Consider the following 72,089-nt stretch of genomic DNA (forward strand, 5'->3'; position numbering starts at 1 on the left):
AGAGGAGGCAAATTAACATTTAAGATGAGATTCTTGCTGTGAGAGGATTTGTGTGGAGTAGGGTAGAAACTTGCTTAGTAGAAGGAAAAAGAAGGCAACTCAACATTTCACACTTAGGTAAAAAGTCAGGGGTCCCCTAACTAAACATGGTTGAAGCTAGCAATGGAGTCATGGAATTTCAGTATCAGCTTTGAGTATCACCGATCTTTGGGTCCAGCCCTGTAATATGGAGAAGGGAATGCTGGCTATAGGATAAGAAGCTGGACTAGGACTGAGCCCTAGAACTTTGCTTCCCAAATCTGGGGCTCATTTATAAGATAATGGAAGGTCATTCTTTCAAGAGAGAGGATTACTTTAAAGTTATTTGTTTGGATACCTGTCTTTAAAAAATACATTCTATCCTTAGCATTCCATAAAAATAAACAAATCAAATAAAGGCACACTGTCTATCTACAACTACAATAAAAAATTTTTTAAAAAAATACATTTGCCATCTCTTTGACTTGACCAAAACTTCTGCAACATACCCTTATGTTGGATATACACTTATGAAGGGAATAATTGTAAACCTAGTTATTATGTAATATTATGTAACTCAGTGGCATTGTCTGTAGCCAACTGGTTGGGCAGAATGTCTTTTTTTTTTAACTTAGCTTTGATAAATTGCATTTGGTTGTCTTTCCTCTACATCCCCTTAAAGTTCATTTGCTACTTTTGTTTGTTAATTCCAAAATGTCCCTGAAACAGAAAATTTTTTTTAAAGAAATTGATTCCGACTTGGAGATAACTCCATATTTGTATGTTTAAAGTACATGTGCATATGTGTCTATAGTTTTTAGTTTAATTGATACTATTTTTTATTCAAAATATATTTTTGAACACTGACTCTCTGCTGTACTGTATATACCTTTATGTCTTTCCACACTCCATTGGTTGAATTGCCTTGGACAGAGGTTGGCAATCTAGGGCATATGAGCCAAAATGTAGTCCACTTCCTGATTTTGTAAATAAAGATTTATTGAAACAGTTATACTCATTTATTTGCATATTGCCCATGGTTGTTTTTGTACTATGATGGCAAAGTTGAGTATACGCATGATGGAGACTCTGTAGACCACAAATAACAAAAAGTATTTGCCATTTGGCCGGGAATAGAACACTTTACAAACCTCTGATCCTGAGTGTAAACATTTGATTATCCATCTGGCTGGATAAGACAGCTAAATACAATAGATGACACCAACTGCAGCCACACAGCACACTCCTGTGTCTGTGTCCACGAGAAATAATCACTGCACTCCATTACAAAGGCAGAACTAGTAAAATCTTAGTCTTCCAAGAACGAAGAATCTCAGATTTGTTTAATTATTTTCAAACCGGGTTCCTAGAACCATCTCTAATTTATACTAATACACAAACTTGTAGCTTTTGTGTTACAAATTTATTGTTATTTCTTTTACCTCCTTTTTTTCAGGAAAAAGGTAATTAGGCTATAAACAGAGGTCTGACAACTAATTTCAGTCAAGGCAAAATTAATACAAAACGAGCAGATAATTTTAGCTGTATGAAATTAAAATAGATATATTTTAATGACATTTAAAAAAATCCAAGTGGAATGCTTTTGCCTTGCTTCCCCCTACCACCCCCTTTCCCAGGTCTCATGCAGACTGACACTCTGTGTAGATGTAGCACATGCTGATGTGAGTGAATGGCCAGCCCTGTGCTCTGGCCAGCGTTACCTCTTCCTTCCTCCTGTCCCACTATTGATCTTAGGGTGCAGAGACTCTTGTTCTCTTTTCTTCTCAGGGGTTTCTCTATGTGAAAGAGACAATATCTCTAAGGGAAGGGTGTTCGCTCCCTACCCCTTAAGTGTTTCAAATGTTCATCAACATTCATAAGATCCAGTTTGGTAAATCTATACTGGGGCTTCAGGAATTCAAAGGTTAGTGGCATTATGTGTGTGGGTGTGCATGCATGTGTATTTCTAAGGGAAGATTCCAACATTGCTGTGCTCTGTCACTCCAGGAACATATTAAATATGCATCTCAATGTCAGTAGCACCTTGAGATGTTATCTCCAAAATTATCACCTGCCTTCTGAAAACCACAACCCTAAAAATATTGATTGGTTAAAAGGCAGGATCTGAAGGGATGAGTCAGTGTCTTCCTGGATTATCCTAATCAAATAAGGATAGTATTAACCCAGATACTCACTGATCTGCCAGTATTTGGTTTGAAATGTAGGCATCTCAACTAAAGTTATGTGTTTCATTCTTTTGAATATTTCTCCCAGACATTTAAATACATTACCACTAAGCCAGAACCAAGAAAAGCATAAAAAGCATTTTAGGGAATAAATTTAGCAAGTTTCCATTTGTACCAGATAGTAAAATTGTTGACATGCATTACGAGGCATGTGTATTTTTCAGCCTGTCAGGCCTCAGTCACATACTCCAGGTATAATAGTTCAGCTGTCTGCCAGGGGTTATGTAGGAGGGTCTCAGACCCTTAGGAACAATACTTCCTCATAAAGGTACAGATAGTTTCCAAGTTACCTGGCAGCTTTATTTAGGCAAGTCAGAAGAAAAACTTATTTCATTAATTATGCTACAAATGTAACTTCAGTGAAAGGTAGCCAACTAAATACAAGATGAAAAGACTGGTAGGGATTCTCTCCATCCAAGTGTTGAGCTTTATGCAATTTTATTTAGAGGCACTTCCATTACTGAGGAAGCTATGAGTTGATCGACTGTGTCTTAGAATTAACTACAGTGGTGAAAACACAAATTGCAAACCAGCATGAAGTCACAAAGGGAAAGGAGGAAAGGGAGGACGTAAAAGTCAGGAGCTCCTATGTACTACTTATTTTCCTTTATGTGAATTAAGTACTGGACCAGCTACCCAGAGTCCAACATTTGTAGGAGCGAACCTCATTATTGGTAGGCGGAGGGCCTAATGAGAGGTGCTACACATGCAGGGGCTTCCTTTCTCCTCTCATTTGCTTCGGTTTACAGAGGAGTCTAGATTTTTGTTGGATGCAAGTGATTATGTTCCTTTGCTCCATGTGATAGAATAAAATATGATTGAGGAGAAAAGGAAGGATCTAGATCTAGAAAGAATCTTGGTACCAATTTTGTGGAGTATTAAGGAAGGTGACAGTGTGATATTGCTTTTATCACAGAGGGAGATGCAGTTTGGAGCTCACTTGATGTCATCACAGACTTTGAGGTCTCTGCTGGGCCCTGCTCCCTCCTCCCAGGGTATACTAACCGTACCATTCTCTGTGCTTCCTCTGTGCCTTTCATTGTAGAAACCTAGCCCTTATCAAAATTGAGCTTTAATCCACACCAGAGAGTATTCATGATTTTTACAACTACAATAAAAAAATTTAAAAGTTACTTATTCTCAATGCACATGTAGATTTCTGGAAGTAGCCATGTGTTAATACTGGCTCCAAAGGAACTCAGCTCACAAAAGCCAACTGAGCACACCTCTTTCCACCTTCACGTGGAGTGATATAATGCTGATAGTTTAGAATCATCCATGGCAGGAACACTTACATGGAAATGGGCAAACACTGAATGTAGATTATAATCTGCCTCCGTGTCCAGCCCACACTATGGATTGATGGTCCAACATGTACCAGCATACAGCAGGCTAGAAATCTTAGCACTGGAGCAAAAAACCCTGCAACCCTACAACTGGGTTTCTTAGTGCTTAGAATCCATTCCAACATGCTTGATACATAAGATATGACACCAAGCATTTTGTGAAAGCTTTTGAGTGTATTCCCTTGGGGTCTTAGAAACCCTGTAGGAGAACATCAAAGTATCTTTCCAAAAGGGAGAGTGAGGTTTGGGAGTAAAATTAGCTACTTGTTTAAGGCTATGGGTGTTTGTGAACATGTGAGTGTGCTTTAAATTACACATAATTTTAAACAACTGTGTAAAAAGAGTTTTAAAAGTTTAATGGTGTTGAACCAAGCATAGGAATTAAAAATTGAAAAGAAAAGACGAAACTATACCTTGTTGTTCTGCTTTAAAATATAAGTTTCCTTCTCATTTGCAATTAAGATGCTGAGAATTTGCATAAAATGTGTAAAATTAGAGATAATTGAACTACAGTAGCTATAAAAGTGGCATTTCCATTTAAAAAATAAATCAGATGTCCAGTAAAAGGGTGTAAGAGCCATTCCCCTCTCTCCCATTTGGATCTCTGGTATTTTTTACACTTTTATAGCTGATTTTTATTGCCAAACAATCAGGGCAGTTTGTGGCAGCTTGGAGATGGCAGCAGGCCCAGGCAGGCCTGTTAACTCTGGCATGTTAAGGACCTTTTAGAAGATTCAAATCCAGCCTCAGCACCCAGGTCAGCAGATCAGATCCAGGGAGACCTTAGGGAGGCTGCAGTGAGGGTGGGAAGAAAGCAGGACATGGAGAAAAAGAGACAAGAAAAGCCAAAGTACAGAAATGCCTTTAAACTAAACATCAATAGCTGTTTCTGTTTCCCCTGGAAACCTCAAGTTTAAAGGGACCAATCTGGAAAAGAGTACATCAATGATCAAAGTGGTCACAAATGATGGCCTCGGACTGGTGTTTACGCTCTGACTGGAGGAGATTTTCCTCCCAGGATAAGGTACAGTTTGCATCCTGAAGGTGACGGCAGGAGCAGCTAGCTGTAAGCAACTTTATGAACACCTCTAAGGCCTGTATCTGACTGCCCACCTCTCCCTTTGGACCTCAGGCATGGGAAGATGTAAGCTATTTGTTTTGCTCTTCTACTGAGATATTTATAATATTGAATATTGGTGGGTATTCTCTTTGTTCTGTTTCATCTTTCCTCCTCCATGAACGTGTAAACCCTTCAAGGGCAGAGGCTCTGTTTCTAAGCAGAGCATTGGTGGTGGTGGTGGTGGTAGAGGGCAGCTGAGTAGGTTTCACAGACTTGAAACATGATATTGAAAGTTCCAAGTTTAGGCTATGTTCATGGGTGAATACACCACTACAATTATACCCACACATACAATGGGTATAACTGTAATGCACTGATTAAAATAATAGTAACAATAATAGAAGAGTCATCAGTGGATTAGAGCAAGGTGATCACAGGGAGGAAAGGGAGGAAGGAAAGGGAAAGTACTGGGAGATGAGATTGATTAAACTATGTTAGGTGCATATACAAATATAGCATAGCAAATTCCACATTATGTATAATGGCAAAGCGCCAATAAAAATAATTTTTTTTAATAAAAGAAAGTGCCCACCTGGGCAAGAATGCTGAAATCTCAGAAATGTGACAAAGCTCTTGAAGCTATATAAATGGGGGAAAAAAATGCCAGCTGTAGGTCTGCTTCTTCGGATATAGGTTACAAGTCATATTTTTTAAAACCACTCATGATAACAGGAATAAAAAAGTGGGGTGAAGATCTCCTATACTAAGTCACTGAATCTGTGACTCTCAAATCTCTACTCCTGCTGTGTCTGTGTTTTAGGCAATAGGTCCCAGTGCACCAGGGTGGGATGGTCAGCTCTGTTTGGAGGGCCTTTCCCTGGGCAGTTCTTTGCTGTTGTGGTCTTACTCACTCTATAGCATCTCTTTTAAACGACATTTTAAAAGAAAATCCCACAGATCTCTTAGATTTCTATCTTCTTTTTGGAAGTTATTATCTGATTTGATAATAGGGAGTAGGGTTATTGATTTAGTATGTGACCCCTGCCTAGTAGCTTGGTTGCTTTCAATCTGGGGAATCCTGGAGATGATACATCAACCCATGATAGCAATTCTGGTATCCAAGACGCCAGAGAAGGCCAGTGGGAGTTAATGACAGCAGAATGCAAATACTGAGCATCCTGCTGACCACCCTGTCGTCTTTTCCATTTTTTCCTGTAGGTCAATCTGGATGTGCTCTCTTCGCTAACTATTCATGCATCTTTTTTAATTTCATGGCATGACCATTTTCCATTGAGAATCAACATAAATTTAAAACTTTTAAAATGTACTCTATTTACCACGTGAAGGTGGGTGAGAGAAGATTTATTAGTATTTAATAACATGTTTTAAATCCACGTAATATATAAGGTATGTGATATACTGTGATTCTTTTTGCGTCTTAACCAAAAATTCTTAGCACAACAGAATGAAGAAGTTCTATGAGTGTTCCATGGAGAAGGATCCTGAATGGAATTGCCTGAATCTGGAGCCAGGATATTGAGAGAGCTGGAATGCAATGCAGCTGCCATTCTTTTTTGTGCATATAGAAACTACTTGCGATCTCAGAATCTTAAGAAGCAATTAATTGACATTGTTTAGAGTGGCAATACCTGTTGATACTCTGGATATTTATCATAGAAAAGTATCGTAAACCGGATTAGAAAGAGAACATGCAAACATGCAAGTTTCAGAGTACATGCAAGTTTTTGCACTTTTTTTTTTCTGGTTAACCAGTAAAATGGTCTCCTAAACCTTGGGAAAAGAATGTGTTTAACAAATTGATTAATTTAGTTATTTTCTTCTTGTACTCCACCACTAGCTTTTCAGCCTATTTACATGGGTAGGCAGAAATGCATTCCATTAAAGGCTGGCAAAAGAAAAAGAGGAAAATAAAAGGGAAATTTTAAAAAAGAAATAGGAGTAAAATATGTGGCGTGTTATTGTCAGAGTTTCTGCCAGGCATACCTTGAACTTAGATTGAATGTCTCCTCCCAAAGAGAAATGAACCCTAAGTGCCTTTCCTTCCAACTAGGGGACTATCACCTTAACCTGCCTCTACTCAATGTAAATTCCATAATCATTTAGTCTTTTTTATAATATGGGAACTTCAAGTGGAGAACTCAAATCATTTTCTTCATCAACCTCGTTCTAATTTCACCGAAGTATTAAAAAGAAATCCATTTGGCCCTTTTCTTGTCCAGTACTCTATTCACTCTGAAGCACATTAAAAAGCCACCTCTCTGATTTGCAGATGCCTCCATGGAATTATATAATTGGACCAACAGTTGCCAGTTCTGCATACTCTTGCTACCCCACGTTATTACAGAGCAAACTACTGTTTTGCAGACCTCCCTTATTGCGTAAATGGCTACATTATCACTGTGTACACATTAGGACAAGCAAATGGGCCCCTTAAGGCAAATCAGGGTTCAAATAACCCAGACAAGGTAGCCCAACTGAATTGAGGATTCACCCTTGTTACAACCTTATTGCTTTATGGCACATGAGCTAGTGGAAGGGACAGACTGCTTCAAGTGTGTTTCTACTGATCCTGCTGGCAAATCACAGCTTTATTACAGTAATGAGCCTGACCATATTTCTGTGCTTATGCATATTAGGCACCAAATGTATTTTCTGGCCTGCCAGCCTGTGGTAGTAACTAACAGGAGCAATTTGTCCTGGGTTACAGTGTGTGTGCATGCATTAGGTATGAGCATGTTAGTTGCTCTGGGTTATAAAATACTACATGTTTCATCATGCGTATTTTTTTATGCACAACTTAACTATATGCAAAATGAGTTGGCAATTAACCAACACAACTTATTAGTTGACAAGATTATTCCATAAATATATAAGTTGGGGACAGCCACAATTTCAATTTAGCAATATTAAAGATTTCATAGGATTATTGACTATCTAAAGAAAATGCTGTCTTTTTCTTCCTCTATGGTATAAGTGTTAAGATTCTTTAAAAATATCCTGCTTCTCTTCTCAGTTTCATCTCCATAAATAACCCTGAGCAACACCCTCTTTCAGAGGTTGGAGAATTTTAGACCACACACTTCCCTTTACTCATTGTGAGTTGACATTTGGCTTTTAACCGCCCCCCCAAAAAAAAAAATTTCAGGTAAAGGTAAATGGTCATTATTGTATTTTTTTTCCCTTGGGAGCATATTATTATATGTATGCCATTTATTGGTTCCACGATTATTTAAAAAAATGACATCAGCCCAACCACTAAAAACAGTGAATATGCTTTTCTCTCTCTTTCTATTGATCGCTGGGATCATAAAGCTTGGTGCTGTTTGCCTGATTGTAAGACTGTACAGGAAGCATCCTAATTCAGGGGCTCACTCCAAAAGGGCACACACAGTAGAAATACATCCCTCTGAACTCTTAATTAAAATTAACTCTTTCTCCCGCTCCTCCACAAAATAAATCAATAAAAAAGCAACAACAACAAAAAATAAGTACACCAGAAAAGAATTAGAATTGGTGGGAAACCTGTGCTAAAGGAATTACTCTTGCTGCTTCTATAAACATCACTTAAGTTGTCAGAGAATCACTTCTCCCCCTTCCATTCAGGTTGAATTTATGCAAATGACCACTCAGGACAGAGGTACCTTTATTTAGTCACTGCTAAAGCTGGAATCATGTTGTACTAGGGCTGATAACATAAAATAACACAAAATAAGTGGGCTTATCCCTTCTGAAGCTTGTTTTACAGTACCAGTATTTCTCTTTAGAAAATCCTGCTGCGTTTTTAAGTAATACGATAAAACAACATAAATGTCTTTGTGGCTAAACCTGATTGTTTCAGAAAGAACACAGCTGTTTTATTCTCGTCTTTTATCTCTTTACAGTGGATTTTTTAACACATGAACAGTTTCCCGGTCTATGTGGATGCAATGGGTTATTTCTTCAGGTATCCCTTCCAATTCTCAGGCACTGAAGAAAGAATGGAGGAGAAGGAAAGTGGCTTTGGCCATAGCAACACCCCAGGTGAATAGAAAACCCAGACCAGAGTGTGCCTTTCGCAGTCCTGTCACAGATTAATATGGCTCATGATAGATACTTAGTTCTCTGACAGTTTCTCCTGCACCTTGGCTGGGAAGTTGATAGAAATTACTCCAGCTGAATGCTTAAAGCAGATGTTATCCCATTAATTAGCTCTGGACCTGGGTACACTGGAGACTTTCCCATTTTCAGGCCGAAAGGAATTGGTCCCAGTGAGCGTGCTCTATATCCACATTTAGTATCATCTCATAAACAGCAGTGAAAACACAGCAGGCCCTTGATGAAGATACATTAGCTTATTTCTAATTTAAAGTTATGTTGCTTAACCTTAATGTAATTGGTCACCGGTGGCCAACTGTTTGTATAGTGTGTTGATGACCAAAGAGATGTAATAAATTATAAAACTCTCTGCTTAAATGGAGGGAACGACTGTTTTGTTAAAAGCCTCGCATGTAATAATGGTAAAATAATTACACCTCAAGCCGAATAACTGTGAAGCTGTTAATACTAGCAACAGAGTTGTTCTCACGGTAGCTCAGTTCATCTCCATTTAAAACAAGTGCCTGAGTTAACCTGGCTCTTACATTAGGCCAGAGGAACTTTGCAAGCTCAGTCTCACATTGGTTAAAGTAAATAAGTTATCCTTTTTTTTTTTTTTTTTTAAGGGATGATCATAATGGGTAGTGAGGAAGTAGAGTGAATGAGATAACTAACTAATCACTAGGGTTAACTAGAGGAAACAAAACAAAACAAACAAAAAACACACAAAATTCTATTCTGTACATCAATTCACAGCCCCTGACAGACAGGTTTGTAAAGAAGACTTGATTCGCTGGTAGAATAACTGGGATAATAATAAAATATGAAAGTAATTGACACAACTTTAATAATGGATAATATGACAGAGCAAAATAAACGGAAACTGTTTCTTATCCTAAGAACAAGTTCAGCCTTAAAATTTCTTAGACCAGATAAAGTGATTACTTGAGACCTGAGGACTACAACTCAGGATTAGAATTAAAGTTGCAAATTCAGTTAAAAGGAAACAACATGAGTCACAATAAATGTTCACATTACGGGTTTGTTGTGCGTTGCTGTTCAAGATCTCTCCCTTCTGCTCCCTATTTAGGGTTTGTGACTAGTTTAAAATGCAAAAAAAAAAAAAAAAATGAAATAAATGTACTTGTGCTCCTGTTTGCCTGCTCGTTTATCTTCCTGGTTGGATCATGTTCACTAGCTTTGCAGTAACAAGTAGAAAAAGTACAGTATTTGCTTTTCGTAAAAGATAGTCCTTTCCTCTAAATATTTGCATTCTGAATTTGGATCCCCTCCAAAGGGCACTCACTCTACAATAGAGAAAAAACATTCCTCTCCCTTCTCACATTACATTTCTTAGAAAGACCTTCCAATAATTTAAACTATTTACAGTACCTCTAGGTCATTATTTCCCCTGACTCCACCGAAAATACCCTGGGACACTATTTAGGGCTGACTTCTGAGTTACCTCACAGGATCAGTTTACAAAAAGGGAGACTTCACCATATGAAAGTCATTATTTTGTTTAACACAACTTGTAATGTTAATTTTTTTTTCTTTTTCTCCTTCTTTTAAAAAATTTGCCACTTTCATGCAAACTGTGCTTTCGTTGGCAGTATTAGTTATGAAAACCTTGGAAAAATCTGATGTGAAGATATATGTCTCTTCAGGGCCAATCTATCAATATTAATTGGAGCTAACCCTTAAAATGAAAAAAATGCTGATGGAAAAATAGGAAAATGAAAGATTTTTTTTTTTCAGTTCCAGGGCAGGAAAAATAAGGAGAAAAACTTGAAATTAAAAATTCTGGTGCTATGGATAATAACTTAGTGGGGGCTCTAAATAATCAGGGGACAGTGGGCCATCCTGTCAAGATGACGCTAATGGAAGGTATAAAGGCGGTCATTCTCAAGTTTGTACAGAGAATAGTTGTGCTCTGGGAGTAACTCCAGAGCTACCCTTCTTAATGGTAAAAATGACTCCGTTGCTATTCCAACTAAAAATCAATGTGGCTCACAATTTTAATAAGGAACATGAATCTGAAAACGTGTTTAGTATCAGGTTATATAAACACACCCTAATGAGATACCATAAAATCCATCACATTAAAGGCTGGTTTCCTGCAAGGTATATTAGCTAAAAATGCTCCATATATTAGGTCAGTATACAACAGTACACATAATAAAGCAGCTCTGTCAAGATAAGATGCATGTTTGCCCCTTAAAACTGTTATGTTTTGCACATTTTATAAGGTTCCTTGAATACATGAATAAGATAAGTTATTCCCATCTCTTTCTTAAGCAATCTCAGAAATGGCTATGACCTGAAATTGGAATTCTTGTAAACACCCATCCGAAGAAAATGTGTGCAGCTCTGTCTTAAAGAGACGGTACATGTTTAATTATCCCAACTTCTTCTAGCAGAATACTATTAACATGCACATTAGCATCATCTCATTGGTTCTTCCTGCTGCTCCACCTTAGGGGCAGCAGTAGGAGCTAATCTTATTGCTCCCATGCGCATAATAATGAAATTTGGTCTTGTCTCAAGGCAGCGTTCTTTGGTCTAAAGTACAGCTGGAGACATTACTGTTCTGGAAAATTTCTGACCAATTCATTGTAAAAGATAAAGAAATAAAATAAAATATAGTCCTAAACAACGATTGTGAAAGATATCGTTTTACCTTGAGTATCAAATACTGAGCAATTGAAGGTCCAAATGATTCTGTATGTGATTAAAGAAGATGTGAGTGGAGGTTCAGTTCTTACATACCTAAAACATTGTACATATCAACAAGCACAGCCCACATATAGACCCCAGACACTCAGGGTATACCTACAAAAGTTCTGCTTCCTAGCACTGTCATGGGTGGTATACGGTGGGATAAAAATAAACCAAAGCCACAGAAAGAGCCCTTTCCCTGTGTCTTTTTTCATCCATTTTCCAAGAAACAATGACAAGATCTCATGGAATATATAATACCCTTTCCTTTTTGCATGCAATGTTGGAAAGCTTTAATTAAAAAATAAAACTGTGCATATACTGCATAGCACATGCAAAAAATACGTGTGAATTCAAGGCTACTGAATTAAGGGAGGTTGTTCCAACATTTCCCCCACTGTACATTATTTGTATTCAAGGTTTTTGAAATGACATTGTAATCTGATGATGCACCAGCCTATTATATTGTCTAGCAGGACAAATATCCTTGCGTTTTCTCTGTAGAACTAACACAATTTTTCCATGTCAGAGGTGCATAATATCCTGGCGGTCATAAGGAATGATGCTATTAATCCTCTTGGGCAATCTCCAGGTCTGATTATTAGGGAAATAAATTTGCATGCTGCATATGAGCTAGGTGAATCACCGAGAGCACAAATTATATTTCCTGACAGCAAGTTAGAGAATGGAGCCGTGTCGCTTTTTTATCTTCCCCCCCCCTCTGAAAGCTATAGAATTTCAATTCATTACATGAGATTGGTTAGAATTCAAGTCTCTTTTTAAGTTGATATTAAGTTGAGTCTGTTATCTCTGCGAAGGCTGGTAGGTTCCCCAGAGTATCCACCTAATCACTACTTAAAAAAATCGAAACGTATAGTTAGTGTCATGATTTAGGTACCAGAGCTACTTTATTTATCAGCACAGAGTGAGATAATTTCAATTTGAGCCTCCATAGCCCTCATGAATTTAACTGACTTGAAAGCTTTTCACCCCAACTCCCTGTCTCCCTCCCCCTTTTGTTGCATATTGTAATAATAGTTATTCTGGGCACCTTCCTCGATGCTATGCCAAGCATTGTACTAGGCTCCTTCCCTCTCTCCTAGAGATCTGATTCTAGCCAAGCTTGTGCAAAACATCCCCGAGTTTCCCTTTCCACATTTGACTGCCTTCTCTTTGCCAGCACTACTGCCAGGCGTGTCTGCATTCAATATCCATGATGAATGTATTTTTATTATTTCCAGGGGTTGGCATCAGAGAAACCTTTTTGCATTATTAAATTTGAGCAGGGAGAATGATAGCAAATAAGAGCATAATAAATTGCTTTATGTCCTAATGTATTAATTAAGCAGACATTTATTATAATGGTTGTTTTATAGACCCATTGTAAAAATGTATGATTGTGTGGTGATACTCTTAGCTGGAGCCACATATGGCAACTCGGGTGAATGGGTTGTGACGTCTGTCAGATTGGAAAGGGTTCACCAGGTCTAGTCTGCAAATTCACAAGGAAGCAATGAACCTTGCTGGGGTGTGACTTTGGTGCAGTAGTATTGCTGTGGCTAGCAGGCAAGCAAGAATCCTTTTATTATCATTGTCATTATGCAGAAAAATAAAAAATATACATACCATGTGCAGTGAATATTTGCAGGGTACTTTACAGTTTTTAAAGTGTATTTACAGACGAGTGAGCACAAATAGATACAGCAGGTTATGGAGGCATCCTTCAATTCAAAAATGTATATCATCATTATTGTTTGAAACACAAATATTATGTACTCTTCAGAATAATAAGAATAATGGTAGATCTAAGAGGTAGACAATTTTGGAAAAATGTAAGCTCTAAGAACTATAGATTATATTTATTTGTTCAGGGTGCACCAAAACCAGCACAGCTCAGAGAGGTTAAATCTTGGCCTTCTGATTATTCAAGCTATGGGTAATTATCAAGGAAACAAAATTCTTTCTATATCTTGCTCCTTCACAGTGAGGTCAAGTGACTCATCTTTCATTTTGCCAAAAATAAAGAAAAGAAAATGCTCTAGCAGTTTCTTCATTCACTCTGTGTTTCCACACTCTCAAAATGGTTTTATAGCAATCTTTCTCAGGACAGAGGTACTTTGAATCACAGGTGTGCTTTGCAGGCACATGGCTCAGGATTCTGCATAGTCAGGAAATAGTCCCTACATTTAGGAAAAGGAAGTAACAGTTGGAAAGAATTCAGAGTATGTCCATGAAGAGGGACAACGGGAGCCTCAGGGGCTATTTCCTGTACCTTACTAGAAGCGTGGGGGCTATTTCTGGCTCCAGATAGCAGCACTTTTCAGCACTGTTGATTTTCATTCCTGCCTAAGATCGGACACTGAGACTGATGACAGAAGTGATTTGTAACCAGTTCAGAAAAGGACATGAGTTTAGAATCCGAGAATGCCCGAGACCAGTTACTGCACATAAAGCAAACAAATCGGCTCCCACCATCCCAGACTCCTCTCCCCAGGAATCCTGCACTCTGGCTGGCTGCAAAGCAGGTGGAATAATTAGAGAAAAGAGAGCAGAGAAATGATGAGAGCTGGAGTATGCAGATCCTTGAGTGCACAAAAGGCCTTAAGCCTGGCCACTGGCCAACCCTGGAAAAGAACTGTAGAGGCCACGCAAGATACATCTGTGAACTGGTAACCAAGTGACATGTAATCCAGAAAAAATGCTGCTTCCTTTAGCTAGCATGATGTCAAAACATGCATTTCAGTGAAAAGACATCAGTTTGACAAGTACCTTTATGTTTAGAAGATAACAAAATATGAGTGATTGGATTTGCTACTTTTTGTACCAGTTGTTAGGACACATACCTGGTTGGAGAAGGCCTTTCTGATAGTGAATGTCAGGCACCGTGCTAGGTTCCAAGGAGGTGGTAAAGCTCATATTCAAATATGGCTCTGATACTGAAAGTTTTCATTCTTCTTTCTTATTAATTTTTCTACTAGAGAAAGAAAGAGAGCAATGGAGAGGAAAGTGGGGGTGGGGAGAAGAGGGAGACAGAAAGAAAGGTAGAGGTAAGAAGAGGGAGAGAATCAGGAAAGAAGTGAGGTTGATAGGGGGGGAGTGAACAAAAAGAGAATTAGTTTAAATGAAAAGATAGGGAAGGGAAACATGATCTAAAAGATTCCTCTATTTCTTCACACTGCTGTTCCCAACCTGAGGGTGGGTGCTGTCATAATAGCATCAAATATCACTTGTAAACCACTTCTATTCACTCTTCAGAGTTTAAGGGAAGATGCTTTATGACTTCTGGTCTTCACCTTTCTCTGAAGATTTATCAGTGTACAGAGGTAGCAAGGTCCCATGCCTCTGGATTACACTCTTTGGACCCAGGCAGAGTTAGGTCCAATTAAGTCTTGATCTTTTGCTAGCGGTGTGTACTAGAGCAAGCCTTTGAAGCTCTTTGAATGTTCAGTTATCATTGTTATTGTTGTTGTTAATATTATTGTACTTAATGGACACCATTGTAAAACTTCATGAAGCACAGTAAATCCACTCAGGTCCACAGTCAAAATGCAAATTTGCATTGTCCAGACCATAAACCAGGCAGAATCCAATCCTCCTTTGTCATTATCTGCCTACCATAAGAAAAGTCCACTGATTGGCTGGGCCTAAGATACTGACCATAAAACTCACCCAAAGCTAAGTAAATGGTGGTGATTAATCCTGGGCACCATGATGATGTGGAGCTTGATACCATGTTTGATGATAATAAAGTAATTTTCATGCCTTACGTTGGTCTTGGCCTTTGCAGTGAACAAAAATCTTTACTTCAATGCCTTCTCATGAGTTCTATACTTACCATAAGAGATAAACAATACTTTTATTCACATTTTAAAGGTGTGGAAACAGAGTTTCAGTGATTTGAAATGACCTGCCCCAGGCCACATGTCCCTAACAGAACAGGTATTTTCTATTTCTTGAGATATACAATATTGAAGGCTGAAATTTTAGAACCTGAATCCTAAATCAGGGTGTTTCAAAGAGAATTTCTACCAAATCATACCACCAGGAGGATACCAAGCTTTGTAAAGGTATCAACAAGGCATGTTGACCGATACATCTTTAAAAATTACAGTCTTGACAGCACTAATACGACTTGCATTTATATAGGGCTGGGATTCCAACGACAGCCTGCTTGTCCTAAAAGCAAAGGCCAGCTTTTCAGGATTTCGCCCAGGGCCTTGGCATGCACCAGGGACATGGCAGTCTACTGTTAGCTTCTGAGCAGTGACCTATCATGACAAAGAAGGAATTTCACACAACCCCAGCAACTGACAAAACAGTTCACCTTTCAGGGGAAATGTAATATTTTCTGATAAGCAGCTTATGCTAGTTTTCTTAGCAAATAGCCTGGAAGCATTTCTGTCTGTGGCATTTCTAGATGTGATAAGTTGAAGGGAACCCCTCTGACCATGCCATAGTCAGCCAGGCCCTATCCATTGAGGGGACAGCTATTTGGAAAGATGTAAACATGTGGCAATTTGAAAATGATATAAAATAATTGATCACAGAGACAGCCCAGAGCATGCATTGTTAACAGAAACACATGTCCCTATTTATGGAGTTGTAAACAGAGATGTGTGTATTTATTGTTGGAGTTGGAGGCCAAGGCCTGAGGCAAGATTAGGTCAAAGCTTGTCACTTTTGCACATGGTCATGCATAAAAGCAATGCACATTTTTAGTAGCAGTATTTTTCAATGTGTATTCAGGGAACAAGGGACAAGGTCCTAAGTTGTTCCCACTCTTGGTTTCATTTGCTCATCCACAGCAGGGTAATGAGGTGCTGTCATTAACATTCTGTGGAAGAAGAGATGAGGATGGGGAAAGCTGAGTCACCTGCCTTACGTCAGAAAGCTGATTCATAGCAGAGTTACGATTTTCAACCCACTTCTGACTCGAAAGCCCAGGGTCTCCACCATGCCACTTCTTTCCTGAAGTGAGAAAGGGGGAAAAACACTAGACTGATTTTAGCTGGTGACTGCTTCCTGCAGCAAGACCCTAAGGTTGTGCTATCAGATGCTCCAAAGACAAGGGATGTCAGTATTTTGCTTCTTCTCCAATTGTACATGAAGGAAAACCAAAGGAGGTGCCACATCTCACATAACGGAATGCCAAGGGCCTGGTCAGGCACTGGTAAAAGACAAAGACGACTCTTTGGGGACATTTCCAAGTGACTTACAACCTTTGTGTTGCAAAGAACTACTGTGCCTACAGTTTGCTTTCATAAATTTGGTTGCAGGCTATTTTGAGGGGAAAAATGCATCCCATCTTCCCTTTACCTTGCAGGTATTCGGTAACTATTAGACCACATTTTAAAATGAATTGTGTGCACTGATGTTAGAGAAGGTTAGACTCTCTGAGCTGCCACCAGTGACATATGACTACAGTGACAGACAGTCAGCTGTATTCAAACTGAATTAATCAGAAAACACAGCCTACTTCAATGTGACGTTTAGAGGGAGGAGGAATAGCTACTTATTTACCAAAGGGATGTCACTGAACCATCTTTCTATGTGGAGATAGCCTATGGCTACATAATCCTTTCAAACCAGCAGTTGAGCAATAAACTACACTCAGAGCCTGGTCTTTTAGGCCTGTTCCCTCTTGTCCTCTCCTCTCATTCTTCAAGATGGCCCTGGTTATTTTATTTTTTAATTTTTGGCAAGGCCATGAGATGAATTGGGGTTCAGGTGCCTTGTATGGGGACGGCGGGGACACAGAGAGCCTTTAGAGATGGAAGTGTTTCCTCTGATCCTTCTCCAAAGTGCACACACATCAGTATCAGCCCCCTGGCAGGAAGGAAATATGGTAATAACGGTGATAGTGGTACCTTAATTTTACAAATATGTAATGCTAATTATGTAAACAGTGGAGAACTCTGAAATCTCTTCATCATGTGTGTCATACAATGGAAATATTATGCAGCCTAACTCGACATTATACAGTAATAATGTTATTTCACGTTGGCTAGTTGACAAGCACAGGCCAATGCTGTCTATCAAACAAAACTGTTGTGCCAGATTGTATCTTGGCGATAAGTAGAGGAAGAGCCACTCCAAGTCTGTTCATGTATTAATCAAGGCATCAGACTCAGGCCACTTCTCCAGACACATCCTCGAACAACAACAACAACAACAACAAAAAACCCTGAAAATCTTCTGGTTACCTGGTGACTTGCTTAGCTTGGACTACCATAACAAAATACATAGGTGTAAGGCTTCAAACAACAGCAGTTTATTTTCCCACTGTTCTGGGGGCTGGAAGTCTCAGATCGAGGTGCCAGCAAGGTCAGGTTCTAGTGAGGGCTCTCTTCCTGGATAGCAGATGACTATCTTCTTGCCATAGTCTCAAAGAGCAATAGAGACAAAGAGAGGGAGCAAAAGACAGAGAGAAGGGGGAGTAGAGAATAAGTCCTCTCATGTCTCCTTTTCAAAGCCACCCATCCTATGATGAGGACTCCACCCTTGTGACCTTATCTAAACTTAATTTTCTCTCAAAGACCCCCATCTTTGCACCATCATATCAGAAGTTAAGGTTTCAACATCTTGGTTTTTGGGGGACACAGATCAGTTCATACCCAGGTGATAGCTGGGTATGTGTTGCTGACTCCCCCACTTCACCCTTCCTTTGCTCAAGAATCATTAATTTAAGGAACAAATTAACTGCTTTAATGAGGTCTTTTTAGATTTTTTTTTTAAAAAATTGACAGATAATAACTATATACTTGTGGGGTACAATGATATTTCCATCATGTTGAAGATCTTAGAAAACCATCATTGTGTACCTTCCTACACCATAGTGCCCCTCACACTGAGACAAGCACACTGGACCCCACACAAGTTTGCCCTGGAGGAAGCAAGCTGCTTTGTGTGCAAATAAGGTCAGACTTGGTAAAGACCCATGGTGGGCATGATGCTTGTTCTAAGAACAAGTACTTTGCTCCGAGAACAAACCCAAATCAAACACACATTTTCATAAACCACCTTCCTCCTTTCCACCTAATGTTAACACATATTTTAAGAACTTTCCATAATAGTCACAATAGGTTGAGAGTAGTCAGGTCTCAATGCCAGAAGGGTCTAGGATCCCAGTTTGAAGCTTAACTTGTTATAACAGTATCAACATTGATGATCTCTTTTGTGTAGTAAGTGTTGGCATATTTCAGAGGAGTTGTTGAAATGCCTTCGTCCTTGAGCGATGTATGTCCAGATGGAAATCAAAGGAGAAATCTTTTTATTCTTCCTTTAAGAAAAAAAATGCTGTAAAAATCCTGAGAAACTTATACCATTGAAGGGAGAGATTACTGAGTAATTACCAGCCAGGACGGACTTGTTAAGAGCTGGGTGAATCTTGGAGGCTGAGTCAATACAGCATAAAGCGAAGAGGATATTTGGCAATTATTATTTAATTTGAGCAATCTTTGCCAAGAGGTCCTTTTACAATTAATTAGTCTTCATTTAAACACAATTTCATAAGTAGACCTCCAAGTGTCACCTCAGGAGAAAAATGTAGTACCAATAGTGATACTACTTCAAGAAATATCATAAAGGAGTCTATGACATGGCACAAATAATTACCCATGGCCAAAACAAAGCAGTTATTAATGCTTGAAATACTAGTCCTACACACCTATATTCTTTTCTCTATATATATGCAAGAAAAAATCATTTCAAGGTCCCTATAGAAAGAGTAACGCAGTCGGGAGGCTAAGACAAGAGGATCACCAGCCTCGGTGAGACCCTGTCTCAAAATAAAACACAAAATAGGGCTCAGATGTGGCTAGGTCAAGTGCCCCTGGGTTTAATCCCTGAAAAAAGAAAAAAAGAAAAGAAAGAGTAACTTAGTAAAAATGCTTTCCATAAATATAGATTATTTTTTCTATGTGATTGGAACCTAGAAAAGGCCATCAAGTGAACTTTTCAGATCTATCAGGGAATTTCTTCTACAAGTTTATAATAAAAGCAAAGACCTTTCGGTCTGTTTTGGAGGTGATGCTGGGATGAAAGCATAATGTACACTTAGTTCTCTTTTATATACATTAATTTATCTCAATTCATTTCAACTACGTATAAAGGATATACAGTGATACCTACTCCATTCCTGGCATTGTGCTTTTTAAGTAATAAGCTCCTGCTAGGTGGCAAATGGCTTAGAAGCAGGAACCAGATCTTACTAGGGCATGCATCTCTGATGCCTAGCAACAGTATTCGAGTATGACTGTAGCAGTGTGTTTGAGGAATGCCACACTGAATAACACTGGATGACAAGTTTTAATCGAGTAGGACATGGGACCTGCTTATGAAGGACCTCAAACATAGCTAAGGAATTCTTTGACAATAGTGATATAGAGATCTGTGGTACTAACTTCAATCCACACAAGGTTCATGCCATCTTTTCAGTGCAATGATTATAATTTTTTTCTTGTAAAGAGTAAGATGGTCAAAATTTTTTGCTTTATGGGTCACTAATTCTCTGTTGAAGCTACTCAGCTCACTTACTGTGGTGTTTTGCAACTCTTTAGCTCTGTAGACACTGGCAGGAAAAGAAGCCATGAACATTATGTAAGCAAATGGACTAGGCTGGAGTTAGTCCACAGACTGCCATTGGCAACTTCTGATCCTATCAAGACATCAGTTGACTGACATCTTCTAAGGTGCCAGGGGAGTTCTTAATGAAAACTGTTAGTGTTTTTTGATCCATTATTTATGGATCAACAACAAAAAAAAATAAATGACAGTATAACTCAGAAGTCATTGCATCTTTAAAATGTATATTGGTAATGCTCAAGTTGAATTATAGCTGTATAGATTGAGCTGTGAGTGAATACTGCAATGATCCTACCCCAAATCCTGTTCAAATAACAAAAGTTGAATTTCAGTGACCCAGTTAGACTAATTTAAAGTCCAAATATCAAGAAAGGAGCTCCATTCTTCTGAGAGATCTGCGTCACTGCCAGATGACCCCCAGCATGAAGACAAAGACAAGTCGAGTTCTTTGATCCATGCTATGTCTCCTTTGATTTGCCTCAGATGAGGTGCCTGATCTGATTCTAAGGTCAGTCTCCTGCCATCCTTTCTTGGGCTATGAAGGAATTTGAACCCTTGACTGGATGTGGCTTAAGATACAACCCAACTTCTGGCAAGAGGCTTTCAACAGCACCATTTTGGCTCTCAGAATCCATTGCAAAGAAACATTCAGAACTTCTCCCTCTTTCTAAGTATGTTAGAAGACTTTGGCACGTTTGAAAATACATTGGTAATAATAATAATAATAATAATAATAATAATAATATAATAATAATAATGGTCTGTCAGGGAACTGGTATGGCCCTTTGGGTGAGCAAAAATTAAGTGACATTTCCTTTGCTTCCTCTCCTCCCCAGGCTCCCTTCTGCCCAGGCGTGATGTTTCTCTCTGTGGTAGTTTTTGAGTATTTGAATGGTAGATCACACACCTTTAAGGCTGTTATTTTCAAGTTTTAATAATGTTTTGCAACTCACTTCCTGTTTCTCAGCTGCCAGCCCTGCCAAAAGCATTCCTTGTCAGGTACTAATTTGGGTGACGTGACGACCACTTGATCTAAATTTTTGGTGGGTAATTACTGAGTCAGAAGTGAGTAATTTTTTGATATCCAGTGGCAGTCAGAAAGGTGGGTATTTTACTAACCACTCATTAGAGATTCTCTAGTAGTGAAATGTCCTGAATTTTGCTCTGTTTGCAGACAGAAGAAAAATCTGACTGCTCAAACGAAAAGGAACTTCCTGCTTATTTTGGCAGCACTTACAGGGTGTATTGAAGCTGTTTTTTTTTTTTATTATGAACCCACTCCAGAGTTTCACTGTACCAGCAATATTAATTTTGTATTGATCAAAATCTCATGCAATGACTTTCTTCTTTTTTTTCCCCTTTAAGTTACAGAGAGCTTACATTTAGTTTAGAAAATAGTTGAAGATATTTTGGTTATTAAGGATTTCAGAAACACTAGAAATCCTAATTTTGGAACTTAAAGAGTAAGATCTTCAGACTTGCTCTGACAGTGCCTGTTATTTTTGCATAATTTTTTTTTTGGGGGGGTGGATACTTTTTGAATTTCTAAAATTGTTCACTTTATTTTTCTACAAGAAGAAATAAATAATGGAGATGTTTCTGGTGAGAAATTTAACATTTAACCTTGAGGCAAACTCATGTACCCATTTATTTGAAGCAGTGAAAGCAAACATAACATTTTGGGGATATTCACCTGTCATATTTCTTTCCTTTAATCACAAATAGAAAGTTGGGCTAACATTTCATGGTTATACTCATAGATGTTCCTGTTCAGATTGTCCTGTGATTAAATCACAAAAATTTGCAATAATTAGCCAAAATGTACAGTATAGAATTACATGTTTATAGTACAGTTTTGTTGTTCAAGATGCTTTGCCCAAAGATCCAACTTAACACTAAAATATTTATTTTATTTAATAAATTATTTTTAAACATAATGAACTGAATTAGTGCTGTATTAGTTTCCTGTGGTTACTATAACAAACTACCACAAACCGAGTGGTTCAAAACAAAATTAATGTATTTTTCATAGTTCTGGAAGCCAAAAGTAAAATAATAATATGCATTGTTACATAATATAATTTCTTTATAATAAAGATATTAGTAATGATAATCCTGCCTCCAGACCCTCTAGGCAGAAGTTTGTTTTTTTTTTTTTGTTTTTGTTTTTGATTCTTTTTTCTTAATCTCTTCTGGATTCTGGTTGTTGCCAGCAGGTCTTAGTTTGTATCTGCCTCTGTAGTCCCCTCTCATTCCGAGTGTATGTGTTTACTTGTCTGTGAAATCTCCCTCTGTTCTCCCTGATAAGGATGCATTCAGGTATCATTTAAGGTTCATCTTGATGATCCAGGTTAATCTTCGCATTTTAGCAAGATCCTAAATTTAATCACTATCGCAAAGATTCTTTTTTGCCACGTGGATCCAGGAGCTAGAACAAGCATATCTGGGGACTTTGTTTTTTCTTTTAGCCAACCAGAAATGTTTATTGAACACTGGGTACATTTTTAAGCCAACCAGAAGTGTTCATTGAATACTGTACAAGACAGAATATGGTCATCACTCCAACTAAGGAACAATCATTTGCAGAGATTTGGAGAAAATAAAACACATTTACTTGAGAGTAACAGAGATTGATAAAGAAAGGGAAACATGACCTGTGATCTGAAAATATGTATGAATTTGAAGGCAGGAATTGGTCAGAGAAACATTTCTAATGAATGGAATCTCTGGGGACAAGCTATAGAAAGGGATAGATTCTCCAGGTGGATTGAGGTGTTGGGTTAGAACCTTAAGTTCTTAAACCAGGTTACTGGATTTGAATCCCTCTGCCTTTATCCAGCTGTGAGACTTTGATCTCTTTGAACTTCAAATAATTTAGAATCATAATGGAGATAATAGTTTCTAACTCATAGCATTTTGCTAACAATATTTACGGTACTTAGAGTAGCATTTGCATACATAACCATTTCTTTACTTGTCTTGATAAATCCATGGTAAGCTGAAAATATCATAAGTCATAAATGCATTTAATATATTTAATCTAGTTAACATCCTAACTTAGTCTTAAACAAGCTCAGAACACTTACAGTAGACTACAGCTGGACAAAATCATCTAAAACAAAGCCTATTGTATAATAAAGTGTTAAGCATCTCACGAAATTTACTGAACACTAATTAAAGTGAAAAACAGAATCCTTGCATGGGTCACTTTAGCACCATTATAAAGTTGAAAAAATCATGAAATTGAACCATTGAAAGTTGGAGACTGTCTTCTGTAAAATATGTTGCGATGGTCAACCTGAATGCCTTATTACTTATGTTTATTAATTAATTGCCTCAAATCCCTTCAGAAGAAGGTAAAGGTGCAAGTCTTCCTTGAGTTACTGAGGAAACCAAAAGTTTCTCAAATGAATAATTTTCTTTGTTAATTGAAATCCAGTCCTATGGGACCCCAAATTGTATGATGAAATTTCACCCTATTTTTACCTATTGCACGTTCGAGGAAGGATGGATAGGAATTGCAAAGTTCAACAATTCTGAGGTGCATCTTCTTTCAGCATTCAGTCGTGTCATATAATTCTTGTACACCATACCTTAATTGGAACCAGTTTCCTCTCCTAGTGGTACCCAAGAGAATGGCAAGTTTTACCATCCAGCCACCTTGGATTTGATGAAATGTAGGTGCAGTCTCCTGTGGTAGGTGGAGAGACTTGAGAAGCTCTGTGCTGTGTTTTGAAGGTGAGTCAAAGATTTTGGTTTAAGGATCATTTTCAAGTTCCAACTCATTTACATATTTTCTTCTGGAGAGCAAGCCTCTAGGTACTCTGTAGAAGTCCCTTCATGCTAGAAGAGGCAGTATGGCACAATGACAAGAACGAGTTACAGGGAACTGAGTTTACCTTCAGACTTCTGTGACCTGCCTGATGCTGAGCAAGCTGCATGTCCTCTCTGCGTTTCAGTTAGCCTTTTGGTTAAAGATACTGAAAAAATGTTTCTCACAAGCTCCTTGTAAGAATTCCATAAGGTTCCTAGGGCAGATGTACAAGGGTTCCACAAATATTCTATCTGCCTCTTCCCATGGCTTTGTTGCCTTGTCATTAGGTGGTGCTACGGTGCTACGTGGCTAGTTCAGGCCTGTGGCTCATGGGAGTGATTCTGGGCCAGGACACCTCCAGGTGCCTCATTCCTGAGAATCTGTTTTGTAAAATGCAGTTCATCTAGGTTTTGGGGATTTAGCTCAGTAACAGAGCATGGGTAAGGCCCTAAGTTCGGACTTTATCCCTGGGGAAAAAAAAAATGCAGTTCTCTAAATAATTCTTGGGATCCTAATCCATCCCATTCCTGGATATCCACCTGAGACAAAGCAAGAAGTGACTTTGTGTTCTGTTGAGCTGCTGAGATAGCGGGATTATTCATTACCACACCACATCATAGCCGTGTTCATTTACTTTGCTGCATAAGAATCTACCACACACATAGCAGTTTAAAACACATATTTATTATCCTGCAGTTTCTGTTGGTCAGAAGTCCGGGTTTGGCAGAACTGGATTATGTGTTTAGGGTCTAGCTGAGCCGAAATCAGGGAGTCAGATCAGGTGGTGGTTCTTACCTGAGGCTTGGGGATCCTCTCTCATACTTACTGGGTTCTGAGATAACTCATTTCCTTCAGCTTGCAGGACTGGGCTCCTGACTTCCTTGATGGCTACTCAAGGTTCCTAGAGGCCATCTGTGTGTTTATTTTATTTTATTTCATTTTTTTTTTTTTTTGGTCAGCAACTGAACACTAAATTCTTTAGATATATGTATATTTTTTTGTACCAGGGATTGAACTCAGGGGCACTCAACCACTGAGCCACATCCGCAGCCCTAGTTTGTATTTTATTTAGAGACAGGGTCTCACTGAGTTGCTTGGCACTTTGCTGTTGCTGAAGCTGGCTTTGAACCAGTGATTCTCCTGTCTCAGCCACTGGGATTACAGCTGTGTGCCACCACACTCTGCTTCTTTACGTGTTTAGAATCTCTAATTTCTTCTTCTCTAAAAAGCCAGAGAAAACTTTTCTTCTTTTAAAGATCTCAGATGATTAGTTCAGAATTGGTCCTATAATCTCCATATTTTAAAGTTAGCAGATTTAGATGCTTAATTACATCTGAAAATCTTCCTTCTGAGCAGTACCTTGATCATTGTTTTGTGAAGCACCAGTTAGATGGGAATCTTGGAGACTGTCTTCTAATTCAGCCTATCACAATAGCAAATGTTCATTTACAGAGTTGCCAACATATAATAAGTGCTTAATAATAACATTAATTTTCTCATCACTTCATTTTGATTGTATATTTTTTCTATTATTATTTTAGGGTATTTATTTATTTATTTATTTGTATGTGTGTGGTGTAGATCCAACCCAGGGCCTCATATATGCTAGGCAAGCACTCTACCACTGAGCTACATCTTCAGCCCTGAGTTACATCTCCAGCCCCTCTAAAATATACTTACTTAGAGACAGGGTCTTACTACGTTGCCCAGACTGGCTGTAAACTTGTGATCCTCCTGCCTCAGACTCCTGAGTACCTGGGATTATCGGCATGACCACCACATCTGGCTTACTTTTAATTTTTTAAACAAAGAAGTTTTACACCAAATATTCTCCTTGTAAAGATTTTTAATTTCTTTACTATTTGCTCAGGGGAAGAGAAACTCTATTATCAGTTTGGTGAGAAAAAACATCAAAATTATTTTCTATTATTTATGTAAGTGAACAATGAATACCAGAACAAAACAGAGAGTGGACTTTGGTATGTGCATGTGTATGAATTTCTGTCCAGAGTCGTTGTTCCACGTTCTACCAAAGACTATTAGCTGATCCCTTGGAGATACTTAGTCTGATTTAAACTTCAACTATCACAAGTAATTCAACAATAAATAGCCATGTGTATGTTTCTTTGTATACATGTGAAAAAATTTCTCTAAGTTAGATGGTGAAATGGATTTGATGGACTATAGAATATTAGATTTTAAATTGTGACCAGTGCTGCAAAATTGATCTCTGAAGTTTCTGTAACACTTTTAACTCCTACCAGCAATGTAGAGAAATATGTTTGAACATGCCCTCACCTACAATTGATATTGATAAAAGTGTTTTATATTTTGTAATTTTATGTCTGAATATGATTTCTTAGCTATGTTTTGGAAATCACTCATTGATAATATTTATATTTTTTTGTCTATTTATGTAATTATAATGTGCATCTCTTCAGTGCCTGCAGTTCACAAATACTACCTCTTTTCTCTCTCTCCCTTTTTCTCTCTCTTTCTCTCTCTCTCTCTTCCTTCCTGATTGCTTTCCTTCATTCCTTCCTTTCTTCCTTCTTTTTTAATTTTTACTTTTTAACCAGGAATTGAACCAAGAGTTGCTTAACTACTGAGCCACATTTCCAGCCATTTTATTTTTTTATTTTGAGACAAAGTCTTGCTAAATTGCTTAGGGCATCACTAAATTGCTGAGGCTGGCTTTGAACTTGCGATCCTCCTACTACCTGGGATTACAGGCATGCACCACCACACCTAGCTCTTTGTCCTTTCTTTGAGGTTAGGAAGGAAGTGTTTCTCCTGGGAATTTCTTTTTATGTGTTTGAGCTTTCCTTGAAGTTATTAGCATCTTCAAATGTCTTATGTGGGGGACTGAGAGAAAGAGAGTGGTGGGAGATAATAAATTAGAAATACTAATAATAAAACACACCTTCCTCTCCTTGCTGCAGATAAATGGGGTATTATTAACCACCAGCTATGTTCTTGTTCATGTACAAGAGGTTGGGTAAAGAGACCTAGAATAGCAAGTCCAGGACAATAGGTTAAAACTAAAGAGTAGGAAGAGCTTTCTTTTTAATATGCAGATAAGGCAGCATTGGCTGGTTTAATGCCAGAGTATCTTTTGCCGTCTTCTACTAGTAAAATTCTTTCAGTGAATGTGGAATTAATGGGGAAAATATTGATTTTGGTTGTTAATTTGCTTTCAAAAATTGGGTTCCTGCAATCTTGGTAGAATGAGTCCAAGACATATCTGTTTATCCATTTGTTCCTATTAAAATGGCACTTCTTGAAAATATTATCTGGTATTAATCTGGTGAATAGTGTTATAAATGCCAGAGTTTATGTTTATTATACTTATTAAACTGGTCCTGATATCTCATAAAAATAAAATAAATGGCAGGGTTAGAAATTTAATACTTTGTATAATTCTTCAAATCTTTAATATTCTGTTTATTAAGTTTTTATTGAAATACAATACATAGAGGACAGAGTGAGTGAGTAGAGTTTCAGAGCAATAGAGCAGCTGAGCATCTTAGGAGAAAAAACATCCTGCTTTCATTTCTGTTATGAAAACCTTTTAGACTTCCCGAATCTCTATATGGTTTGGGAATTTGCTTTTAGGAAGCAGGACAGGGAAGTCTGTTTTCTTTAGGAAGTGCTTATGCTGGAGACATAGACTTCAGAGCCTTCCCCCTCTTCCAGAGCTGATTGTGCTTACCGTTGTCACCTCTATGTAGTGACAGAAACAACCTTAACAAAAATAGCAAGGAAAAGAACCACAGTGGAGACTTAGGGAAGCAGAGAGGCAGAGGTAACATCTCGGGGAGTTCTTGGGGGAAAAATAACACCATCATCCCTACACCTGATTATAATAGTGCCAAGCATGGAATACTCCTCTTGTCATGCACCATTGGGGAGCAGAGAGTAGCTAAATTGAAATTAGGGCCTGAAGGAGAAAATTCATGGAAGTCTAGTTTAATTTCAATAGATAAAGCTGAGTTGGAGCGGGGCTCAGCCTTCTTGTTTTGGCATGTTCCTCCAAAATTCATATGTTGGATCCTAACTTCCCATGTGATGGCATTAGGAGGCGAGGCGAGTCCTTTAGGAGGTGAGTCCTTTAGGAGGTGATTAGGTGAAGTCACCATGAATGGGATTACTGCATTTATAGTAGAGACCTGGATAGGGATGTGGTGGTCCATGCCTCTAATCCAGTTACTCAGGAGGCTAAGGCCAGGGGATCATAAATTCAAGGCCAGCCTGTAACTTAGTGAGATCTTGTCTCAAAATAAAAAGGACTGGAGATATAGCTTAGAGATAGAATGCTCCTGGTTCAATCTCTAGCCCTGCAAAATAAAATAAAATAACAGACAGAGAGAGAAAGAGACAGAAAGAGAGACAGAGACAGAGAGCTCTCTCACTCTTTCTGCTGTGTGAGAATACAATGAGAAGATGACAGTTTGCAACCAGGAGGTCTTTTACCAGAGGTAGACCATGCTGACACCCTGATCTCAGACATCCAGCTTCCTGAATTGCAAGAAAACAAATTCCTGTTGTTTATAAGCCACCCAGTCCACAGTGTTGCATTATAGCAGCCCACACTGACTAAGACACATGGAATACCATCATGAAGCTGCAGCCCTGTTGCTAACACTTCAGAGTAACTTTTCTGTCAGGGAATCGGCCCTTCTGTGAACCATGTAACTGTTTGAAACTCTTCTCACAACCAGAAAGTGATAACAACAATACTTTTAAAACAAATTCCCTGGCATATTAAGGAAACTAATTACGGTAAAGTGCTTTGAGAGTTTCCAAAGTAAAACAAGGTACTATTATAACAATACTGAAGTATTCCATATGCACTTCAAATTTGAATGGTCACATTTCTTGTTTGTCTCTTAATCTCTCTGTCAACTCTGACCTAGACAGAAGAATAATATGTAGGATAGGCACAGCATGTAATTGCTTTCATAGGATGAGTTGAGAACTTCTAGAAATACTCCAGTGTCTATCTATGACTGGAAGGAGAAATTAGAGTCCTTTCTATAGGAGTAGCAATTGAAACCATCAGGGTAAAAAAGGCATTTCTAAGAAAAAAAAAAAATACAGAACTGTAGCAGTTAAGGATGGACTTAGAGTCTATCAGCAGTCAGTAAAGTCTGTGTAAAAGAACTAGGCAGTAAATATTTTAGCCATGTCATCTCTATAAGAAGTACACAATTCTGCCATTGTAGCACAAAAACAACTATAGGGCTGGGGTTGTGGCTCAGTGGCAGAGCGCTTGCCTTGCGCTTGCCTTGCACTTGTGAGGCACTGGGTTCGATCCTCAGCACCACATTAAAAAAAAACCAAAAACTAACAAATAAAAAAAAAGGTATTATGTCAGTCTCTACAAGAAAATATATAAACAAGTAAATGTGGCTGTGTTCCAATAAAACTTTATTTGACAAAATAGGTGGTAAGTAGAATTTGGCTTATAGGCCAATTCCAGCTCTAGACTGTAAGCTTTTTGAAGACAAGAGTTCTATACATTGTTGGGTCCCCAGGAACCTATGTGAAAGATACATTTCAGAGATACAATTAAGAATTGTTGAACGACTAATAAATTATTATTTTTCATTTATTCATTCCAATAAAATTCTGCTTTCAGATTCTCTTTCATTATTCTGTTTATGAAGTGCCTAAATGTATCATACATTGGGCTGTTTTATCAGACATCTTTAACTCTTTTTCTTCTTAGCTTTGTCCTTCTTTAACTCCAACTTATTTTTTTTGTTTTGTTTTGTTTTTCCAGTTGCTTCTGTTTAGTTACTTATTTTGACTGTCAGTAATTCCTCAGACGGGACTGAAAGCACAATAAACATATGTGAGAAAATAAACAATGAGTGTTTTATGTGAATTTGCATTTTCATATATTTATTTTACTGAAATCTATCCTTTAAATAAGACATTTTCTCTAATGTGAATTCTATGCAATACCAATCCTGCAAGATGCTCCCCCGGGGGCAGGGGAATTTTTTGGTCAAAAAAGCTTGGAGAGTTTTGTAATCTTCTATTTGAAAGTCAATCAACAAAGCCAGAAAGATCTGTAGGACAGATCCTGATTTAGTCTATTCGAGCTGCTGTAACACAAATACCATTACTGGGAATGACAAGACCAGTGTGTCAACTGATTCCGTTCCTGGTAAGGACCTTCTTCCTAGCTTGCAAGAAGATGCCTGCTAGCTATATCCTCACCATAGCTCTTTTCTCTTATAAAGGCTAATACACCCTCATGGAAGCTCCAGCCCCTATGCTTAACTATCCCAAAGGCTGCACCTCCTAATACCACCATTTTGTAAATGAGGATTTAAACATATGAATGGAGAGTGGAGTCACAAACATCAGTCAACAGCAGAATCAAAGATTCCTAATGATTTTGGTATCACCCTTTCATGCAGTCGCCCGTGTACAAACTCCAGCTCATATCATTTGGTGCAGGATCTCAGCAGTTGCACAGGTCTCTTTCTTTCAGAATATAGCAGACAGGTACAGGAAGTATGCTTGGGATATACTGAGAGGTTATATTCCTGTAAAAGGATCTAACACAATATTGCTTTTCCTTTGTATGACATAAGCATGAGAACTATCTTCAATGAGGAGAACTAAATTCAGACACTTAGAGATCTGGGCTTGGACACCAACCATTTGGGGAATTGAAATTTCAGTTGCCCAGCACCTAGAGATGTTGAGGGGCCTAGACCTTTGTGAAACTGAGTCTCAACAGTCTCTGTTCCTGAGAAGGGAAGAAGCTTCTGCACCTGTGGGGAATTATAGCCATTTCTAAAGAAAGAGTTGAGGCCACTGTCCTGCTAGCCTCTTTCTAGGCATCCCTATTTCCACCTCCATCACAGAGAAGAGTCCCATAAAAGCAGAGTTTCCAGTTATATTTGACCATGGAAATGGATACTTCTCTCTTTTTGTTTGTGTGCACATGGATTACAGTTTTGCATGTCAACAATAGAGCATATAGAACCAGTGTATTTGGAATATGCTTTGGAAATACACTGTTGCCTACTCCAGTAGAATGATTTTAAAAATGACCACAAATGTTCATACTTGGTATCTATACTTTTGCAAGATAGCCCAGTGACTCTCCCCCCTTAAAAGAGTCTTTTTACTCCTGAATATGGGCTAATACAGTGATTTGCTTCAACGAATGGAATTTGGCAAAAGTGATTGTGGGGCCCATCTGAGGCTAAAACTGAAGAGACCCTGAATTTTTTCTGTCAATCTTGGACTGCTGTCATCACCATGTGAATGATAGCTAGCCGGCTGAATATTGAAATAGTGACCCCGTATTGTCCAAGAAAAGAATCAGCCATCCAACAGACATAAATGTGAGGCCATTTTAGACTAGTTACATTTTAACTAACCCTCAAACACTTGAAAAATCCAAGACAAGACCAGCAGAACTGATTATGCAACCCAAAGTTGATAAGAGTAAGCCCAACATAGGGCTTAAATTATTCATCTGTGCTGTAGCTTTTTGAGCAATAAGAAAATGCTGGATGTAATAAAAGCCATTGAGTTTTGGGGTTCTGGTAACTTTGGGCTATTTTAATTTGGTAATTGCCACTGACATAGCTACTAATTTTGGTTCTTTTTAAATTTCATTTCTTAACCAAGGCATCAAGGTTAAACAATGATTTTATTGATAGGCAAATTGTATCATAAACACAAAAAGATAATCAATGAAAGTATCAAACCAAGAATATAAGTGTGAGTAAAAGATTATTGAAACTGTATTGTTTTGATTCCATATGGACAGTCTTGTATAATCATATATCAATAATGAAAAATTAGTGTTGGGGGAATTTCAGTGATACATGAAAGCATAAAATAGAAACATATATATGTATGTATGTGTGTGTGTGTATATATATATATATATATATATATTTTTTTTTTTTTTTTCTTTTTTCTAATTCTTTCCTCAGAATTTTCCCTATTGGCTATATTCACCGGCTATCAGAGAAAATGCACATTCAGTCAGATACCATTTGGGGAAACTTCCTTCTACCATGAATTTTAAAAAAATAATATCTTTATGTCAAAATAATAATAAGTTAAATAGTGTGGAAAAAATCCCTTTCTTTTTTTCTTTTTGGTTGGTTTAAAGCTTGTAAGGTAGAAGAAGAATCTTCTCCAATAGTTAGAAAGATAAAAACAGTCAAATGACACAGAAATTCCCTTCCTCCCCCCTGCCCCAAGTTTGTGTCCAGGGGGAAAATTTGAAACACAGAGGCCTCTCTCCTCTCAAAAAAGCATTCATGGGTAAACAAATTGGTGCCATCTTCCTCATGCCCTGAGAAGCTGTGAGTACAGCGTAGGGAGAAAGGATCCATCTTCCAGGATAACAAAGTAACTGCTGAGCTGATCAAAGAAATCAGGGGCTCGCTGGACCAGTGGAATTCCCACACCACGTACTCGAGGCACTTAACTAGCCGTTTGCTGAGATGAAGCTAGCTAATTGAATTTAAATTAATGATGTACATTTCTTTTCCTCTAAGTTGTTAAATTGTGTTTCCATGTTTGATAGTCATTTGCTAAATCTTGGGAAAACATTGCATATATAATAATATGCTTGAAATTCCCTGTAGCTTTAAAAAAAAAAAAGCTAACAAGTTATATATGATTTACTCATTTGAAACATCTGTATTTTAAAGAAACATTAGTGTAACCAGAAGAGGGAGTGGGTTATTGATTTGAATTCTAATTCAGGTATTATTTAGGAAGATTATATCAGAAGCAAATGATGGATTCCTTCATTCCATTTTTCTCAAAATGGAGAGACTTTGACTTCATCAAAAAAGAGATGTGGAAAAATAAATTTTTCATGACATAATCATTTTGATTTTTTTATTATTCAAATATAATGGGTTCTTTTTCTTTTCTTCAGTCCTTTGTACCATAAACAGTAGAGGTAGAAAAAATAAAATTACTCACAGTCGATTTGAAAAACAAAATATGTAATCTTTGCACAGCATAATGACTTGATTCTTTGTACTTTGCTAATTTGAGAAAAATGCATAAGATTGCAAAAAATTAATTAAGAGCACTCAAAGCACATTTCTAGACATTTTCCTCTTTACAACTATAATGAATTTATCACAAAACAAACATATACAAAATGCTTAATTTTGGTTTATATTATATATAGGTCCACTCTTTCCTTATATAATATATTATTGTGGAAATACAAAAGCCAAGAAGACATGAATTTTGGTTCTATCTCCAGCACTTAGGAGCCAGTAAGCTCAAGTTGGTTGCTTAAAGCTTCTCTATATTGGATAAATCATGGATTAAACTGAGTGTACGAATATTATGATGAAACAATGGTGTATGGTTCAACCTAATAGTACTCTGTTTTGTAAGGTTACTATAATGAATAAAATATTTTGGAATATTGTAAAATATATGTGTTATAGTTTGGATCTGTGTCCCAAAGCCTCACATGTTGAAGGCTTCGTCCTCAATGTAGCAAAGTTCAGAGATAGGGATTTGGGGAAGTGATTGAATCATGAGGACTCTTATATCATTGAGATAAATCCATTGATAGATTCGTGATTTGGTGGTGCTATTGGAAGGTGTTGAAAACTGTAGGAGGGGGGGCCTAGTAAAGTAGGTCATTGGGTGTGTGCCCTGGAAGGGTTCCCTGGACTTTCCTACACCCACATTGCTTTCTGGTTGCTATGAGGTAAGCAGCTTTCCTCCACCATGCCCTTTGGTCATGATGTTCTGTCTCATCTCAGTTCCTTAGCAATGGAGTCAGGTGATCATGGACTCATGGACTGGAACCTCTGAAACTGTGTGCCCAAATAAATGTTTCCTCCTGTAAGTTATTTTGCTCAGTTATTTTGTCACAGCAAAGAAAAGCTGACTGATACATTATGTAAATTTACTATTTTATTATCCAAATAAGTCTGTATGAGCATTGGGCATATATGTAATAATAATTGGTATAGTTTGCTACACTTTCATTTGTTTAGGATGCAAAAAGGATTGAGGGCCTAAGATGTCATAAATCAACTTCTATGATTTCTCTTTCTTTCTCCATTGAGATTTCTAAAATTTGGTCTTTCCGTAGTAAATTGCTAAGTAACAATCAAATGACCCATTGCCTATCTGCAAGTCTTTTCTTTACCTGTGAATCAGGCAAAGAAATGAACTGGCTTCTCTGAGGGCAAACTGTACCAATGTGGCCCAAATGTGTCTGTCCTTCAAAGGTATTGAAACATCAGATTCTGGTTCATATGTAAGCCAACTTGGATGTTCACAGGTACATGGATAGTGACCTTCTATCTTTAGCTTCCCTTCTGGTTATTCTCAAATACCTCCTCCCCTTCTCCTACAGCTCTGTGTCTTTCTGCATCCCACACCACATCTCATAACATGCTCCAAGGAATCCTGAAGCTTCTCTTTCTTTGTAATTTAGGACTTCTAGTTTCAGATTAGCTTCAAGTTCTTTGAATTGGGCTCATCTGGAAGTAGCCAGCTGATCTGCTGAAATAGACTGAAGAGAACTATGAAATGCATTGGTAGAATCCAGGGCTCTGGGGAAGAACAATTGTCCTTTCTTATAGCTTTCTAATTCATGATCATGGTTTCTTATTGGACCCAATTTGATTTACTACCTTCTTATCTTGTGAACTATTGTGTTTACTTATAATTTTAAAGACTGGTCCAAATGGTTCAGGAGTCTCATCCTTGAAGGTATATCCCTATTCCAGAGACATTGTCCTTGCTCTCATGGATCTTTGGTTTCTTTAAGAATCACTAGAGACCATCCTTCTCATCACTTTAGATTTATATCTTGCCATTTGGGATCAACATATACAGGTGGGTTTTTATTCAGCTTATTTATTAGATTTATATTCAAGTAACTTGGCCTTCATTCAAAATAAAATTCACTCCAACTTTCAAAAGAAAATAAAAGGATCTATGGTTATTAAAGCTATTCAAAGGAGGGTGCTATTAGACTGGAAAGTCCATTTCCAATGGGGATTTCCAAGAACCTTTTGAGAAATTGTAGCACCGTGGAAATACTTGCTTGTCCTCTCTATTTTTTTAAGGTGGCAAGACTTAATGAGCATGATGAAGACAAATTTGTAATTTAGAGATGGAACATGAAATGGATGCTTGAAGGTCATCATGTGATAATATAATTGCAAGATACACCAATCTTTTTTCCCTTAAAAATCTAATGTTTGTGAGATTGACAATTGTAACTATTACTCACTTAAGATAAACAAAAACAAAAAGCAAATCGAACAAATCAAACATTTACCTCCAATCTAGCTGTTTCCTAATGGTATCAAAAGAGCAACTCGGAGGACATAGAAGTTTTTGAGTCTGATTGGGTGGAGCATCTCACAGACTTGTTCTATATCCATGGTATTGATGCCCCTTTGCTTTTTTACCATCAAGCAAAGTCTTTATGCTGTCTCATTGAAGGACAGAAGTGACACTGCACTCTAGGAGATATTTCTTGTTTAAACAAGCTACAAGAAGATTATTTGAAGGGTAACAGCCAGGTTATGTACCCCATAAAAGTACAAATGATTTACAAATATTTAACAAGGAAAAAACTAATTATGCTGCTCCTGTGACAGAGAGGCCAGCCTCAGAAATGGTATAATCAATATGGGAATGTTAGCTGTAATACAGTCTGTCAGCTTTTTAACCAACCAAAAATAAATAAATAAATAAATAATCAGAAAGTCTATAAATAAAGTTGAGCTCTCTCTCTCTTATTCCCCTGAATTTTATGTATCCGGTCAAATGTGCTTTTATGCATGTGAAGTATTAGAACATTCAAAAGTTATTTCCAAGGTCATTTGGGAAGGCCCATTTAGTCTGAGTTTAAATGGAGTTCTTAGAGAACTGGATGGCCTCACAATACACAAAATGTAACAGTTTGTCTTCTGCACTGTAGTTACTATTTTTTAGAACATTTGCAGTTTTTTTTTTTTTTTTTTTTTTTTTTTTTGCCAAATTCAAAGGAATATGACCCCACTATAGGCTCAGGAAATAGTTTTCTTATGAAGTTCATATGTTTTAAGAGGTGCATAATATTGTATATTTTGCTTGGTTATTGTAAATCTATATTAATTTAACAATACAGATAAACCCAGGAAAATTAGCCTGCAGGGAAATAGGACTCCAGAGTGCTGTACCAAAAATGGCTCTCAGCGGAGTGTGAGCCAGGAGGATCACCTGATGTCCATGAGCACAGCTTAGGAGTCAGACTCTGAGTTTGTTCCCAGCTCTAACCACTTATTAGTTGTGACCCTGGGTAAAACTAATATGCCACCTGTTAGTTTTATCTAGTTTATCTAAGAAATGAGAAAAACAATGGGGCTCATTGATGAGCTATGATGAAAATTTAAATGAGCAATACATAAAAAGTGTTGGAGATCTTCTCTGGCATAAATATGCAGTACATATTAATTAGTATGAAACCTATGCCTTTCTCATGTGATGCCCATGTTTTCTTAACCTTATGAGTGTCTAAATACAATGGGGCCACATTTATAACAATGGTCTAAATTTCACAGGGTTTTCCAGCCTGTGTCTAATGTTTGGTAACTAAACACCAAACACTGAAGATCCACATAGTTCCCTCACTCTGTACCCCTCACTGGGTGCAGAGGGCTATGCACATGAGCTCATGGTTTGTCTCTTACTTTTTTCCTGGTGTTGGCTTAACTTAAAGCCCTTGATGGTGCTGTGACTACCTCCAAGATCTGCAGCCCTCAGGCCAAAACCAAGGGTGCTGCTTCCTCCTGTTGTTTTTAAAGCAAAAACTTGTCAGGAGCCAGAGTGGTTTTGCCCCTACTGTCCTCACTGCTTAGAAGTTCCCCAGAGAAATGTCTCTCTCCTCTACTCACTATCATATTTTTCTACCATGGCTTTTAAACTGTTCTGTGGTAGCCTCTTTCATTAGATATCCTTACGAAAAAAATCTTCAATTTCTACCTACAACCCCCTCCTCAAGGTCCAGGCAGACATCCATAGGGGTCAAAATGGGGCCAATAACTAAGAAAAGTCCTAAGCTTTCCTTTTCTTTCATGCTTTCTTAGCAGGCATCTGTATTATGACACATTTTCCCAGTCAACTGTCTCAGGAAATTGGTTCCCTGAGATACTGAGCAACATACTAACTCTTTGTACATGCCCAGGCACCTCTGAATACTGGCTTAGGTTCAGGGGAAACTTCTTTCTATGTGATGGAAACAAAATGAAAATTTTTCTATATTTCAACAGGACTCTTACTTCATATGGTTTGGGGGAACATGATCTGACCCGTGGCAAATGTCTGAACCGTACAATACTAATGGCTATGACAAGGTTCCCTGAGTTATGTGCTCAGAGATGGGAGCCTATCATTGCTTCTGCATACAAAGTTCTTAGAGTTGGGCTGCCTCTGATTTGTGGCTGGGTTTCAGTAGTTTGGGTTGGTTACCACATTTTACATTGTAGTAACTTTACTTTATTGCTACTGTCACAACAAAGCAAAGCAGCTATTATCTTATAACAAACTAAAGCTACATTTCTAAACCACTGCATCTAACCAAACTACAGTGCTATAACACCTAATTTACAGTTTATTCCAATTGCATGGACACAAGGAGCATAAAATAAAAATTATATATATATATATATATATATATATATATATATATATATATATATATAATCAGTTTCCATTGGCTCATCTGGGCCAAGTGCTTTGAAGTTTGGAAAGATGCCTATAAAACAGGTTACTCACAGACTTCTATTTAGATCTGAGTACACACTAGGGCTGACTTAAAATCATGCACATGGTAGACTGACATCATACTCAGGTTCTCACACCTCTAGGCAGCCAACCCTGTGCCTGCTCCTCTCTCTCTGATATATAAGGGATTCTTAGAGCCCCTCAAATGTAAAAGATTTCCAAAGATAATTCAATAGAACAACCAATGAAGGTTTTTAGAGAGTATAAAGACAAAGGCAGAAGTGCAAAGTAGTTTGTGTAACATACTGGTTTGTTTCCATGGAAGAGTGATATATTCTGGCCAAAGATTCAGAATGAATAGGCTAAAAATAAATGAAAAAGAGAAGGCCTGATTCCTGTTTTCCTCTCATAGGTTCTTGTACAAAATCATCCAAAACTAATACTTCCTTCAAGATTCAGTCCTTCCAAAAGATAATGTGTCAAAACATCACAAGTTACATGACAGATCACAGGTGAGTTAGTGCTTCCCCTCTCCCACTGCATCAGCCCAGCAGGATCTCTGCCTCTGAGCTTTGAACTCTGTTACTGCACAGACTACCCATATATCAGCTGGTTGCTATCACACTCAGCAGTCTGGAGGAAGAGGCATTTGGGAAATGGAATTAATAGGGAATAAAATGGCGGCCAAAGAGTAGAAATTTGGATTGAGTCAGATTTCTGGTGGCCACGGGTTGATGTGGTGTAGCTGTTTATTGAGATGAGAAATGTAGGAGAGGTAGAGATTTGTGAAGCCTAAGAATTGGTTACCCTATTTCTGAGAAGGTCATTAGCTATCCTAAACATCCATCACTTAAACAGAGTCCCCCTTGCATTGCTATTTATACTCTTCACTCTAGTATGGTGGTTTCCACAGGTCAGAGCCCAGCAAACATTAATGACTGTGACTATGGGGCCCTGCTTTCCTTAAATCAGGGTAAGAGAGGCCTCGGATATGCTTTAGAAGTCAGCATTCCACCCTCCCCTGGCTGTACTCCTCCCCACAAAATAAGGAATTTGCAAGGCTGCAGAGGTGGGTCCAAGCAGATGTTCTCACTTCTAGACCATGTTCTGTATACTCTGAGTCCACTTCTGAGACTGACATGCACCTTTTCCCTTGTCATGTCCGTTGACGAGGAGACAATACACTACTAAGCGCACAGCTAGGACTTAGTGAGTTCCAAGTTCTGACTGTTTGCAGGGGAAGGGTGTGAAGAAGTTTGAATGTACAGACAGGGTTGGTCCCATAAATCTGGTGTGAGAAGGAAGGTTGCTATAGCATGTGGCTGAACTGGGGACAGAAGAACAGCTTTTTCTGTACTTCCAAGTTCCAAGGAAAAATTTACAAAAAATTTCCAAGTTTTAATTTTCAACCTGTTTTTCATGGTTATTGAAAATAGGTATTCACCAAGAAAGGGGGTAGACAAATTTTCTTTTGATGGACACAAAGAGTGTATATATATATATATATATATATATATATATATATATATATATATATATTTTAAATATTTAGATCTATGGTACACATATTCTAGACTTTGAGAAGCACCTTGTTTCAGGGCACCCTTGTAGGATGACAGCTTCAAATTCTGACCTTATGAGGCTCTATTACTCTGATAAGTGGTATTTCGGTAAGTTTGAGGCAGAAAGAGGAACATAACAGATTCAGGAAGCAAGAAATGATTATAGGAAGTTTGGGGGACTTGGTTCTTTTCTCCTTAATTACTTAGAATTCTCCATAACCCAAGCCCAGTCATACTGCCTTTGAACTTAATTTATTCTCTCTAATCATATCATTTAATTGTTCTCAGTATTCAAAGGAATAATGTTATAGTTATTTTATGTGTCTGTCTCTCCCTACCCTACCTCTTGGGTGTTGTGTTGAATTTCTTTGTTTTTCATAAACTGAAACACTCCCCCACATTCTGTCCATCATTTCAAGGATCAGAATATTTGCTTTCAGTTTTCAGTAATGTCTGTGTTTCTCACACTGTGATTATTGTTTTGACTGTTTCTTATCCTCTCCCCCATCCCCCTGACTCCTCTAAAAATCCTTCTCTCTTTCCTTATTAAATTGCTGAAGGAAATACATGAAGATTATTTGAATTTCTCAAACCTTTCTAGGTAAAAATGCCTGAGCAAGAGTACAACGAAGTGTCTCCAGACTGTACAGAGAGCCAGTGGAAGATCTACATAAGGATGAGAGAACTCAAATATCCATCTTCCCCTGGTTTAGGGGGTTGCAAGGTCGAGTGGTTCATTGGGGAAGTGGATGAAGAAGATAAGGAAGTGATTTCAAAAGTAAGATTAGGGGAATCTTGGAGGGAAGGGGACTTCATAACCTGTGGCTGAGTATGTGTGGAGATTAACTGAGGTGAAGAATCATTCTCCATTTACTGTACATCTGTTATGTTGCTAGAGGGGAATGGAAGTGAACTACCATGATCGGGATGACTTTCACCAGCACTAACTGAAAGGCATCTGTCTGCTCACCCTGTGCAAAGGAGTGAGGGATAGCCCAGTATTAAGATGCTCAGTGTTCCTGGGGCACCAGCATTGTATATATGAAGTTAACATAGGTAGGATCTATTTTTTTTTAGAAGAGCCAAAGGACAAAACCATATGGTGCTTGTTGACATTTGTCCCACAGGAAAATGAAGGAAGGGTATTTCTCTTCTGCACAGCTAGGCCAACATGCAGATATGTGAGAGCAACTTTCACTCAGTTTGTGCTATGCTAGCCCATTCACATGTCTTCCTTTTCCCTGTATTCTCTGTGCCCTCCACCTGGGCACAGACCTTTGGCATATTCTGAAGTAGTATTTCCAACTCTCTGTATGGCTCAAACTCAGGGTATGGTGATTATGCTTGCACTAATCAGGGAAGTAGGAACTCCTTTATTCTGTCCTCTCTGCTTTAGGTAAAACATTCAGTCAGCACCTTCTGCTTCTTGTCCTACTTACCCTGGAAATTCTGAGTTTTTTTGGACTAGCCACGAGCCACAGGCCATATGCGACTTCGGCATATTGCGTATATATATTTTTTTGACTTCAGGAAAACAAAGATTGTAGCAAAGTTAAGAACTCCTAAGTTAAGAGATACCGCATAGTCTATTTTCATTCCGGTATAAAAAAATTCTTTCGATGGAGCAAAAGGTGCCAAAAATTCTACTCTGTATTTGGATCATATGATTTAGCCTTCATTTTGCAAAGGAAGCACGGTGCAATGTTTTGTCTTTAGAAGGTTGAATGCTATAGTAGGGAAGTAGCTTTCTGCAAATAGTGAAAGTTCAACAACGCTCTATACTTTTTAGCTGTATGGCTTTGAACAAGTTTCTTAACTTCACTATTAGTTACCTTGTCTATAATAGTGATTTAAAGAGATGCTTACTTCCTTAGATTTTGAGGGTCAAATGAGATGATTGTGTAAGCAGCGTTTGGCACATAGGCCTCAATGTATGAGTATGTTCTCCCTTTTCCAACTTTTTGCATAAGGTCTTCCAGCTTTCCTGTGAGGAAGTATGGTAGAAAAGTTAAGTGAACAACTATTGGAGTTATTCTTTATTATTTTACTGCCCTGGGACCCTGGGCAAGTTACTCAGCCTTTTCTTTAAAATTTAAACTATGAACTGAACTCATTTCATGTAGCTATGTGAATGAAAGAGTTAATTATATACAATACTTTCCCCTTAGCTCCTTTCAAACTATGTCTGGGAACACTAGTGCTTTTGCCACACCATGCCTGTGCCATCTGTTGTCTTCTCCTGTCCCACACAAGTGAGGAATGGATGTTGTGTTCAATTGATGGGTGCCATTTTCACCAGTTCTTGAGTCTGTGTAGATCAAAACAGAAAAGCTACTTTGGCCCCATACCACAAGGTAACTGATCTGGAATTAGTCTATAACAGGAGAAATATTTGTGTGTCAATATTCCCATGTAGTTTAATTCTCTCTTAAAAAATGTATTTCCCCTACCACCTCCTGGTTTCCCCCAAGACTGGATTTATGGTATAGTACTCCAAGGTAGGAAATTGAGACTTTTTGTTCTCTGTAGCAAGACATGAGATCAAAAGCCACAGTTAGAAGATTCAGCCACAATAGTTTAAGTTCAGGGAATCAAAAGGGAAGAGGTAGGGGGAAGGCTTTGGTCAGGGAGCTGACCCCTGAATCATAGTAGAAAGAGGAAGACTGAGATGTTGGTTGAGGAAAACTATTCGATTTCATAGATCAAGATGATCCCCCTTTGGACTGAATTTTTCAGAAATATAGGAATTTGTAAGAAAAAGGAAAGTTTGCCCAGATTTCCATCTGGGCTCTAGGATAGACCACCCTCTGGCTGTTCTCTATGTGCATCCTTGTACACCACCCTCCTTACCAACTTTTAAAGAAACTACATGAAAGTCAGGCTGGTTGCTTGGACTAGTTAGGCAAAGCTGTCCTGCAGTCTCCTTCATAGGGTACTTTCATGTCTTGGGTGTCATGGATGAGACCCAGAAGCCCCCTTATTCTCCTTGGAAGAGCTTTACAAGGCAGATGGGTTGTGGTGTGTGTCACTCTGCTGTGGAAAATTAGAAGGAATGATAAGTTTAAGCTAATGGCAGGTTGCCAAAGAAAGCCACAAGGTCCTTAAAAGGACAAGAGAGGTAGCTAGTTACCCCAGTCACACATCAGCCACAAGCACCATGGGCAAGAGATATTTCTTTCTACTTCCTGTGTGATTTCTTTCTTTTTTTTTTTTTTTGTAAAGTCATATGGTATAGTTGGCCTACATTTGGGGAGGGTTGGGGCCTGCAGTTAGGTAGCAGCTGTTTGCATAATGAAGATGTAAAGGTATGGGAAATCTGTTCTGTCATCCAATTCTTGATGGCCATGGCCACTCTACACTTGGTCAGACTTTAGGAATTTGAGCTGGTTTCCCACTGCACTCCAGTGAGAAGAACTGGATAAGAGAGGAGAAAGATAATTCAGTGATGGAGCCCATAGCCTGGACTTCTGCACAGCCAATAGCAAGGTAGGAATTGGCATGCTGGCCAAGGAATATCAGCAGTTGAGTCATCTTAATCTGATTTTAATAAATGTGGGGATTTGATTTCTCTCAAAAAAATACAGGCACAGAAAAATCAGAGCCACCGTGAATACCCTCTTGTATCAGTTCATACCTGTGGCCAAACTTCTGCTCTGGACCAAATGGTCATTTTTTTTCATTTTTCTTTAGTTGTGCATAAAAATATATTTGCATACTGAAAAATAATCAATAGACAGAAACTGAAATTCTGGTTCTTAAAGTGTCCAAAATTAATTATATAGAAAATGAAATGTACAAATCTTTACAGTTCATTATGTAGCATTAGAGACAGAAATAAACGGAGAAGGGAGGTATGATGCTGGTGATCAAGTGAAATGACAGATACCAAGGTGTGAGAAGCTGTCCATGGCAAGAAGAGATGGGCTCAGGCAGCACACAGCGGGCAGCCAAGGAACAGAGAAGAGAGAGCTCACCTCAACCTTGGGTCATTGATAGGGCTACTCTGGAGGCAGAATCAGAACAAGAGTGGGCCTCAGCAGTCAAAAGGCACACCAAACGAACACTCCATGAGACTCGTGCTTTATTTGTATATTGTAAATTAACCCAACCTACCACCAAAGTAGGCATCACTGTCTATAGAAAACGATAACAACCATGAAAAACACACTTTCAAATCATTGGTATTGCTACCTTAGTAGAAGATTTTTGCAAATCAGGAGGTACAATCCAGCCTTGCCTCCCATCCCAAGACCGATTTTGACATCATGGTCCTTGGCGGTAGAAATCAGGTGATAGAATTAAGTTCAATTGACCTGGGTCAAGATTTTATCAAGCGTGAGTAACTATCTGGTGCTATCCCAATCACAACTGTGGGGAGGGAATATTCTAACATGAAAAGCAGTTTCAACAGAGTCGAAATGTTCTGTCATATCCGCTTCATTTTATGAATGTGCAGAAAAAGGTCCACAAATTTTATTATATGAAATTTGTCTTTTGAAAGAACACCAAATTATTGGCCCCAACAGTATCTGCTTGTCTCAGTCTTACCCTGTATAATGGCTGCATTTCATCTGGGGGTTCAACAAAGGATAAGGTTAAAAGTATACCTAAGAAAGCAACTCTAAGGCATCAGAGGCGAACTTCTGGTGGAGGACTCATCTCTGCCTGGATCTCTAGTCCCTAATGCATGAAATTTGGGCAGGTGGCATGACAATGCTTGAGGGGTTTCATTGGCCAAATATAAAAAGACCTAACTAATGTTCCATCTTCAGGGTAAGTGGTGTGTCCCAAAGCCATTCAGCAGCTTAGCTTCCTGTATACCTCAGTCAGCCTCCAGGCTGCGGTGAGAGACTGTGGAATCAGGCAGGCTTGGCTTGAATGCTGACTCCATCCCTTATTGACTGTGAGCCTCAGCTGAATTTACTTCTACTTCCTAGAAAGGCTTCAGTTTCATAATCTTAAAATGGGAATAATTCAATTACCACATAGGAACGTTGAATTATTTGAGATAACACGTATAAAGCATCAGTCACCTGGGAGGAACTCAAAATTTTGATCAGTACTACACCAGCTTTGTTTTCCTTATTGCAAAACTGGCAAAGAAGAACAATGTCTATTTCTTCTGCTGCAACTAGGCTTCCATTGTCTCTGGTCTTGGGACAGCAGTTCTGTACCTGGTACCTTCTTGGTATTCCTTAACCATCTGGTCTGATAATTTGCTGACCCATTTGCTCTAGAAGATGCAGGAACACCTGACTGGTGAAGCATTTCCATGACCCTGAATCAATCATGTCAAGATTTTTGCTTGCTTGTTTTTGTTTTTGGTACCAGGGATTTAATCCAGGGGTGCTTAACCACATCCCAGCCCTTTTTATTTTTTTTATTTTTAGACAGAGCCTTGGTAGGTTGCTTTGGACCTTGCTAAGTTGCTGAGGCTGGCTTTGAACTTGTAATCCTCCTGCCTCAGCCTGCCAAGCCTTTGAGAACTTGCACTGGTTTTACACCCCACAATGGACTATGGTGGCTGCTAATTTTGTTGGCCTATCATGTTTTCCCATGCCTCTTATTTAATTTGAATAAAGTCTCTCCCCACTGTAGTCATGGGATTGGAGTGTGATCCAAGACTGGCTATTCACAGTACTCCCTCCTCTTAGCCACTGATGCTTTATCAAAGCTAAAGTCATATGCAAACCTGGACTAGTGGATGCACTGGGAGCTAAAGGCTGTTGATTCCTTGAAAGTTACGAAGCTAACTCTGCATAATCCTGTACATCCCGAAGCCATTTCTTTACCTTCTGAAGGAAATATTGCTTCAGTATTGAGAATTAAGTTTAATTGAATGCTATGTGCAAATACTGTTCTAGGAATTTTTTTTTATTATTTCAGTTAATCCTTACAGTTTCCATATCTCGTATATAAGGTTATAATCTATTAGAGAGGTGAAGAAATCTAGGCACAAAGACAGAAGGAAACTTGCTCAATGTCACCTGCATACAAGTAAAAGAGACAGAATTTCAGTCTGCATTTTCATCCTCTAGGCTAGTCGTTTTTAGCTGGGAATTATTTTTCCCTGAAGAGACATTTAGCAATATTTGGAGACATTTGTGGTTGTGGAAAGTTGGGAGAAAGGTGAACTAGTGTCCAAGGGGTAGAGACCAGGGATGCTGCTAAACATCATATAATGCACAGAACACCCCCCCCCCAAAAAAAATAATTCCTGGACATAAAATGTCAAGAGTACTGAGCTTGAGAAACCATACTTTAGGCTGCTGAAGTTACCCAGGACTGACAGACCACAGTGAGAGAAGCATGAAAGTCATACTGGTGTTGGACCCTGAGGCTCTCAATACTATAAACTTGCTCTCAAACCTTCCCGGCTAGCTGAGCCAAAAGATGCTCTTTATGCTAAGTTAACTGAGGTGTCCTCTTCGGTTACAATCAGGAGAATCCTGACCAATATGTTCACAACATCGTTTTCATTCTACTCTATTCATGGCACTTAAAACGAGTGTATGATTTCTGTGTGTACTGTCAAATGCCCACTGCAGACCAGAAGGACTACAGTGAGTGTTTTTCTCTGTACATATCGAGATGCTTAATTAGCACTCTCAGGAAGAAGTGATAGTGATGAGCTATAAGCCATCACACTTCTCACATAGGTCAGGGTGGAAATGATCTTCAACACTATTTTTCTCTTCCTTTAATTTAGTAAGTTATGATTCAGTGAGAGATATGTTCTCAAACATTTAGGCTGAGAGGCAAATGCATGTTTATCGCATCTGTTTAAGGAACGATTTTTATGTATATTTCCTTTTCCTTCCTGTGCCTCCACTTTGGAATTCATTCTCATCCTATGTGAATAATAACAGGCTGATGTGTTCTAAGAACACATCAATAATTCTGCATGTCTGTGAGCCTGAAGGTCAACAAACTCCTTCCTTTTTTTAGTGACAATTAAATGACTACCAGCACCTAGAAACAACTAAAGAGCTGGAAAATAATAATAAAAATGTCCACATGTAACACCTGGTAAACTTACAAATTCAGGAAATGTGGAACAGTGCTGGAAAATCACCCAGAGTCCCCATTTCTGAGTATTTCACAGCAACCAGGATGCTAATGTTTATTTAAAAATCTCACACTTGAGGCATTTTGCTGTGTATTGGACATGTCACTTGCTTGTGGCAATGAGGCATACACATTGACACTGAACAATAATAAAGCTCAGAGGCACACCCTATCTTTTATTTCATATGGCTGTTTTTATAGACCTGGTCCTTCACATGCAGATAATTTATAATACGAATCTTTTAAATAAACCAAATCTTAAATAATTGATGGAATTGTATTGAAATTTCCAGATGCTCTTGATTGTTCTCTGTGGGGTCCATTGCTTTAAAATATTTCAAGTTGTCAACTGAAGGTAAAACATGCTTATATTTTTACTATTAAGGCCTTTGGTCTGATTAAAATAAATGTCTTTAAAATCTTAGGTATCTTCAGGTCTTTTAGTGGCAATATTAAAAAAGTCTCAAATAGACTTCTTTAATGAGTCAAAGAGAGATAAGAACTCACAGATGGCTTTGTGTGTCCCTAGTGAGACTACTATGGTTGCCACTGAGAGGTATTAATTTCAGGACATTCTCACCAATGTCACCTATTGAACTGGTTATCTTTTGTAAGTATTCTTATTTTCTTCTCTGTTTTATTTATACTTCTATTACATGTAATCATTTTCCTCTGTTAAAATAACTTTGCAAAAGCATATTGTCTCTCCTCTTCCTTACAGGTTCCTGTATTATCTAATTCACTGCCTTATCTTGCTTCATGTGGAATATTGTTTGCCTCCAATTATTTAACAAGCTTGGGGGAATGGATTATGAAACACATTTTCCTTAAATCTAGCAAAATGTTATCAGGTTGAGAGGCAGCACGATAAAAAGGCCCAGCTGTGGATCATACTTACTAGTTGTGTTCACTGAAAAAGTTAAGTCTCTGAGTCCCCGTTCCTCCCATTTGAAATAAGACACGAATGTTTCTGACTGTGGCAGACTGACTAGGATTAGACTTACCTTGTCTGCAAACAACCCATAAATGGGACAAACCCTATGAAATAACCGTTTTCAGATGTTGGACATCAGGCAATGCAGAACTGTGATCTCTGAGAAAAAGGAAACAAGTGAGGTAAGACCTACAATCTCTCTCTGGCTTTCTGCCTGGAAGCATGTAATGAACTGCAGGAAAGAGAGAGGAAATCAAAAGAAGAAAACAGTCACATCACTGATAGGAGGAGACAGCTTTTGGAGAGGAGAAGGTGGCTAGAATTTGTGATGCAGAGCCATGTACAGGAAGAAGCAACACTGAGAAGAAGCTTCAGGAATCTCTTAGGGTTCTTCCTGAGCCTCTGCATGTATATCGCAGAGTAGGGAGCTATAAAAGGCTTAGCAAAGAAGAAGATTTAAGACTGCAAGCTGAAGGATGCCCAGAATTCACACAGGGCTGGAAGACATTCATGTCTACATCAGCCAGATTGAAGAGCAAAACTTTCAAACCCGGGGAGGGTGGGGGGAGAAAGAAGTGATATAACCACAGACCTTCAATTCATTTAAATGCATATTAAGACAATATTATAAAATAATTAAGCCAACAAAGATGGCAAGTTAGATCAAACAGATAAGTTGTTTAAAAGACAGAAATTACCAAAACTGACACTAGAATAAATAGAAAATATAAATAGCAATCTATGTGCTAAACAAATTAAATTAGTAACTTTCAAATGTTCCCGAAATAAAAATTCCAGGCCCAGAGAGCTTCACTGATGGATCCTGTCAATCATTTCACAAAGTTATGATGCAAATTTTGCAGAAATTCAGATTAAAAGGAGAGACCATTTCTCAGTACAAATGGATACCATCATTGCCATGACAACAAACAAGACAAAGACATTATAGGGAAACAAACAAACAAACTATAGATTAGTAGCCCTCAAGAGCAGAAATTCAAAACTCCTAAATGCTACAAATCAAATCTTGCAATCATATAAAATGTGTGACAGTCGGTTTCCTCTCCAAAGTGCGCAGTTAATCAAATACTCACTAGTCAATACAAAAGTCTTCATATTACCAGAATGAGTGAGGTAAATTGTGTGTATGTGTCAATCACAATATATGAGAAAAAGCATTTGAAAAATACAACTACTTCACATGCAAGCAGTCAGAAAATCTGATAAAGGGCATATACCAAAATATTTACAGGTAACATTTTACTTCATGGTGAGACTCTATCTCCTTAAGACTTAGACAAAACAAAGATATCCATTCTCACTTTTTATATTCAACATCACATTGTGAGTTCTAATCAGTTCAAGAAAAACAAAAGACAGCATTCTCACATATACCCCCTGCAAGAAAAAAAAAGCATAAAAGACATGCATATTTGAAAAGGGAAATTTTTATATTTACACACAACTTGACTCTCTACCTAGCAAATCCTAAAAAAGCTACCAAAAAGCTACCTGAACTAATACGTGCATTTCATAAGGTTTTAGAACGCAAAGTATTCTGGAGAGAGAGGAAGAGTTCAATGGTATCTCTTCTTATCAGGATACTAATCCTATCAGACCCAGGCCCCTCACCTTATGAATCCACTTAACCTAAATTACTTCCTTATTCCAATTACTGTCACATTGGGGTTTAGAGCTTCAATATGTACATTTTGGGAGGGCACAATTCAGTTCATAGCACTTACAGTTCCTGATTTCACAGCTTAACTATTATTATAAAGTCATAGTAATTAAGGAATTTTGAAATTGGCATAAAGACGGAAATACAGATCAAAGGAGCAGAATGATCTATAAATAAATGCATACATATGTGGTCAATCGATTTCTTACAAAGTTGCCAAATTAATTCAGTGATGAAAGAGACCTATTTAACAAATGTTACTGGAATGACTGGTCATCCAAATGGGGGAAATGAAGCCTCAGGTTTGCCTCACGTCATGTACAAAATATAATTCAAAATGGATCATAGCCCTTGACCTAAAACTGCAACTATAAAATTTCTATGAGGAAGCATAGGAGAAAATCTTTATGGCTTAGGTAAAGTAACTCTTAGATAGGATACACTCGTCCATGGAAACAGTAAATTTGACCAAAAAATTTAAAAAAAAATAATAATAACATGCTCTAAGAAAATAAAATGGCAAATCATAAAATGAGAGAAAATATTTGTAATTCATATATCTGCAAAGAACTTTATTCAGAATCTACAAAGGATTCTTATACATCAAATATAAGAGCACTAACCACTCGATATTTTTTCAAAGCAACAGTCAAAACCTTCTAAAAGAACAGATACTGCATGAAAGAAGATATTGAAGTGGCCGATAGTATGCAAAAAGATGCTCCATATCATAATCATCAGAGAATACAAAAACCACAATGTGGCAACATTATATGTCCACTAGAAAAGCTAAAAATAAAAGGAAATAAAAATAAAAAAAAACTGACAAGACCAAATGTTGCTGAGGATGTGGAGCAACTGGAATTCTTGAACATCAGATGGGAGTGTAAAATTTTATCATCACTTTGGGAAACAGTTTGGCAGTTTCCTAGAAAGTGAAATATACATTTACCATATGACCCAGCAATTCCACACTTAAGTGTTTATCCAAGAGAAAATGTATCCACATAAAAACTTGTACATGAATGTTCATTGCAGTTTTATTCTTCACATTTAGAAACTGGAACCTATCCAAATGTCCAAAAACTGGTGAGTGATAAACAAATTGTTGTTTGTCTGTACAATGGAATACTACTTGGTAATAACAAAGAGTGAGCTATGCAATGTGAACTCTGAAAAACGTGAATGAATCTCAGAAACATTATGCTGAGTGACAGAAGCCTGACACCAAAATGTACACACTGTATGAAGTTATTTATAAGCAATTCTAGCACAGGGAACACTAGTAAAGTACATGCTAACAAACAACAAATCAGTGGCTGCCTGGAGCAAGGGCTGAGGGGAAGTTATAGGCTGGAAATCACCCAAGGTAGTTCTTGGGAATTCAGGATTGTGAGTATGTGTCAGTCATATGTATGTATGATTTTCACATCTCATTTGAAATGGGTGTATTATAATGGATGAAGTAGATATTTCAATTAATTTATGATTTAATTGTTAAACACATTAATATTATATGTGTTTAGTAATTGAATCATTAATCATATTTGATACACACACACACACTAAGAAAGACGTTGGAATTGCAATATTAAATGATTTAAATTGTGTCTGTGAGAACTCTGTTGGTGCTGTTTCCCAAAAGGTCTCTCTTATTTCCCAGTCTTCTCTTTTATTAAATTCAGAACCCTCTAAGCACTATGGAAAATATTTATATGTTTCCCACTTCTCTATATGTGTAATAGTGTTTAAGAGCAGTGAATTTTAATTATTGAGTTTTCTTGAGTAGTGATATTTTTTAGAGCCTAGATACACTTTGCTAAACATTGGTAGGATAGTTTTTTTACATCCTTATGAGAATTGATAGAAATGAGGCTTAATCATCCATTGTATCAGAACTAACCAACTTGAAGTAGATAAAGAACGTAGGTGGGGGTTAGGGGTGGAATGAAGAACATTAACTTAGTGAGACGATTACTTGTTCAGGCTAACTGGAAATTAGATTATTCACCCATATTTAGACTAACATTTCATGAATTCTGGCGTTTGAAAAAGTAGAGTAATTTCATGTTACTCTGAATATTTCCTAAATATGATATACATAAGACCTCAGGAACGATTATTTTATTATTGACAGTCCATTTTAGCATTAAAAGTCTGACTCTTCCATATGTTAGGAAATAACTAATTTGTTAGTTTTCTCTTCCTCACCATTTTGAAAACTTTAATTAATGCTATTTTTTTTCAGTTCAGAGGATCAATGAACTACACCATTTTAGACATTTAAAACAAAGAGGTATATGCAGTCCAGTGGCATTTAGGGGATTATACATGGCCACGACTAAGCTCACCATCTGTACCCTATATCATCTCTATGTCCTCTCCTTCTGTTTCCTTTCACCTTTCTATCATTCATTTGCTCAACTCTCACTTTTCCAGCATAAATCCTGGGGATGCTTTTAAGTAATGTCTTTCCTTCCACCATTCTTTAGTAGCTCATTGGATAAATCCTTTACAACTTTTCTCATATGACCTCTTTAACTTCTGTATCACCATAGTTTAACCTTCTATTAATCTGTGGTGAACTAACCATAATTCCCTTTCTCCTCTTTAACTTCTGTATCACCATAGTTTAACCTTCTATTAATCTGTGGTGAACTAACCATAATTCCCTTTCTCCAGCACATTGGCCAGGAACCAGTCTGTGATGTTGACCACAACCATAATTCCCTTTCTCACATACCAGCACATTGCTCACAAAATGTCAATCGATCCATTGCCTGGCAAATAGGAAACACACATATTCTGACATCCAAATCTCCACAGTACCAGTCTTTATTTCTTATTGCTTCATTTGAAAGTCATCTACTCCATTCTATTTTTTCAACATTTCCTAAACACTTCTATATAAAGTTTTGCCTTCTACCCTTGCTCATGAAGTTCTCAGATCTCTATAAATCTCTATAAATAACTGAAGTCCTATTCAGATCCGGTCTTCCAGAAAAGTTTCCATTTAAAATGCTGTTTGTCACTAATGACTTCTTAATGTAAAAATCTGCCTGGCTTTTGACCCTTGTATCTCTCCATTCTTTGCAGTCAGGTTTACTTGAATCTTGATAGATCAGGGTTTACCCAGAATTTGGTTTGTCCACACTTTGACCCTGGTTTCAAGATAAGGAAGCAAAGGCCTTTCCATATGATCATTTATTATATAACCCAATCCCATTCACTCTTAAAGGTCCTGCCCGAGAATCTGTTCTTCATGGCTAGGCCTATTTCCAAGCACCTAGACTTCCATGGAGATAGTAATGTATCTTCTTCAGTGACTTCCTGATACATGGACTGGCCCTAGGGTGGATGCCATCTTTGTGTGAGGTCTGACATTACCTGATCTGTCCAGACTCACTGTCAATTAACTTTATGAACATGAGACCTCTGACATGATGGCTGCAAAGGTTCCCTCCTTATTCTATTGAAAATTTCTCATCTTTTCAAATGTGTAATTTTCAAATAATCTGAATGAGCTCCAATGAGCAACAATTCTTCCTTTCCTCCCTAGTATTTTATATAGACTATACACACTTGTTAAGTGGTTTGTTGTTGATGATCATAATGGTGGTAGTTTCATTTGTTGTAGCCAATGACATAGTATAAATTGGAAATTTGAATAATTATGAGTGAAGACTACAACCATACTGTGATATCAACCACTCCGGAGTTTAAAAGAGCATATATTCCGATTGTAGACATTTTTATAAGAACAGCGGTTGAAGCTTCTATAATAAAGACTCATTATTTTGATGAGCATGGACTTCAGTACAGAAACATTCATCAGTGATGCATAGCAAGGAATATATATTTCACACTCTTAGGTGCTTTCAAGAAGAAAACATGGGTTATTAAGTAATATGCAAATTACTAATAATATAAGCTTGATTCACATTAGTGTCTTCTCAGTGATCTCTAAATGATGCTAACCTTCAGCAGTCTCCCAAAATAAATTGAAAACTACCACTTATATATATCCTCTCTAGTTGCCAAATACAAGGATGGGATCCTGTTCTATTTTTCATTTTCCTTCTTGTATTGTTAAAAAGTGATATTCTTACCCATTAGACAAATGTAGTTGGAATTGTTGCAGTTATATATAACACATCAACACCTGCTTGTTTCTTCTCATTAAAAATGTGATATGTACTGAGATCTGGTTGCATTTGAAAGGGTGAAAATGCATATCAAAAGCAAATCAAAGATTTGGTAAAAGAGCAGTGGTGCAAACCTCTGAGAGTATCACTTCTTGAAGATGATGTATTGAAATCTGTCCTTTCTGTGAATTTTTGTGTGCAGCCTCTTTAACTGGTGAAGGCTTCCTCTCCTAACCTGATGGGTTTTTAATGGATGTGTTGGGGTGTAAGTAGAGAGCTTTCATTTATGCGACCTCCCGAGTGGAAGGTGAATAATGAGAGTATTCGACACACTTATTTTTTGACTGCCACATCTTAGTTTGCATCATTGTGGGATTCATTTAAAGGAGGCTTGGGCTGTGTTGGCATCTCACATTTGCAGAAGACTCAGTGTCCTCAAGTATCCAAAACCAATTTGGGATTTTATGTGTTCCTAGCAGCATGAACATGAGACCAAAGTTTCCATGGAGTTTTATATTTTTAAATTAAATATATTGTGTATCTTTAAGACATATAATATTAAAAGATACACACACAAATGTTTACTGTAGTGAAACAAATTAACAAGAGAGGTTTATTATTTATTTATTTTTTCTTAGAATTGGTTATCTTGCTTGACACAAAGAGAAACAGATGAGTGATCACTGACATAGGCCACTCATGGCATATTTTCATGCTTGAATTGTATTTGGTAAAATCCACTTTAATCAACATGAATTTCTTATATGTTGTTCTCTCCAACTACCCCTTTTCAAACATGACTATGGGAACCTATGATTTGGTTATACTTAATATTGTCCTTATAAGGGTGTTCCTATGAGTTAGCTCCTCCTCCTCTTTCTTACACTTCTTAGTAATGTAAACATTTTTTTTTGGTCTAGTTTATTTTCTCTTGTTTATAGGGTGCAAGAATTTGGGGCAACTAAAACTTTGGTTATGAAGCAAAAAAACATGTAAAAAAGAAAAAAAAGACATAGGAAGGATTTGGTTTCAGGAAAAGTTAAGAGAGGGTAGGCTAACCCTGAAATAGACAACTTTAAATCTGAGTGACCTTGCATAACAAGGATGGTTTCTTGCTCATGTTAAAGTGATGAGTCCTTGGTAGTCACTTGGTAGTCACTCAGGATCTTTCTACATCAAGAGTCTACTCCCTTCCAAGTTCTTGGAGACTTCTCCATTTAACCAACAGATGGGGATAGGGTCAGGGTCAAGATCACTGGGGGAGATTTTAGGCTCCAGCACATTGGCCATGAACCAGTCTGTGATGTTGACCACAACTTACTTATATGCAAGAACGATGAGAAATACAGTCTGTTTAACCAGAAGAAAAAGGGAAGCCATTTGGCAGAGAATTGACAAGTTAGTGCCATTTGAATCAGAATGTCAATTTCAGAATTACAAAACAAGATTCAGGGGGAATCAAATAAAAATTCAAGCAGACCACTATAGCCTCCTGTGAAGATCTGTGCAAGACATTTACTCAGTGAACTCCCTGGTTAGAGATGCACAATGAGGTTTCCTTCCATGAAATGCTGAATGCTGTTAATGAAAGGGTCACATTTACACGGGCATGACTTCACTGTCATCCTCCATTTTCCTCTCTGATTGGTCATTGATTGGCAACCCCGTTTACTGAGTCCTTGAGCTCTTGGACTTAGGGCAGTATTAGCCTTCAGTGTGAAGATATTTATCCCTCAAGCCAAGATTCCCAGAGGGTCAAACATATAATTAAGACATTTACAAAATAGGTATCAGGTTATATTCATAATGTGAGTAAGGCTGTACCAGAGACTATAGCCTCAATAGAGCTGTGGGGAAAAAATAGGGGTCATTCTCCTTTAAATAAAATGTGGCATATTTTCTACTAAAAGTGAATTTTTTTGAAATAATAGGTAAGCTGTCCTTGTTATTCATAAACATCTTATTTATGCATCTTCACTGTTGTGATAAATTAGCTGGGTTTGTTTTATATTTCCCTACAGTTTACTTTAAATAATCCTTCACAGTCGTTCACCACAAGACCACATAAGGTTCTTTTTTTAATACCTAGAATGCTGAAATAGCATTTTGAGCACAGACTGTAATGCATAACAAGTGTATTATTTCTTCTTGGGAATGCCATGCAAAAACTCGTTCCTCTCACATTGTCTGTTTTCAGTTCAATTCTTTCAAGCTGCTCTATATTTAAAAGGGTAGTATTCTTTGACCTCACAACCAGACACCCCTCCAACTTACCTTCCCCTGCCCTCCCCATGGTCCACATGCACCATGACCAAATCCTGAATTTTATTGCAATGATACACTGACCACTTAAATGAGATTTATTAACATAGGATCTTGCCTCCTATCTTTCACACTCCAGCCATCTCTTTAGTTTCTCCACCAAGCCCACTGATGATCTCCAGGGGCATCACTTATTCTCCCCACTCCACCAGGACTGTGAAGACTGAGTGTCACTGATAGAGACTGTGGCTTAAAAAAACAAAACAAAACACCTAAATGCTAATTTCCAATTCTAACGTAACACTACAGCACAAAGCCCACGTGACCTACTATCACCATTGCTATGGCTACATGTATGCCAAGTACATCCATGGTCATGTGTGACACACCTGAGAAAGGTGTTGCCTTATTGTCATCTGACTTCAAGTGTGTCTTCTTGTGCCACAGACCTGATTGATACTGAGGAGCATAAGAAATATGAAAGTGCTTCTTCATCTTTTCTATTATGTCTTTTAAAGTAAAAAAGCATTTTATTTATGTATTTATTTTTATCAATTTGATTTTATTTTTAAGTACATGACAGCAGAATGCATTACAATTCTTATTACACACACAGTACAATTTTTCATATCTCTGTTTGTATAGAAAGTATGTTCACACCAATTCATGTCTTCATGCATGTACCTGGATAATGATGTCTATCACATTCCACCATCATTGCTAACCCCCTGCCCCCTCCCTACCCCTCCCACTCCTCTGCCCTATCTAGAGTTCATCTATTCCTCCCATGCTCCCCCGCCCTACCCTATTATGAGTCAGTCACCTTATATCAGAGAAAACATTCGCCATTTGTTTTTTTGATATTGGCTAACTTCATCTAGCATCATCTTCTCCAATGCCATCCATTTACCTGCAAATGCCACGACTTCATTCTTTTTTATTGCTGAGTAATATTCCATTGTGTATATATGCCACGTTTTTTTAATCCATTCATCTACTGAGGGGCATCTAGGTTGGTTCCACGGTTTAGCTATTGTGAATTGTGCTGCTATAAACATTGATGTAGTGTGTAGTCCCTGTAGTATGTAGTTTTTAATTCCTTTGGGTATAGACTGAGGAAAGGGATAGCTGGGTCAAATGGTGGTTCCATTCCAAGTTCTCCAAGGAATCTGAAAGAGCATTTTATGAAGTCATTTATTAAGGGACTATTTTGAGGCCCAACTTGGTGGAGCTGACAAGATAGTAAGAACTAGAACCTGACTCGTGGAGTTCCCAGCATTCCCAGAGGGAAGAGGCAGTCACCTATCAGCCTCACATGTGATGTGGGAAAGGTGGAGAGAGCAGGTGCAGGACTCGGGCAGGACCCCATACTGTTTCAAATCTCACTGCTTTCCCCTTCTGTTCCATCGGCCCCAAAGGGCAGTCCACCCTACTTTTCTAAGGCACTAGGCACTAGTCAAATCCTCAGCTATATCTTGATTATGAAATGTTTATCAATGTCTCACCTTTGCTGGAAGGAGAACTTCCTTCTTTAGCTCATAAGAGTCTTTCTCCACATCATCCTTATCATCACATTGTACTGTATCATATGCTTACATATCTCCCTCTGCTGATTCTTGAGTTTGGGATCATTTCTGAGTGCAATTTTATGTCCTTTGTTCCAAGCGCAGGGCCTAAAAATTAACTCTCAAATGTATGGTCATATTAAGTATGTTTTATATTTACATATTTATGTGTCACATTTAATATTTATGTATCACATTTATATCCTATATTTATATATCACATGAGATATATAATTATATATAAATGCATACTTATATCTTACATATTAAATTTTATATGTTGCTATTGACAATAATTTTTTTTAACCAAGTAGCAAATTTTGTCAGGAAAAGTCAAGGAATATTTATAAAAATATCGGGAAAGAAAGAGGGAGAAATAAACTCTAGGGAATGAGAATAGTGGATATGCAGAAGCACAAAGAAATGGGACACGCAGAAGAACTGGGCCAGGAGTTCGGGCAAGGATGCAGGGTTTCAGTTTCATAAGCATATGGCAGGTGGTGGGAGGGAGCCATGAGAGTATAGAAAGGGCTCGCTGAGGAAGTTGGGGAGATGAGAAAGATTTCCTTAAAGCAATAACAAGAGTGGGATCGTATTTCTAAACATTAGTCCCTAATATTTCTATCTTAAAAAAAAAAGATTTACTTTTTAAGAGTGGTTATAGTTCACTGAAAAATTGAGCAAAGGGTACTGAGAGTCCCACATGCCCTCTGCCCCTACAGAAGTGTAGCCTTTCCATTATCAATTTGCCCCACCAGATGGTACATTTGTTACAACTGATGGATCCACACTGACACATCATAATTGCCCAGAGCCCATAATGTACAGAAGGGTTCCTTCTTGGTGTTGTACATGTATAATGACATGGGTCCACCATTGCAGCACACAGAATAGTTCCACTGACACAAAGATCCTCTGTACTTTCCCTATTCATTCCTCTCCCCCCCTAATCTCTGACAACCATTGGTTGTTTTACTGTCTCCATAGTATCACCCTTTCTAGAATATAGTTGAAATTACATAGTAAGTAGTCTTTTCAGACTTCTGGCTTCTTTTACTTAGTAATATGAAGTACCCTCCATGTCATTTCAAGGGTTGATATCTATTATTTTAATGCTCAGTAATATTTCTTTGCTTGGATGTACCACAGTTTATCCATTCACCTACTAAAGGACATCTTGGTTGCTTCCAAGTTTAGGCAATTAGAAATAAAGGTGCTATAAACATTCTTGTACAGGATTTTGTGTGGACATAAGTTTTCAATTCCTTGGGCTAAATACCAAGGAGTATGGTTGCTGGAACACATATGACAAGACTATGTTTGGTTTTGTAGAAAGCCATCAAACTGTTTTCCAAAGTGCTTTACTCTTTTAAATTCTCACCTGTGAGGAAGCTTTCCTATTGTACCATATCCTTACCAGAATTTGGAATTCTGGATTTTGGACATTTGAATTGGTATATAGTGGTACTTAAATTTTGTAGAGCTACTAATATTGAAATCTGAAAATATCCATAGACTTTTTCCACAGAAAATAAGTATGCTTGCATAAGTGATCACTATTAGTTTGGATTCTTAGACTATCTAAAAAATCATCCAAGGAACATATAAAAACAATCTTCTTTGATTTTTGCCCAATAATATTGTGAGATTTGGAGGGTTACGATATCACTTTGGTTTTCAGAGTAAACCTAGTAGTTTAAGTTTCAATAAAAAGACAAGAGGTCAGAAAAGAAGACGCCAGTTGAGACTGTATAGTCACTCAGAACAGAATCACTTGGTCCAAAAATTTTAGAGACTTAATCCGCTTTGGCTGTGGATAAATTGCATTTATTTATTCCTATGATTTTAATATTTTGTTTCCCACAAGACAGAGCTCCATGACTCAGGTTTCACATGTCTCTTTCATGCATGTTTTTCCATTGCTTGTGTTAAGTAGTCATCACTCAAGAAACATTTGTTAAAGAGATGAGGAACGTGTATCTGAACTCATAGAAAGGAAATGGATTGACTCTATTTCACATACTTTTTTAGAGAAATTATTTTACAACTTTATGGTCAATAAGTAAAAAATTTACTCTTTTACATAAAATTAAACACACTTTGCATGAGTTGATTATGCTCACATCTAGCTCAGCAAATAACATATGCCACTACTCTCCACTTACCAATCATTGCAGACATAGCTACTTGAACACAACTGTAACCATCATGGTTGTTCTCTGTGACCAACAGAAACAAGACAAAAATGATGGTAATCATTCGATACCAGATTTTAACAGATGCTGTCCAACATCTATTTATCCTACCTACCTATCATCTGCCTATCTCCATCTCTAACTTTGGTAACAAGTACTAAGAAAGCCCACGTCCGTGTTGTAAGGAAAAACATATGTGATGAGGAGCTGAGGTTTCTGGCCAAGAGCTGCCAAGAATCTAGCTGCTAACAGCCATGTGGTGAGAGCCACTACATGTGTGGGTCCTCCATTTCCAGTCAATCCTTCAAACCATTACAACCTTGGCAGAAATTTTGTCTGCAACCTCATGAGATTCTCTGAACCAGGACCATCCAGTTAAACTGCTTCGAAATGAAATTCCCAACCCACAAAATATATGAGATAATAAATGTTTATTGTTTTAATCTATTAAATTTTGAAGTGAATTTATTGCAACACTAGATACCTGACACAACTCTGGTGTCCTATGCTTTTTCTCTGGGCATTGAGGCTGCCTCAGATTTCTTCCAACATCACAATCCAAGCAGCAACTGCCATTCTATTGATGTTGGCAGGGCATGGAACCCATGTGACAGTCAGTCTTGAGCTGAAGCCAGAGGTTCCTTACCCTTGTTTTACAACATCATTTGCTGTTAATGAGGTTGTGGTTGTCTTGCCACTGGAACTTTTGCCTACTTAACATTGCACTTTGCACATCAGAATGTTATGAATCTGGGTATATATAAGTCTAGCAGAAAGTGGTTGAAGATGGCCACACAGCCTTGGTCTACTGAGGCTTGAAGTTAAGGACAAAGGAATCTCCATAATTCAGTTTTTCACCTCAGGGGACCACATGGAGGGGTGGAATTCAAATCTTGCTCTGGTAAGTCTTATGTATCATTCTGGAGTGCATGCATTACCCATCTTTCTAAGAAATGATTAATTCATAAGAACTGCCATCCTGAGTCACATTTTGAAGTCCATCCAGTCCAGAATTCTGTCTCCAATACCATGAATGGGTTGTAGGAAGGGATGGTTAAGTGTCTAAGCAGAGGATGGTAATGTTCTCAGAAAGTTGAGAATATTGTCTATTGAATCCTCAATGTCCTTCCAGTCTTACTGTTTAATCTATTTTTCATAACATTATGTGAACTTTTTGTGAGATCACTTACTGCTTCCCCCTATGGTGTATCTTAAGTTAACATCTTCTATAAGCTGAAGAATTCTCTGAGTCAAAAGTAGTTATGCAGAAAGATTAAATAGAGTATCATTCCATGTGGGAGTTCCTGGGAATAGAAAGGGTAGAATGTTCTTTTCTGGAATTTTTGTGTTTTCTTCCAAAAATTTCTTTCATTATTGAGCTCATTATTCTAGCTCATTTTCAAACAAATTCATTGGGGTCATGAGACTGAGGGGAAAAAAATGAGAGCCAGATTTTGTAGTATTATTTCTAAATCTCTATAAGGAGAACCAGTCTCCATACATTAATGAAAGAGGCAGAAATTTTATGAATTCATTGAAAAATTCAGAACAATGAGTTTATTCATTCAACAAATTCTTGAATGGTAACTTAATGCTATAAAATCTATACATAGTTTGCATGCAATACACATTTAATGCTTGTAGTTGATTGAATGAAACAGAGAAAGTAGGGTATGCATTTAGTAGATAATTCTATAGGACAGAAAATAATACAAAGAAGAAAAGAAAAGAGGGCAATGGTGCTGTTTGGGGTAGGCTTTGAGTGGTTCTATATCATAGGACTTAATATGGAACCCCAATAAGACCCTGAGGGGGGAAAATGGATACAATTAAATAAAGGGAGAAATGATCTTTATTCACACAATTTAGTTTGGAATAAGTGGGAAGCGCCTTTAAATTATGAATTTTGCAGCAACAAAAACTTACTGAGGCAGTTTCTTAAAGCCCCAGAGAAATTATTATGGTTTTCATCTTCAGGTTGACATTGGCTTTGAATACCAGCCTTAGAGAGTTTGAAGATTCCTCTCTGTTCTCTCATTCCCCCCTCTAGCCATCCAGTGTTGGAAATCTTTTCATTTCAGAGACCAATTGAGTATGTTTGCCAGGGAGAAAGTTTTTACTAGACTCCCTTCTTCCCCCACCATTTTTTTTTTTTCCGATAAAGAAAGTTGGAGTCAGACCTCTGGCCAATAGGAGGGTATTGAAGAATTCCTACGCTGCTGCCCAGCACATAAAATATTTATGCTTAGAGAAAGCTAGACTAAGTAGTCAGCAGAGTATTTTGCAGCACAGAAGCCAAACACATCTCTAAAAGAGTAGAGCATGTTCATAAAAGCTCCTCTTTATAGATTGAAAAATAAACTATGATTTCCATGGTGTAGGATTGCTTAAAGTTCCTTTGACCAGTAAATGCCATGGGCCTTCTTACAACACAAGCTGGCTTGATTGAAGAAAGGAGGAATTTTGTTTGTTATTTATTTGACTTACTTATTTTTGCCATTGTCAGAGATAACCATGTCTGGATGGGAGGGGTCGTTTTCAAATAGTAGCCAAGAGTCTCCTTCCTAGGGAATGAAGTCCTATCCTCCCCACAACCCACCCATCCCATGATGACCTTGGATGAAAGTTCTGAGCACAGTTTCTTGTTCCACTGCCTCAACATTATTTGGGAATTGTGGAAAAAAGGAGCGAGCTTTGATGTTGGAGACACTCGAAGGGAAGCACAGGACAAGGGCAGAAGCACAGTCAGTGTAGCACCTCTGACCCTAGACAATGCTTGACTGGTCCTCCTGGTCCAGGCTTATATCCATGGCTTCTCCATCAGCAATGAGGGGGCAGGAAGGGCTTTCCTTTTAGTTGAAAGCAGAGGGTGAGCTGAGCAGGCGGTTCAGAGGGTCATAAGAAAGCATCAAAGGAGGCAGCCTCATGATGGTAATAAGACGGCTGTGAGGAAATAAAGTGGGCATTGATCTGCACTATCGAGTGTGACATTTTAACCGAAGCTAAAAGCCAAGAGCAAATCTAGCCCTCTTATTCATCTGCCTGCCTGTTTTAGTAAATTGTCTTCCCTTCCCCCCACACCACTGGCCTCAGAGGTCACTTCATATTAGCTGGCTTGTTAATACTGAGGCAATCAATACTTAATCAACAAGTAATGGGATTTTGCAGTCATCCTGTATGATCTTTCAATAAAGCCCCGAATCCATCTCGGCCCATTCCAAGCCTGACGAAAGGTGTGTAGTTGCAGCAGACCCTGGATTTGATGGTCTGATGCTCTTCGGCTGATCTGCATCTTATTAAGACACCAGGCAGCCACTGTCCTTCACCCCTTTGTTTCCTGATCCCCACAGAGCGCAGCATGGCACGGAATCCAGGCATCCCAGATTTTATATGCATCAGTAAGAAAATTCCTATTTATTTGGTGCATAGGGTTTAGGCCTCTGGTAGCATTATACAATTAAATGCATAAACAGAGGACTGGAGATGGAAGAGTTACAGTGAAGAGGGGAATTTTTAAAAGGAAATTGTTCTTTTAATATATGATATTAAGCCAGGGACCTGGCATACCCACATGTTTCAATGATTGAACCCTGGGTTGCCCAAGCTCTTCACTAAATGTGCTCAATGAATGATGATGGGGAGAATAAAGGTTTGACATTGGCTCTAGATAGCCAAAAGGGGTGTTGAAGGAGACATCTGGATATTGCTATTTGGAAAGAAATTGATTTTGTGACACAGGACTTAGTTTTCAGTACTTCTGTGGTACCCTGAATATGGATGTTTGTCCACCTGTAACACCATGATAGTCTGTTGTAGATGTTTAAAGGGGCCTGACAATAAGGGAGGGGGGCATGCCAGAGGGATACTTTGCAGTTGTCCTGATACAATCCACCAAAGATGATTTCCTTTCATGAATTAACTTTTATCATTATCTGACCTTTCCACTTTAAGATTTGGAAAGTGGATCAAGGCAGGGTTTGACTTAAATGATGGACAATTTAGGCTAATAAAAGTTCTGAGAGTGATAAATAAAATTATAGTGCTGATTTACTAATATAACTTTCAAGTAAATAACCTATCAGTCAATTGTATAAACAAAAGTCTCACCAGCCATCTTCTCCTGATCTGAAAAGAAGCTGCATTATGAGAAGACTGATTAGAAATCACAGAATTAGATCCAGGGGAATTAGGAAGCGATATAAACATCTGATGGCAACAGGATCTAGCACTACAATGCATATAACTCAACAACAGGCTATACTTGTCCTTCTGCATTAATGACTAAACATACTACATACATGAATAGCCCCACCCACCATATGCATTACTTTATGACAATCTAATACAGCAGGTACTCTCAGTATCCTCATTGCCCAATGAATAGATTGAGACTTAGAAAGTCATTTGTATTGATTTCTGCTCTATTTTTACTATTTCCTTTCTTCTACTTACTTTGGATTCAATTTGTTTTATTTGGGTTTATATTTTTAAATTTCTGCTCTGATAATTTCAATATCCCTTCCATATCTGACCATAGTTATGATACTTGTGCAATCTCTTCACCTTTTGGTTTTGTTTTTTAGTATGCCTGGTGATTTTTCTTTTTCTTTTAAATTTTTTTTTCCTGAAAGGCAGACTTTTGAAGGTAAAAGTAACTGTGGTAAATAGGCTTTAGTAAAGTAGTGGTAAGGTGTGTGGAGAGGGAAATCATGCTACAGTTCCACGATTCTCAGTTTTTTGTTGAGCCTGAGCCAATGGACTCTGAACTTCATTAGTTTTTCTCAGTATTTCCCCTGCTTATGTGGGATATGATGGTTAGAGATATTGAGGTGGGAATTTCCCTTCCCCCAGGTCATTTAGACCTTGATAAAACCTCAGCAAGGCTAAGCACTAGTAAAGCAGTTTCTCCTGAGGGTAGACCTGGTTAAGAAAAACAGGCTATTCTGGCATATTTTAAAATGCTTCCTTTCCCCCTTTCTCTGCCCAGATGAGTATCACAGTGATGAGGAGTTTGGAAAAATAGGAGAAGAATGTTGTCAATATTGGTGTTGAGGAGAGGGGATCTAGATAGTCAATAAGTTTTTTGGCTTTCTGGAAGAGTTCTTTGGGTCAAACTCACAAATGTATAGAGGCCCCTCCTATGACCAGGCACTTCCAATGGATATTCTTAAATTTGTGGTAAGAACATTTAACACAAAACTACCCTCAAGACAAGTGCATAATACAGTATTTTTCACTCTAGGCACAACATTGTATAGAAGATGTCCAGAACTTATTTATCTTGCATAACTGAGAAATGAAACTTTATGCCCACTGAACAGTAGCTCCCTGTTTCCCCTTCCCCATCATTGGTTGCACCCACCATTTTACTCTATTTCTATGAGTTTTATTATTTTAGATAAGTAAGTAGAATCCTATGGTTCTTGTTACCGTGAAGGTTTTAACTCTCAGAATTGTCCACTGTGAGATGGAAGGTGATTCCTCAGTTACTAGTCAGATTTTGCTATCCTGACAACATTCCTGTGGAGGTTTCTGCTCCAATGGCTGAGTGTTTGAGTTCATTTATATGTCTGGCATTCCTGGGGCAGGAATTTTGTCTTTCTTCTCATGTTCCTGATAGACCTAAGAAGAGTTCTGGATTTTTTTTTCAGATTATTCAGGTATTTATTTATGATAAGATACATGGCAATTTCTAAAGTTTTTCCTTACATGAGAGACTGGACACAGGAAGTGCTATTCTGATCACTTTCCAGCCTAACTCTCCTTAATTTGCCCTTTAATAAAGTGTTTCTTCTTTTGGACTCTGGCTTAATTCTTACTACCCAATGTTGACCTTGGAGAAACCCAGTCACTTGATGTGTACACTGTGGGGCCAGTGATCTTATGGTCAGTCATCCATCTTCCAAAACCTCCAAATACTTTCAAGATGTTGCACCAGGGGTCAGTGACTACAATGGCAAGCACATCAAAAAGGAAGGCCTGTCTTTCACTCTACCTGCAAAAATATCAAGTTACCATTCAACTAAATCACTTGTGCCTCTTCCGTTCTCTGAGAAGACCTCATGAGCACTAATAAATAAGTCTCTCTAGTCACCAATTTGAAAAGGGTTTCTGAAAGGGAAATCCTAACATGACTTTGGTTGTGGGGATCTGTGTTCTCTGTGAATACATTTAGTTTGATTTCCTTAGGGCTGGCACTGAATTTTAGAGCTTTCCAACAATTTGTAAGAAAAAGAATTCTTACTTTCCCAGAGATATCCACTCAGATTCACCCTTGCACCCTCTAACCTGCTGTGGGTAGAGAAAGCTAATAGATGAGCTGCTTCCATATACTCCTAATCCCTCTGGTTTACAGTTGGCTAATTGGGTCACCAACAGGAGATCTGGAGGCAAGACAATAGTATGGTGGACATTTCTTCCTTTGGCTTCATCCCAGTTAGGTCTCTATGGTTGACTCTGCTTTTCTAAGGAGGACCCAGCTCCTACTAGACAGCTTTCCCCCTGCAACCAGTGGTCTGTTCTGTAAAAACTACCTCCTGTTTCCCATTGAAACTTGAGACTGGTGATAGCTTACAAACATTGCCAGCCCCAAAGTATAACACAAACCCTTAGATTTCCAATATCCATGGCCTTTCATGTGTCCCCTCTAATAAGCTTTTAAGCATTATTGCATTTGAGTGTGCTAAGACTGACCTAACAGAAATCATGTATACAACACTGAGAAGGCAGAAATGCCTAAAGGCTCTTAAGATCTAAATAAAATTCAAAATTTAGAGGGCTTTCTGAAAGAAGAAAAAAAAAAGCCACATTCCATTGTAGATTACCTTCTAACTTGACAGAACTCTCTGAAGTGAGCAATGAGTAGAATGTATGTTTATATTTTGGAAGGGGATGGTGGTAAACTTAGAAATTAGGATGAGCATCACATGTGAAAATAAATGAAGCTATGAATGGCATACTTCTCTAGTGATTATGATAAAGCCCCAACTCTTAATTTGGATAAATTGCTAACAACCCAACTTAGCGCACCCATTTGCGGTAATCATTATTTTGCTGACTTGGCTCTATGTCTGGATTGCATTTCAATGGTGAATGCAAAGCCTATAAGCATCTAAAGATTTTTTTGCTAAACATTTCCCTATTCACAGAGAACCTAAACTCAGAATCAGAATGTCCCAATGTCTAGCCTATATTTCTAGTTGAACATTAAGGACTTTTGAAGTATGGTTTAACTCTCAAATGCTGTCAAATGCCATTTGAATTAGTGACTGATGCTGGTTGTAAGATTCAAAAGAACATATTCTAAAACTAAAACCATTAACCAACTGCCTTATTCACACAGTAAATCATTTTCAGTTAGAATGCTTAACCCCAGTATAGACTCATCCCCTGCTGTGGTACCGTCTATACAAGGAATCTGATGCAACCACTACCTGAATGTCTTTCTGAGGATCAGCCAAATTAGCAAGCTGCAATATTATGGTAACCCCCCCGCCCCGGGCTGCTCTTGTGAATTAGGAGATAATATCAGTAAATTTAGGAAAAAAGCTTCATCTGGGAGTTCTAGTCCTAAGTTTCTTACTAACTAGCTGGAATGTTTTGGAACAAGTCACTTAACCTCCATGAACTTCTGTTTCCTTATTTATAAAGTGGAGTATTTGCTAAAGTTATTTTCCACACCAAAGTGGTCTGGTCAGGTCCCTCCTAATGTTTTCAGGCTTACTCCTGTATATGAATGATCTCTGCAGTATACAGACATTTGCATCCCTAGTTGTCTCAAGAAGTTGGGAGAAAGAGCTATGCATTCTCAGCATAGGTACGCATTCCCCCAAACACAACGATACCCACCTCTGCTCTCCAGAAACCAAATTCATCTGCTGGCTTAATATCAGCTTGACCCTCGAAGTCCTTGTCTATGTTCCAGGCCAACTTTGATTTCATTTTCAGCTGAGTTGTCTATTTTTCTTTGATATGATAGTTTATAAAGCAAACTTGAAGGGATTCTGAAATTGGTCTGGGCAGTGTTGTTTTAGCAGGGGCCTTGAACTTCAATGGAAGAAGGCCAATCATACATTCTGCATGTATTTCACCAGAGATGACAGTCCGTAGCTAATGCCTCAGAGCCTGCATTCCGAAGACACCTTTAACTGAGAGCAGCTCAGATGGAGAGAAGGGCAAGGAAAGGGAAATGAACATCTGGCAAGGCCAAGCGTGTTATGAGTTGTGTCCAATACCAAGCATGTCCTGATTAAATATTTCATGCTTTCCCCAGTCAGACATCACCTAAGTATCAGCTGTTCTCTTCAGCAGGGATGAATTCACCTTTACAGCAGGATGCATTAGCATGGGGTTAATAAGCTACATGAAAAGTTTGTTTTCAACTGCTTGTATAATCCCCCTCCCCCACCTCTCCCCCCTCACTCCCTCACTCTCTGTCTTCATTGTCCCACCCCATCCCTATCCAGCTTTGCAGACAGATTTTACCCATAAAGACTAGGCTGAAAATTTCTCCTCTCCGTCCAAGCCCAAGATCCACATATTCTGCTAAAGGTGGCTACAAACTGACATCTGTGGGCTAGTCCTGGCCATGAACCTGGTTAGACAAAAGATACTGTATGTCTGCCCTTTTTTCTTTTAGTAGAGGTCTTAGTCATACTGTAAGGCTTCAGGGTGTTTGTAGCTCTGGGTGGTTTGCTCCTGATTAAACCTCATCTTCTTGAACCTATTAGAGCTTATTTTTTCCCCTTTAATTTATTTTATCAGATATTTATATTGTGACCTTCATCTGCTTTTTTTTTTTTTTACGCTATGTAAATCCTCTCCCCCTTTATCTTTAACCTTATAATATCAATTTGTTTGGGAGATCTCTTTCTGATAATATACCTTCTTCTTTTAGCTCAGTCTGGTACTCTTTGTATTTTAATGTAGTTTTTGTATTCATCGTGAATTTGCACTCACTGTTACATTTACTATGATTACTGATTACAAACATATTTTGTGTTTGTTATTTATCATCCTTTCTTTTTCTTCTTCTTTTCCACTTTCTGTTAGATTGAAGAGGTATTTTATATTACTTTCCAATTCTCACCATATTCTGATTTTTTTTTCTGATGATGATCTGGAATCTATGCATTGCATTTTAATTTATTTAATGAGTTCCATTCATTTTGTAACATACTTACATGATTAAACATTTTAAATACATCTATAGCAGCTTTAGCTGTTTTCTATTTTTGTCCTAAATACTGGTATAATTTTAGCACAATGTAGGTCCCCATTAAATATCACACTCTTTTTGATTTTATTGTCTAAAATCACAATTTTACTTAACTGAACCCAAAAACCTTATATGAGAGTTCAAAAAAAAGGCAATCAATATAAACTTAAATTATTCGATAACTTCCATCAATGTCTGGGCTCTTCAAAGTTTAGTTTCTCTCCTGAACCTTTCTTAGAGTTCATTTTTAAAAATTTTATTTATTTTTCAATTTCTGCAGAAGCATATGTTTAGTTATTTTAAAAATAGGGGCTTGGGTAAGAAACAGAACTCAGTCTTTGGCAGTCTAAAAATATATTTATTTCATCCTTATTTTTGAAAGAAAGTATAGCGAGGCATAAAATCCTAGAGTTAGGATTAATTTTCTTCAATTCATTGAAGATAAGAACCCACTCTCTCTGGCCTCTATTATTATTGGGAAAAGGCTGTTGTCAAAAACAAATAAGCGAAAGAAAACAAAAACCTGTCATCTCCTCTGGGTAACCTGCCTCATCTTTACTGGAGCTTTTTAAATTATTTATGTTTGTATTATACTAGAAGATATATGTTGAAGCAAGAAATTATGGTTTCACATAAAGTGAACATAGCCTTTTAATAAAGCAAGATGAGTAGCTTGTGCTGAAAAACCTTCATTGTTAAAAATGCAGATGAGCAAAAGAAAATAATTTGATTGAACCCTAATGAAAGATCCACTGCTGTTTGTAATGGCTACTTGAGGTTTGGTAGAATAAAAAAGGATAGAGGGATGGGGAAGTATTGGTCATTGGTTACTCAAGTAGAGTCAGGTAAGGGAAACGAACCCAGGTATTGTTTCATTAAACATCAGGGTGATTGCAGATAATGAAAAGGTGCTATATATTTCACAAAGTTAGAAGAAAGGATTTTGAGTGTGTGTGTGTTTTGTTTTAACCACAAAGCAAAAATAGATGTTTGAGAGAGAAATCTATTTACCCTGATTTGAACATTACATGGTATATACACATATCAAAAAACATCACTTGGTGTGCCATAAATATGTATAAATTTTTACGTGTCGATTTTTTAAAAGGAGTAACTCCAACACAAGCATTTTTGCATGGCATTTAATCGTGACCTAGACACAGGGAATTATTCTTTTCTGGCAGTCAGTAATGGCTAGGAGGGTCAGTGTCCCTGTGTCAGGGACCAGCATGCCATGCTCAGCCGTGCTATTTGTAACTAAGAGGATGGGGAAAGAGATTGTGAATAACATTTAAGACTAATTTCTAGTACTAGAAAATAATTTAATGCTCATACTCAGCTGATGGTTGGTCAGTAAAGGCTAACACATTATATTCTGAAAACTATCATTCCAAGTAAAATAGTCAAATTCAATTTCTATCCATTAGAAATGTGTAAATAGTCATAAACCTCAGAGTCACAAAGTCTCTCAAGAGAGCATGTCATCCAGTACCTCATATTTATGTAGGTAAAATGTTATTTTTTTTTACTTTTTACTATGATCACACTATGTTTCAGGCATTGTGTTAGACTCCGAAAAATAAAACATAAATCCTATCTGTTAGTAACTAATAATTTGAATCTTAAATGTTCTTTAAAAGCCCTGTGTTACAGGCTTGGCACCCAACCTGTGGCCATGATGGAAAGTGCTAGAACCTTTAAGAGGTGGGGCCCAGCAGAAGGAAGTGAGGTCATTGGAAGCATGCTCTTGAAGGGGATATTGGGATCCCCTGCATGTCTCTTTCTGCTTCCTCTTTTTCTCTGCTTTCTGGCCACAATGAGGTACATAGGCCTCCTCTGCCACACATTTGTGCCATGATGTGTTATGTGCCACAGACCCAAGCAACTGTGGACTGAGAGGTCTGACACCATGAACCAAAATAAACCTTTCCTAATTTTAAGTTGATCATCACAGGTATTTTGTCACAGTAATGGAAAGCTAGCACAGTAACTTTAGGTTCAATTTTTACAAATGAGAATTCTGATATGGCTCAATTGATGGATCTACAGACTGTCAATGAGGGAGATAATGTTTAAAATGATGCTTTCTGCACATAAATGGCCTGTAGTCTTTCTTTTTTAAATTTATTCTAATTTGTTATATAGGACAGCAGAATGCATTTTAATCCATAGTATAATATATAGAGCACAATTTTCATATATAACATATAGAACACAATTTTCCAGGTCTATTTGTACACAAAATAGAGTCACTCCATTCATGTCTTCATACGTGTACTTAGGGTAATGACGTCCATCTCATTTCACCATCTTTCCTAACCCCTGCCCCTCTCTTCGGCCTATCTAAAGTTTCTTCCACGTGGTTCAGCATCCTCATATCAGAGAAAACATTTGGCATTTATTTTGGGGGATTGGTTTACTTAGTGTAATATTTTCCAACTCCATCCATTTACCTGCAAATGCCATGATTTTATTCTCTTTTAATGCTGAGTAATATTCCATTGTGTGTATATATACCACAGTTTCTTTATAAATTCATCTACTGAAGGACATCTAGGTTGGTTCCAAAGAAAATACTACTTATGTCAACTGACATTAGGGTAACAAGATTTTCAGTTCCAGGACATGAAAACAAAATCCAGATGTCTAGCTCCAATATCATTTATTGCAATAGTAACCATTGTTAACATTTAAATAGTCCTCATTATATTCCAACTATATTCTCCCATCTTTATATTTATTAAACAATGTACAGCAACCCAGTGAAATGGGATATTAAACCCATTTCACAGAGGGGAAAAAAACACAAGGCACTAAGTTCATAAGTAATTTTTCCCCAAAGTTTACAACTGGCAAAAGAAACCTAACAGCTTGGCTCTTAATCACTTTGCTATTTGGCCTCTCAGTAGAATAATTACTTATGTTACAAGGCCAAGAAGTATTTTCAAATCGTGAATTAATAATAAACCCATTTTTTTTTGCTACATACTCCCTCATTTCAGAATTCTTTGAAAAATCTATATGTTTAAATTCATATTAATTAGAAGACCTCATTTCTTTTTGAAAATGGGTACTTTTTATATTTAGAATTCCCGACTCTCACACATTTAGCTATTCATACGTTTTTTGTCGAGCTTATAGTTTTCTGAGTTCTTAACGACATATCCTGGGACCTGCACAGGTTTATAGCTAGTTCAGTGGGAATAAACAAACGATAATGCTTCATGATAGAGCCTAGATTCTGGCAGAGGCTCCTCCACTTTTTAAAGCTAGATTATGGTTAGATTAAGATGTGCTATTTGTTCTACATTTGCAAATATCAGTGTTTTAGTGTTTGCTCTTTCAGAAGTGCTCTGTTTTTCTATTAAAAATAATAATAATTTTCACTTCACTTTTCTATATTTTAAATGGTTCCACCAAGGTAGACATAGACTCATAAATCTATAAAAAAATAGGAACATTTCACTGGGGACAATTTACTTTATTTTTTACTTCTTATATCAATATCTCTCATTAAAATGAACTTTGCATTTCCATCTGTTTACCCCCACGGTTATCAAAACAAGAAAAGAAAGAAAGAAAGAAAGAAAGAAAGAAAGAAAGAAAGAAAGAAAGAAAGAAAGGAAGGAAGGAAGGAAGGAAGGAAGGAAGGAAGGAAGGAAGGAGGGAAGGAAAAAAGAAAGAGGAAGTGAGAGAGAAATGAACAAACTTTTCAGGGAAATAGGCAAATTTTCATCAGGTATTCAATTGTGCTTTTAGTCCTGGGAAGTTAAAATTAATAATAACATATTATCTCTATGGGTTAAAAACAAGAGGATAGTGCCAACT

The sequence above is a fragment of the Urocitellus parryii genome, chromosome 12, assembly GCF_045843805.1.
Source record: "Urocitellus parryii isolate mUroPar1 chromosome 12, mUroPar1.hap1, whole genome shotgun sequence".
In the NCBI taxonomy this organism is placed as follows: domain Eukaryota; kingdom Metazoa; phylum Chordata; class Mammalia; order Rodentia; family Sciuridae; genus Urocitellus; species Urocitellus parryii.